General features: G+C 42.0%; 6 protein-coding genes across 6 annotated transcripts in view; 4 read left to right on the plus strand and 2 right to left on the minus strand.

Annotated features, from left to right (window-relative positions):
- Positions 1-1794: 1794 nt before the first annotated feature.
- Positions 1795-2947, minus strand: LOC128059939 (olfactory receptor 4S2-like). The gene is given in 2 exon segments (XM_052652183.1): positions 1795-2523; positions 2684-2947. Coding segments are annotated over 2 exon segments (993 nt in total).
- A 15409-nt stretch (positions 2948-18356) lies between these two features.
- On the plus strand, positions 18357-19298 carry LOC128059941 (olfactory receptor 4B1-like). Its single transcript, XM_052652184.1, has one exon. The coding sequence runs from the start codon at positions 18444-18446 to the stop codon at positions 19296-19298; it is 855 nt and encodes a 284-aa protein (XP_052508144.1). The 5' UTR covers positions 18357-18443.
- A 14710-nt stretch (positions 19299-34008) lies between these two features.
- On the plus strand, positions 34009-34938 carry LOC128060174 (olfactory receptor 4B1-like). The gene has a single exon (XM_052652502.1). The coding sequence runs from the start codon at positions 34009-34011 to the stop codon at positions 34936-34938; it is 930 nt and encodes a 309-aa protein (XP_052508462.1).
- A 15902-nt stretch (positions 34939-50840) lies between these two features.
- LOC128060173 (olfactory receptor 4B1-like) lies at positions 50841-51770 on the plus strand. The gene has a single exon (XM_052652501.1). It carries the CDS (start codon positions 50841-50843, stop codon positions 51768-51770), a length of 930 nt encoding a protein of 309 aa, XP_052508461.1.
- A 1372-nt stretch (positions 51771-53142) lies between these two features.
- On the minus strand, positions 53143-54156 carry LOC128060319 (small nuclear ribonucleoprotein-associated protein N-like). The gene has a single exon (XM_052652702.1). It carries the CDS (start codon positions 53986-53988, stop codon positions 53266-53268), a length of 723 nt encoding a protein of 240 aa, XP_052508662.1. The 5' UTR covers positions 53989-54156; the 3' UTR covers positions 53143-53265.
- A 5455-nt stretch (positions 54157-59611) lies between these two features.
- The window catches only part of LOC128060147 (olfactory receptor 4X2-like), a 930-nt gene continuing 335 nt past the window's right edge, over positions 59612-60206 (plus strand). The window contains exon 1 of the mRNA XM_052652449.1: positions 59612-60206. This exon is cut by the window's right edge and continues 335 nt beyond it. Coding sequence (XP_052508409.1) covers positions 59612-60206 — 595 coding nt within the window.

Here is a 60206-nt window from a genome sequence, read left to right on the forward strand (position 1 = left end):
TTGTGTGTAAACATTTATTGGGAAGTTCTCCCAGTATTAACTTCTGTATAACAATGAAGAGGGCAGAATTGGGCAGAGGGGGAAGTCAAACCATGATATAGGGACAAAAAGATCTGGGAGGGTCCCCCAAGGAGCCTTAGAGCTGTGATGGCCCTTTGGAGTTGTCTCAAGTTGAGGCAGGAGGCCCAGGTCTTCTCACCATCCACTGACCATTCTTACATGCAGCCTGTGGAGGACGAGGATGTGATTCTGGTGGTGCCCTGGGGATGGCAGTGTCTAGAGAGGAATGAAGACTCAGACATGAGCAGCCATCCCTCCGGGCAGCTGAGGGAATGAAGGGGACTGTGCGTGGCTCACCACAGCATCCGCTAAAATCCCTTTCCTTGACTCAGATAGTCCAATGGTGAGCATGTCTTTAAACATTCTGAATCCAGCATCACTTGTACTGTAGCATCCACAGAAACAATTCTCATCGATGAACTGTTTAAAGAAAGCTATGTGAGAGAAACTCCTTAACCTCAAATTAAATTCTTAAAACGAGAGTTGCCTAGGTGTCTGGAGTTGCCAAGTTAATGGTAAGAACAATAAGGTCCATGAATGGAGCTCCTATCACAGAAAAATTGCTTTCACCTGCAGTTCCATCTCATTTGGTTCTCTGTGTAACCCTGAGAAGTGGTTGGAACAGTAACGTCAATCCAGTTAACAAATCGAGAAACATCCAAGGCAAAGGAGAGTGAAATCCACTTCAGCTTTGGTTTCGGTATTATCCCTTTATTAGAAAACCTAGACAGTGCATTAAAAAGCAGAGAGATTCCTTTGCCGACAAAGGTCCATCTAGTCAAGGCTATGGTTTTTCCAGTAGTCATATATGGATGTGAGAGTTGGACCACTGATGCTTTTGAACTGTGATGTTGGAGGAGACTCTTGAGAGTCCCTTGGAGTGCAAGGAGATTCAACCAGTCCATCCTAAAGGAAATCAGTCCTGAATATTTATTGGAAGGACTGATGCTGAAGCTGAAACTCCAATACTTTGGCCACCTGATGTGAAGAACTGACTCATTTGAAAAGACCCTGATGCTGGGAAAGATTGAAGGCAGGAGGAGAAGGCAACAGAGGATGAGATGGTTGGATGGCATCACTAACTCGATGGATATGAATCTGAGCAAGCTCTGGGAATTGGTGGTGGTCAGGGAAGCCTGGTGAGCTGCAGTCCATGGGGTTGCAAAGAGTTGGACATGACTGAATGACTGAACTATATACCTGACATCAGTTCAGTTCAGTTCAATCACTCAGTCGTGTCTGACTCTTTGTGACTCCATGGACTGCAGCACACCAGGCTTCCTTGTCCATCACCAGCTCCCCGAGCTTGCTCAGACCTGACATACCTGACATGTCTCATGACTTAGAGGCATTGCCCAGAGACAACAATCCCATCTTCTATGAAACAGACTGTATTTGGTGTCAGAATTCTCTGTACAAATGTTTAATCCACTCAGGGCTCCAAGTAGGAAATATCTCTCTCTTTTTTAAATATAAATTTATTTATTTTAATTGGAGGCTAATTACTTTACAATGTTGTATTGGTTTTGCCATAGATCAACATGAATCCACCATGGGTGTACACGAATATCTCTTATCAGATATTTGAATATCACTGAAGTCAAACCACTAGTGACTAGTAAGGTAGGTCCTCCAAATTAGGTCTTTAGACTTCAAATCCAAGACTCTTTATATTGGATTAATATTAAATTGCTTATCTGTGTGATGAGATTAAGGGCTGATTACTGACTATTCTCAGTAACCATTTTTGGAAACTGGTACAACTGAGGCTGTTCCAGTACCACTGAGCTTCCTATCAGAGTCTCTCCTATTTCTGCCAAACAACCTCTTGATCCACAGTCTCATCATGGCATTTTCCACATCCATGTTTCTCAGGGTGTAGGTCAAAGGGTTCAGCTTGGGTGTGATGATGGTGTAAAATACAGCCACTACCTTGTTCTCAGGGAAAGTGGTGGAAGGTCTCAGGTACATGAAGAGGCAGCGGAAGAAAAGCAAGATGGCGGCAATGATATGGGAAGCACATGTGGGCAGGGCCTCGTGCCTCCCCTCTGATGAGCAGGTCTTGAAAGAAAGCAAGATGACAATGTAAGAACCGACAAGAATGACAAAGGAGCTCAGTGAAATCACGCCACTGTTGGCCACCATAACGAGCCCCAGCACATACGAGTCTGTGCAAGCCAGCTTCAGTAAAGGGTGGACGTCACGGAAGTAGTGGTCGTTCAGGTTTGGGCCACAGGAAGGCAGTTGTACACTGAGCATGGTCTGGACCAGAGTATGCACAAACCCTCCTAACCAGCAGAACACCAGCAAGATGGAGCAGAATTTCCAGTCCATGATAGTCAAATAGTGCAGAGGCTTACAGATGGCCACGTACCTGTCATAGGCCATCACTGTGAGGATAAAGATTTCTGTGCAGCCAAACAGGTGGGAGAAAAAGAGCTGGAGCATACAGCCAACAAAAGACCCAGAGGGATGGTATGGGGAGGGAGGTGGGAGGGGGGTTCAGGATTGGGAACACGTGTACACCCGTGGCAGATTCATGTTGATGTATGGCAAAACCAACACACTATTGTAAAGTAATTAGCCTCCATTTAAAATAAATAAATTTAAATTAAAAAAATGAGATTCTTTTGTCCTTGACTTAAAAGTCAATAATCAGCCTGGGGGCTGTGACAGAGGAATAGCAGATGTCAACAAAGGATAGGAGGCTGAGGAAGAAGAACATCAGAGAGCTGATATTTGGGCTCCTTAGAACAGTCATTATAATGAAAAGATTTCCTGTCATGAGGATTATATAAAAAAGTAGGAACAAAATGAAGCATAGTTGCTGTACTTCCTTATTCTGGGAAATACCCATGAGGATCAATTCAGTAACATTATTTCCCATGAAACCTGGAAGTTCACAAGAGAGAAATGCATTGTGATTTACCTGTTGGAAAAAGGATAAAGGACAATTAGATTGGGGCACATGATATAACATTATTGTTATTATTATTATTATTATTTTTTTACCAGTTATTCACAAAGCTCCTCCCTTAAAGGTTTTGGTTTCATTATACTCTGTTTCTTAAAATTACATGAGACTAAGGGTAGGATAGAGGGAGCAAGAGGAGAGAAAAGCAAAACTGATGGGTTTTAAATATATTTAGGCATGAAGTCTAGGTTCTCCACTTGTCAGTTGTCCGAATCATAGTTGCTTGATAATTTAAATTATATCTTCTTTTTAAATCAAGTTTCCAAGTGATAAAGTCCACTCTCCTGTTCCAAGATGCTTTCCCCCTATGTTCCAGTTGATATGTGGAATGTGAAGTGAAGTGAAATTTGCTCAGTCGTATCCGACTCTTTGCAACCCCATGGACTATATAGTCCATGGAATTCTCTAGGCCAGAATACTGGAGTGGGTAACCTTTTTCTTCTCCAGGGGATCCTCCCAGCTCAGGGATTGAACCCAGGTCCCCTGCATTGCAGGTGGATTCTTTACCAGCTGAGCCACAAGGGAAATATGGAATCTATGTAAATATACACACACATTTGTGAGCATAAGTACTGATACACGTCTTCATATGTACAACTTTGAGCCAGACCTGGGATGTAACGAGTCTTCTATGTAGCTCATTGGCCTCCCAAATTACTTTCAACCTGATTGTCTTTATCACATTCAGTTCAGTTCAGTTGTTCAGTCATGTCTGACTCTCTGTGACCCCATGGACTGCAGCACACCAGGCTTCCCTGTCCATCACCGACTCCCAGAGCTTACTCAAACTCATGTCCATTGAGTCGGTGATGCCATCCAACCATCCCATCCTCTGTCATCCCCTTCTCCTCCTGCCTTCAATCTTTTCCAGCATCAGGGTCTTTTCGAATGAGTCAGTTATTCGCATCAAGTGGCCGAAGTATTGGAATTTCAGCTTCATCATCATCAGTCCTTCCAATGAATATTCAGGACTGATTTCCTTTAGGATGAATTGATTAGACCTCCTTGCAGTCCAATGGACTCTTGAGAGTCTTCTTCAACACCACAGTTCAAAAGTATAAATTATTCAATCCTCAGCTTTCTTTATGGTCCAACTCTCACATCCATACATGACTACTAGAAAAACCATAGCTTTGACTAGATGGACCTTTGTCAGCAAAGTAACGTCTCTGCTTTATAATATGCTGTCTAGGTTGGTCATAACTTTTCTTCCAAGGAGCAAGCGTCTTTTAATTTCATGGCTGCAACCACCATCTGCAGTGATTTTGGAGCCCAAGAAAATGAAGTCTATCACTGTTTCCATTGTTTCCCCATCTATTTGCCATGAAGGGATGGGACTGGATGCCATCACCTCAGTTTCCTGAATGCTGAGTTTTAAGCTGGCCAGCTTTTTGAATGATGAGTTTTTATCACATTAGATTATTATATTATTCTGGGACTTCACTTTTTGTCTCTTCTCATCTGTTTAGAAGTTGGAGAAAGTGCATAGAGGCTTCACAAAATGGAAATACCATTTGCAAGATACTCAAATCTTCAGATTCCACTTGACGTTAATTGTTACAGGATTTGGGGAGGTACCAGTTCTCAATTAGGTTTAGTAGTGCCTCTGACAATGCCCAACTGTGAGATCTGGGAAAAGTTATTTGTCTTCACTGAGACCTCATTTCTTTGGTCAAAGGACTGACTCTAGAAGGTCAATCCCTCTAGAGAACACCAAGGTCTCCTCCAGGTAATGTTATATCATGAAATTTAGGGTTATTTCTCCAATACAAAGAATCACTGCCATTGAATATGGTTTCTTTCTTTTACTGTTTTTGTGTCCCTTTGAACCAAAGATGAATAAAGGTGGGGACAATGTGTATTTATTTTGGTGTTGGTTTATTAGTTTGGCAAGTCATTTAAGCATTTTTAAACTTCATCTTTCAAATGGGAAGCTACTGACTACTTCAGAGAATTGTTTCAAGTACCAAACCTAGTCCAGCATATTGGAAGTGCTCACTGAATTATGCCTTTTGGTTTTCCAACTCGACTTCCATTACATTTTGTTATGAAGCTTTTTAAATATACACAGAACAGAGATAATAAGTGCTCATATACTTGCTGTTTAGTCGCTAGGTCATGTCTGACTCTTTGTAACCCCATGAGCTGCAGCACCCCAGGCTTCCCTGTTCTTCAGTATCTCTCAGAGCTTTGCTCAGTCTCATGGCCACTGAGTCAGTGATGCTATCTAACCATCTCATTACTCACATTAAAAAATGATTTTGCCATTTTTACCACAATAATTCTGTGGTAAAATTATTTTACCACATTTGCTTCATGGGTCTCTCTTTTTCCTTACTTTTTTGTTCCAAATTATTTTAGTGGACGTCTATCATCACGTCATTTCAGCTTCAGTATCCATGTCTCTGGAATTAAGGCATTAAAAAACGAGCATGAGGCCTTAACCACATCTAATAATATTGCCAGTAGTTCCCGGGATCTGGTCTGCTGCAGCCGTGTTCTCTTCCCACTGCTCCTTATAGTAATTAGCTGAGCGCCTACTTTGCCTGCTGTGTGGAATAGGGTCACTCACTATGAGTAACTGAATAGCTGCCGTATGGACAGTGTGATTAAAAAACTGAACTTTCAATTTTATTTAAATTTAATTAAAAAAAGTCATAAAATGTTTGACATCATAAAAATTTGTATAATTGAGTTAAACAAGATTTTAATATTACAAAAATCAGTTCAGTATAGTTCGGTCACTCAGTCATGTCCAACTCTTTGCAACCCCATGGACTGCAGCATGCCAGGCCTCCCTGTCCATCACCAACTCCCAGAGCTTCAGTTCAGTTCAGTCGCTCAGTCGTGTCTGACTCAAACTCATCTGCATTGAGTTGGTGATGCCATCCAACCATCTCATCCTCTGTCATCCCCTTCTTCTCCTGCCTTCAATCTTTCCCAGCATCAGGGTCTTTTCCAGTGAGTCAGTTCTTCACATCAGGTGGCGAAGGTTTTGGAGTTTCAGTTTTAGCGTCAGTCCTTCCAATGAATATTCCAGACCAATTTCCTTTAGTATGGACTGGTTGGATCTCCTTGCAGTCCAAGGGACTCTCAAGAGTCTTTTCCAACACCACAGTTAAAAAGCATCGGTTCTTCGGCACTCAACTTTCTTTATGGCTCAACTCTCACATCCATACATGACTACTGGAAAAACCATAGCTTTGACTAGATGGACCTTTGTCGGCAAGGTAATGTCTCTGCTTTTTAATATGCTGTCTAGGTTGGTCATATCTTTTCTTCCAAGGAGTAAGCATCTTTTAATTTCATGGCTGCAGTCACCATATGCAGTGATTTTTAAGCCCAAGAAAATGAATTCTGCCACTGTTTCCACATCTATTTGCCCTGAAGGGATGGGACCGGACGCCATGATCTGTTTTTTGAATGTTGAGTTTTAAGCCAGCTTTTTTACTTTCGTCTTTCAGTTTTATCAAGAGGCTCTTTAGTTCTTCAATTTTTGCCGTAAGGGTGGTGTCATCTGCATATCTGATGTTATTGATATTTCTCCCGGCAATCTTGATTCCAGCTTATGCTTCATCCAGTCCAGCATTTTGCATGATGTGCTCTGCATATAAGTTAAATAAGCAGGGTGACAATATATAGCCTCGATGTACTCCTTTCCCACTTTGGAACCAGTCTGTTGTTCCATGTCTGGTTCTAACTGTTGTTTCTTCACCTGTGTACAGGTTTCTCAAGAGGCAGATGAGATGGCCTGGTATTCCCATCTCTTTAAGAATTTTCTACAGTTTGTTGTGATCCACACAGTCAAAGGCTTTGGCATAGTCAATAAACCAGAGTAGATGTTTTTCTGGAACTCTCTTGCTTTTTCTATGATCCAACGGATGTTGGTAATTTGATTTCTGGTTCCTCTGACTTTCCTAAATCCAGCTTGAACATCTGGAAGTTCTCAGTTCATGTACTGTTGAAGCCTCGCTTGGAGAATTTTGAGTATTACTTTGCTAGCATTGTGTGATGAGTGCAATTATGCGGTAGTTTGAACATCCTTTGTCATTGCCTTACTTTGGGACTGGAATGAAAACTTAACCTTTTTCAGTCCTGTGCCCACTGCTGAGTTTTCCAAATTTGCTGGCTTATTGAGTGCAGCACTTTAAAAACATTATCTTTGAGGACTTGAAATAGCTCAGCTGGAATTCCATCACCTCCACTAGCTTTGTGATGCTATTGATGCTTCCTAAGGCCCACTTGACTTTGCACTTCAGGTTGTCTGGATCTAGGTGAGTGATACCATCATGGATATCTGGGTCATTAAGATCTTTTTTGTATAGTTCTTCTGTATATTCTTGCCACTTTTTCTTAATATCTTCTGCTTCTGTTCGTTCTATACAATTTCTGTCTGTTATTGAGTCCATCTTTGCATGAAATGGTCCCTTGACATCTCTAATTTTCTTGAAGAGATCTCTAGTCTTTCCTATTCTATTGGTTTCCTCTATTTCTTTGCACTGATCACTAAAGAAGGCTTTCTTTTCTCTCCTTGCTATTCGTTGGAACTCTGCATTCAGGTGGGTATATATTTCCTTTTCTCCTTTGTCTTTCACTTCTTTTCTTTTCTCAGCTATTTGTAAGGCCTCCTCAGACAACCATTTTGCTTTTTTGCATTTCTTTTTCTTTGAGATGGCCTTGATCACTTGCTCCTGTACAATATCATGAACCTTTGTCCATAGTTCTTCAGGCACTCTATCAAATTACAAAAATAAATTCTATCTATTTCTTTTGCTTTTATTATGTGGTTACAAAAATATTTAAAATGACAATGTGGCTTGTATTCTGTTTCTTTTCCACAGTGCTGTACTGAGGATTAGGCTCTGGTCTCAGTGTGTGACCATAATATCTAATTTAGTTGTAACACTCTGAAGTATGCTGCTGCTGCTGCTGCTGCTAAGTCATTTCAGTTGTGTCTGACTCTGTGCGACCCCATAGATGGCAGCCCACCAGGGTCCCCCATCCCTGGGATTCTCCAGGCAAGAACACTGGAGTGGGTTGCCATTTCCTTCTCCAATGAATGAAAGTGAAAATAGGTTTGAGGTCTTCTTAATAGGGAGGTTCATATTTTTTAAAGGCCAATGGAAATTTTACCTTTAAGTGATATAATATAGCACAGGCTAAGACAATATTTTTTTAAATTTAAATTTATTTATTTTAACTGGAGGCTAATTACTTTACAATCTTGTATTGGCCAATTGAATCTTTGTTCTACCAATGACTAGCTATGACTGTGGATAAACTTAGTTTTCCTTAGTTTATCCTTAGTTTTCCTTACTGGGTTTTATTTGTTATGCGAATAGTGGAACTAGTTCTACATACTCCACAGTGTCGCTACAATTAAATTAGATATTATGGTCATGTTTGAGGGCTTCTTGGGGTTCCCTGGTAGCCAGCTTGGTAAAGAAGCCACCTGCAATGCAGAAGACCCCAGTTTGATTCCTGGGTCGGGAAGATCTGCTGGAGAAGGGATAGGCTACCCACCCCAGTAATCTTGGGCTTCCCTGGTGGCTCAGCTGGTAAAGAATCTGTCTGCCATGTGAGACCTGGGTTTGATCCCTGGGTCGGGAAGGTCCCCTGGAGAAGGGAAAGGCTACCCACCCCAGCATTTTTACCTGGAGAATTCCATGGACTGTATAGTCCATGGAGTCTCAAAGAGTCAGACACGACTGGGGCGACTCTAACCCACTCCAGTATTCTTGCCTGGAGAATCCCATGGACAGAGGCGCTTGGTGGGCTACAGTCCACGGGTTGCAAAGAGTTGGACATGACTTCACTTTCACTTTCACTTATTCTTCTAGGGTCTCTGGGAGAGAACTGCCACTTTAATTAACTTAAATAATGTAATTAACCAAGATGGACACCAGTACTCTGTGATAAGTTAGTGGATTCCTGATATCTGTGCCCTCGGTAGACCCACCGGCCTATAACTACACAGTCGTTCTGACTGTAGGACAGGCAGTCTTAGAAAAGGGTTCTGATCATGGAGAAGCATATTCACACTCTCCCATTATCCTGCCAGAGTCTGGGGCTCAGCAAGATCCTTTCACCCATCTTGCCTCCCCGACTGTTACCTGCCATGTGGTGCTGCAACTAGGTGTGGAGTTTCCCACATATGCCAGAAGCTTTCAATCAGTAGCTGAACGTGGATCGAGGCAAAATCTAACGGATGAGACTTCAGGCTTCTCCAAATGCTGAACTCCACCGCCTGACTGGATGTCAGTCCTTGAGAAAATCTATCATCACACTTGTCCCGAAAGAAGTGGCTTTCCAAAAGTCTGGTGTAGATGCATGTTTGACCCCTTTAGGTATCTTCTGTTTATTTTGATCTTAATGTATAAAGCCATCATCTTTGAGATTACTTGGTGTCTCCTGAAAAATAGTCCCCCATTTATTCCTTAGAATTGCTGCCTTGGTCACAAAGCAAGGTCATTTGTTTTTATGCCTAGAGCAAAGCTAAGTTTATACATTGCTAAGATCTTGGCAGGTTTTCAGTAAACAGGAAGGACAGAGGATAAATGTAGAAGAGAAATATGTGACTGAGAACATTCCAAAGTTAACTTACTTTCTCTCTGAGATCCAGAGTTGCTCGTCACCTCAGTGTAAGTTTGGTCAAGGGTCCCGGTTTAAGGCTTTTTCAAATCCAAATGCTATGGCTTGAGAAGGAGAAAGAAAAGCCCCCTTTTACTTAGAGAATGCTGTGCTGTCACTATCCTGAGTAATGAGCTCCATTGAGCTTTCCAAGCTGCTTTCCCTGTTGAAAATTCTGATGAAAATACACAAAACTTTCCCACTGCATTGGTCAATGTGGGAATCCTCTTGGGAGATGACTGCTTTTTACGGTCCCTGGATGTGGATCGCCATGGATACCCATCCTTTAATTTAACTGTAATGGATTCCATTGGTTAAATACTTACTATGTGTTCTGCATTATTATAAGCACTTTGTAGGCATTGCATGGCTTCTTGTTTTGTGTTTAGGGCCTCAGTTGAACTGAATTGATGTAATCAGGATTGTTGTTTTTAGGATCACAATCATCATTGTTCCATGCACAACCTGCTCAGTATTATTTTAATAAGTAAATACCTATGAGACATAATGTAATCCAAGTGTTGAGCATTATGGATAACTTAAATCTGCGTGCTTACTCACTAGCCTATCCCATTGTCTATCCTTGAACTCCAAGGAGTAACTTTATTTTAAAATCTGTGTCGTTTACTGTTTTGATTTAGAATATTTTAAGATTGAATGCTGTTTCTTGACTATCATACCATTTTGATAGTTTTGTAAAAGGCCCCTACATTTTTTTTTTTTTTCATTTTTAGGTGAGTTATCTTTTGTTATTGATCTGTAGAAGTCCTTTTTATGTAATCTGGATTTTATATAATCTGTGTAAAATCCCCTTGCCCTACCTGTATCTATGTTTCTGTCTCTATCTTCACATTTATATCATTTCCTCTCCCAACTTTGTAACTTGTTTTTTCTTTTAATGGTATTTCTTGAGGAATAGAAGTTCTTATTTTAACATAATATAATTTATTGATATTTCCCATAATTATAGTTGTTATGAACTGATTATTTTTTTGTCCTTCAAAATTCATATAAAATCTTAGCCCCCAATGTGATGGTATTGGAGGTGGTGCCTTTGAGATGTGATTAGGGCATGAGGGTGGAGCCCCCAAGAAAGACTCCAGAGAACTTGCTCATCCCTTCCACCACATGGAGACACGGCAAAAGGCTTTCTGTGAGTCAAGAAGTGGGTCTTCTCCAGACACTGAATCCTTTGGTGCCTTCATCTTGGACTTTCCAGCCTTCAGATCTGTAAAATTTCTGTTATTTATAACTTACCCAGTCTTACAGGGCAGGAAACTGAAGATATAAGCCTGGATGAGGAGAATAGGAGGCATGTGGGAAAAGCACAAACCCTCAAACAGATTCCGCTCTCTTACAGAACAAAATGGTAAACAAAACAGGTGAACAGGCATAGCAAAACAGAAGCAGAGTCATAGGTACAGAGAATGAACCGATGGCTGCCCGAGGGGAGAGGTGAGGAGGAGAAGGAGACAGGTGAGGGAGACTGAGAACAGGCTTCCACTTCCTTCTTGCCTGTTAACATTTGCTTTATGTATTTAGGTGTTCCTCTGTTGGGTGCATATATATTTATGATTTCATATCTTCTTCTTGGATTGACCTCTCACCATTGTGTATTTTCTTTCTTTTTTTTTTTTTGTCTCTTATTACAGTCTTTAAAGCATATTTCATCTGATATGAGCATTGCTATACACATTTTCTTTTTTCCATTTTCATAGAATATTTTTTTCCATCCCTTCACTTTCAGTCTGTGTGTCTTTAGATCTGAAGGAATCTCCTATCAGCAGCCTGTATATTATCTTGCTTTTTCTATTTACTTAGCCACTTTATACCTTTAGATTGACGCATTCAGTCCCTTTATATTAAAGTAATTATTGATAGTTATGTACTTATTACCATTTTGTTAATTGCCTTGTTGTTTTTATAGTTTTTTTCATTCCTTTTTCTTTCTTTTGTGCTCTTCTCTTATGATTTGATGACTATAGTGTTATGTTTGAATTATGTTCTCTTTTTAAGTGTATGCCTATTATAGATTTTTGGTTTGTAATTACCATGAGATTATATATAATGGTATATATATATACCTAGTTGCTTCAGTTGTATCTGACTCTTTGTGACCCCATGGACTGTAGCCCACCAGGCTCCTCCATCCATGGGGATTCTCCAGGCAAGAATACTGGAGTGGGTTGCCATGTCCTCCTCCAGTGGGTCTTCCCAACCCACAGATTGAACCCAGGTCTTCCACGTTGAAGGCGGATTCTTTACCATCTGAGTCACCAGGGAAGCCCAAGAATACTGAAGTGGGTTTCTCTGGGCATCTTTCCTACCCAGGAATTGAACCAGGGTCTCCTGCATTGCAGGCAGATTCTTTACCAGCTGAACTACCAGAGAAGCCCCATATACACACTGCTTTATGTAAAATAGGTAACTGATAAGAACCTTTTTTATAGCACAGGGAACTCTACTCAATATTCCCATAGGCTAGATGGGAAAAGAATTGAAAAAACAAACAACCCCAAAACGAGTGGCTACATGTATATGTGCAACTCATTTACTTTGCTGTTGAAACTAGCACAGCAATATAAATCAACTATATTCCAATAAAAGTTTAAAAAAAAGAAGTGTCAATCTGTACACTAAAAAAACAAAATATAGAAAATTTGCCCTATAGGACTGCTGTGACTATAAGAGATAAAGGTTACAAAATGTCTGGTATAGTGCCTGGTACATGGTAGGTACTCAATAAATGGCAACTGTTATTATTATTTTGATCATGATTGTCATCATTGCTTGTGTGGTATTTAAGTCTAAGTGACCTTGAAGCACAGATTGTCAGAGAAGGGACAGGAAAGAAATCTAGTCCAATTCTGTCATTTTATGTCTGTAGAACTGCAACCCATAGAGATGAAGGAACTTGCCGAAAGTCATCCAGTTTGTAGTCCCTTCCCCTGGGCCAGTCCTCTTTTCTCCCTGCAGAATCATACTCCCATGGTAGCTCAGAAAGTTGGGGCAAAAACTCTTCTAATGTCGTGTTTTTAGTTTCTCTCTCAGAGCATAATTACTGGATGTTTGTTAACTTCTCGAAGTTCTCTAAATAAATTGACACACATTTTGAACTTTTTCTTAACTCCGTTTCTTGGAAAAGTTTCACACTAGAGACAAAAAGCCATGGGGGAATTTGGTCCCTTGATCACAGCATGTGGCTCAATTTATTTTAAATAGTTCAAGCATCTCCTTATTGAAAAACCATCTTTGGTTTTCTAGAGAGCAAGTAGGTTTCCTAAACCAACAGCAGGACCTAAAGCTTACTGGTTAGCTATTTCTGGTAGCTATTTTCCTGTTTCTAAATAGTTGATCTAAAGATCGGCTAAGGGACCAATTTCCTAAATCTTTCCCTTTGTGATTTATCCACGTCATCATAGGCTGTTCATTTTCTAAACGATCACAGGGCTGTGGGGTGTGGTCAGATGGTAGCAAAATTGACACTTAATTGGCAATAACAATCACAAAACCGAAATCACTAGACACAATCCCAGTATTTCAGAAACAGTACCTCAGCAGTTTGAGCAAAAAATAGCTATCTGACTTTGAGATGTCAGTTAAACTCTCTGGCCCTCAGCTGCTTCATGGGTAGATTGAGAAGGTTGAGTGAACAGTCTGCAGATTTCCTTTAAGCTCTAACATTTCGTCAGTCTCACCTGGCGCCTTGGCTGAGATGAAGTGGATTAACCCACTAGGGGCCTTCAGTGCAGAGAAAGAAGCCCAGTGGAAGGGTTTTGCTGTGAAGAGAGCCTTCTCTCAGCCCAGGACATCTGTTTGAGTGAAGAGTTCTTGCAACAGAAGGAGAAATATTTCCTGTGCCCAAGGAGAAAACCCTTCATGTCCAACTCCTTGCTCTAATATTGAACATTAACCATACCAGGTAGGTTATGGCGTGCCTGGAGGTTTTCACAGGTTGACGGAATGTGAGATGCTTTGAATCCCTGTGTGATCTGGGGTGAGTCAGTCTTCTCTCTGGATCTTGGTTTCTCCTTCTATAAAAAGGAGAGGACTGGACAGGATGTTTCCTAAAGGTTTTTTGTTTTTTGGCTTTCACATCATGGGATTCCATGAAATACCATTTGGAGGTCCAAAGTGGGAAGGAGGCTCTCGTGATGTGATTTGAGCTCATAGCAATAAGTCTTTAGCCTATCACTTCATTATCGTGTCCTTATTAGATTTCTCTCATTGGGACTCTATGCTCATTCTTGTGTGTCTGTTCGGCCATGTCCGACTCTTTGTGACCCCATGGCTGTGGCCAGCCAGGCTCCTCTGTCCATGGGATTATCCCGGCACGAATACTGCAGTGGGTTACAGTTTCCTTCTAGGGATCTTCCTGACATAGGGATCGAACCCGAGGCTCTGGCATCTCCTGCATTGGCAGGCAGATTCTTTACCCCGGAGCAACCTGGGAAGCCCCAAGGTTAGAGGAGAAAATTCTAACTAGTTAGGGTCTAGACCATCATTTACCTATCTAGGTTTTTACATGCAACCCACAGATTATTTTGTAATCCTAAATTCCACAGTAAGTGTTTTATTTGGAGAAGTGACAGAGGGGAGAAGAGGTAATTAGTTACCGACTGTCTTTTTCTTGGGCCAGGGGAAAGAGAAACCAGAGAGAAATGTAAATAAATACCAGGAAGTCTGAGCTAATAATAGCTCCTATTGATTGAGAACTTCCTATTTGCCAGGCAACCCTCTTAAGTGCTTTATATGTTTTATCTCATATATAATTCATGCAACAAATATGTCACATAGGAATGGTTACCCCATTCTAAGAAAATGAGAAAAGCTGTTCCCAAAGACACGTATATGTGGTGACAGAGCTGAGAATTGGCTGTCGGCTGCAATACTTGCTCTTATGACCACTTCTCTAGACCGATCTGGGATGAGAGTGAAAGTCCGCTCAACCAGGCATCCTTATTGCATTTTCTTTCCTTCTGTCCAGCGATCCACGAACCTGGAACTATTCCCTCCACCAAAAGATCACAATGGCATAAATCCTAGCTATCAAAACAGAAATATCAAGTCAAACCATATAGCAAGAAGTTGCTCACTTTTAGCTGTAGTTTACTGACAGTTCTATGCTATGCCATGACATTACATGTCGGTCAGGACCCTAGAGTGAGTCTGGACAGTCTGTACCGTGTCCTACAACCTGTGGTTGAAAAACACTGAGAAAATGGAAGGGTGGTGGGATCAGTGGCCAGGCAAAGAGTGGGAACCACATAACAGACTGCGGGAGGGACTCTGCAGCTTTTCTTTCCTGTGGGAGCCAGGAAAGACTTTGGTAGGGATGTTGTTTTTCCCTTTTTGAGGATGTATGTGTGAGACACAATCTGACTGATCTTTTAAGAGGATCTTGCTGGCTCTGCTAGCTGGAGAAAAAACTTTAGGAGAGAAAGTGGAAGCAGCAAGAGCAGTTAGGGGCATATGGTAGTAATCCAGCCTCGAGATAGTGGTAGCTTGGACTAGGTTAAACAGACATACAAGGCACCTGGGAATGTACCACTTTGTACAAAACCTGAGTGTTGCTTTTCTCTCTTAAAAGTTGGCTTTCTTTACTCCTGGGGGCAAGTAAGGTGATTGGTATTGCTTATTTTACAATTTTTTAATCCATTGCCCATGAATAAGAGGCTTCAGGAATTCCCCCTGAGGCGTTAATATTGCCTTTCTATCTGGTCTCCAACTTTGTTGAATACATGCCCCTTTTGACGACCTTGTCCTGTTTCAGAGCTTACTTCACCAGACTCTGATGTCTACTCTGGACTCTAAGGTATATAGACATATTTCTTCACCTAAGGATCAGGTACTCCTGTAAGAATATGTGGCATCAGAGACTGAACCAATAGCTAAGGCTATGTTTTCCTTTTTTTAAACTTTGAATATAAATTTATTTATTTTAATTGGAGGTTAATTACTTTACAATATTGTATTGGTTTTGCCATACATCCATATGAATCCACCACGGGTGTACACGTGTTCCCCATCCTGAACCCCCCTCCCTCCTCCCTCCCTGTACCATCCCTCTGGGTCGTTCCAGTGCACCAGCCCCAAGCACCCAGTATCCTGCATCGAACCTGGACTGGCAACTCATTTCATATACGATATTATACATGTTTCCATGCCATTCTCCCAAATCATCCCACCCTCGCCCTCTCCCGCAGAGTCCAAGAGACTGTTCTATACATCTGTGTCTCTTTTGCTGTCTGGCATACAGGGTTATCGTTACCATCTTTCTAAATTCCATATATATGCGTAAGTATCCTGTATTGGTGTTTCTCTTTCTGGCTTACTTCACTCTGTATAATAGGCTCCAGTCTCATCCACCTCATTAGAACAGATTCAAATGTATTCTTTTTAATGGCTGAGTAATACTCCATTGTGTATATGTACCACAGCTTTCTTATCCATTCATCTGCTGATGGACATCTAGGTTGCTATGTTTTTCTTTGAGCCGCAAGAGGGAGGGTACTGCAGTACTTTCATCTTCACTAGCAAAGCGTCGTTCGTGTATTATGCTCTTTCCTTGTTAGCTCGTGTCCCTCAGGTTCACCCATTGCCCGTGGTGAAGGAGGCTCCTCCTCTCTCTTCTAGACTGACCTGGGTTTCAGCCTTGACTTAACCACTCATAAGCTGTGTTTCTTTGGGTAAGTAACTTAACCTCTCTGAGTCACAGTTTCCTCACCTTTCCATTCACTACCTCAAAATGGTAGGAAGATTTACGTGAGGAGAGGATTGTAACATGTTTACCACAGTCCAGCACACAGCAGAAGCTGAACAAAGGGCAATAGCATCTGATGCTGTAGCTTGGCGATGAAAATGGTGAACATCCGGTAGCCATGTGCTTTTGTCTCCTTAAGGCACCAAACTATTTCACAGCCTCTTTGGGTTGTTTTTAATACCTTCCTTCCTTCTATTTCCCTGAATCAGTAAGGGAGGCTCATCATTTTTTTTGTTTAAATTTATTTTTTTTATTTGGAGGAAAATTGCTTTACAATGTTGTGTTGGTTTCTGCCATATGACAACACGAATCAGCCATAATCATATATATATCCCCTCCCGCCCCTCCCCCATCCCATCTTTTATGTCATCGCAGAGCTCCAGGTTGACTAAGGGAACTCCATCTTGCTTCATCTCTCCTGCTCAGCTGTGTTTTCTGGGTGCCCCCCCTTTTAACCTTTCAATGCCCCATTTCTTCCCCAGTTTTAGCTAAGTAACTTACTGAGGATTCTCTTAGCATATTTTCACCTTGTATATGTCTTCAAATTCTCATCAAGAGAAAAACTGGGGAGAAAGGAGGTGATTAATGTATTTCACTATGGATGCACAAGAGACAGAAGGAAAAAAATAAGAGGAATGAGATATTTCAAAGTAGTTTTAAAAGCAGAGGATGTCTTGATGGTTTTCTCTGTCTCCTTAATAAATGTGTCATTTAATTTCATCAAGTTGCAAGCTGCCTGAGGGTGAGAGCCACCTTTCTTCTTTCATACATCCTGGATCTCTGAGGCACATGGGAGGTCCTTAATAAAATATTTGGTCAAAGAATTGAACTAAAACAAATCCTTACCTCCTGCTGGCAAAAAATGTTTCTCAGTGGCAGGGAAACTGGAGGACAGAAAATAGCAAACTGGTGAACCTCCATGTGTCATATTTAAACTGTCTTTGATAGTGAGCTATATTCTCAACAGCACCTAAGTTTTTACCTTGGTCTCCAGGGTCAAGAGTTTCAAAAAATGTTGGTAAAAATTTATGAAGTTGTGGGACTGAGTGAAACCATAGCTCCGAAAGAATTCAGAAACTTGTCTAACTCATACAAAGAAAATATCAAAGGCATTCTTTAGAAAGGGAGGATTATCAATTGGATTGGCATTTCTGGGGAATAAAAGGAGAAAACAAGAGATTCAGGAGCAGAAGGTCACTTGAGAATTTCTAACACAAAGGTATGATGAGAAAGGGATAATTGTTAGTCATTAATATACATATGCTGCTGCTACTGCTGCTAAGTCGCTTCAGTCGTGTCCGACTTTGTGTGACTCCATAGACGGCAGCCCACCAGGCTCCCCCGTCCCTGGGATTCTCCAGGCAAGAACACTGGAGTGGGTTGCCATTTCCTTCTCCAATGTATGAAAGTGAAAAGTGAAAGGGAAGTTGCTCAGTCGTGTCCGACTCTTAGCGACCCCATGGACTGCAGCCTACCAGGCTCCTCCATCCATGGGATTTTCCAGGCAAGAGTACTGGAGTGGGGTGCCATTGATGGCTATTAATGCTGAAGATAGTAATTATTTTTTTCAATGTGGTTTCTTGAAGTAACATATTAGAATAAAATAATCTGGTTCTTGTTCTGAATCCATTTCTTGCTAGAAGTCTTGGTTAATTCTCAACCTCTCTGAGCCTCAGTCTTCTCACTCAGGATATGGAGATTATAAAGTTTTTGTGAGGTATATTGAATCATGTCTTGCATAAAGTGGGCTACTGAACAAACATTTACTATATTAGTGATCAAATAAATTAACCGGTCAGATATTATGTGTGAAAGAGTTCCATCAACAGGCAAGTGCTAAGTAAGCATGAAGGACTGGGTGTTATGACTGTTTGTTTTATCACAGGTCTCTTCTCTTAAATCCATCTTCTTCGAGTGGATTCCATAGCGAGGACCAATAATGTGACTGAGTTAATTATCAGCGGTCTTTTCCAGGATCCAGAGGTGCAGAGAGCGTGCTTTGTGGTGTTTCTGCCCATGTACTTGGCCACGGTGGCGGGCAATGGCCTCATTGTTCTGACTGTCAGCATCAGTAAGAGCCTGCGTTCCCCCATGTACTTCTTCCTTAGTCACCTGTCGCTGGTGGAGATCAGTTACTCCTCCACTGTTGTCCCTAAATTCATCACAGACTTACTCTGCAAGATTAAGACCATCTCCCTGGAGGGCTGTGTGGCTCAGATATTCTTCTTTCACTTCTTTGGGGTTGCTGAGATCCTCTTGCTCGTGGTGATGGCTTATGACCGCTATGTCGCCATCTGCAAACCTCTTCATTATATGAGCATTATGAATGGTCAACTGTGTCACATACTAGTAGCTGGTTCCTGGTTTGGGGGCTTTTTTCACTCCATAATTCAGATTCTCATCACCATCCAATTACCCTTCTGCGGTCCCAATGTGATTGACCACTACTTCTGTGACCTCCAGCCATTATTCCAGCTTGCCTGCACTGACACCTCTGTGGAGGGGGTCGTTGTGTTGGCCAACAGTGGATTAATTGCTCTGTGCTCCTTCCTCCTCTTGGTGTCCTCCTACGTTGTCATCCTGGTCAACTTGAGGAACCATTCTGCGGAGGGGAGACGCAAAGCCCTCTCCACCTGTGCCTCTCACATCACGGTGGTCGTCTTGTTCTTTGGACCCGCCATCTTCCTCTACATGCGGCCCCCCTCCACCTTCACTGAGGACAAGCTGGTGGCCGTGTTCTACACGGTGGTCACCCCCATGCTGAACCCCATCATCTACACACTCAGAAATGCAGAGGTGAAAGTTGCCATGAGGAGGTTGTGGGGCAAAAAGAACTCAGGGATGGAGCGAAAATGGGAAAGTGATTTATAAAAGTGTGCCCAATGATCATCTTTTCTTGATATGGATTTTGATTATAGTGGGACATACACAAATGGCAGAAACAAATGTAAGGACTTAATGTTGTTGCTGCTGTGATTCTCCCTAAGTAAGCAAGAGCTTCCCTGATGGCTCAGCTGGTAAAGAATCCCCCTGCAATGTGGGAGACATGGGTTCAGTCCCTGGGTTGGGAAGATCCCCTGGAGAAGGGAACAGCTACCCACTCCAGTATTCTGGCCTGGAGAATTCCATGGACTGTATAGTCCATGGGGTTGCAAGTAAGCAAAGAGTCCAGACTAATCCAGTGTAATGATCAAAGGGCAGAAGTCAGACTGGCTTCATGATATCCAACAACATCATGAGATTAGAAAATGTTAAGACTCAAACTAAGTGCAAATGCAAAGGAGAATATTTTAACAAGTGTTTTAGGGGACAAATCACTTATTCTATGATCACCTTCCTTCTTTCTCTTCTTCATCACTCCTTGCCTCCTTCTTTCTTTGCTTCATTTTTTCCCCTCCTTCCTTCTTCATTGTCCCCTCTTGGTTCAATCTCCCTAGTGATGACAACCAACATTTAGTTAAATATGGACACGAAGTAGAAGAATTATCATGGGATATTTGGGGAGGAGAGTAAAAATCTGATCTACTCTTCTGACATGGATGTCTGCTAAGTAACTCAATCATGTCCAACTTCTTGTGACTCCATGGATTGTAGTCTGCCAGGCTTCTGTCCATGGGATTTTCCAGGCAAGAATATTGGAGTGGGTTGCCATTTCCTCCTCCACGGGACCTTCCCAACCCAGGGATTGAACCCTTGACTCCTGCATCTTCCGCATTTGCAGGTGGATTCTTTATCTGCTGAGCCAGCTGGGAAGCCCAACATGGATAAGTGTCTTTGAAAATTGCATGCAGGGATTTTTCTGTTTTTCTGGTTGTTTTAGCATCTTGTACCATAGATCATTACCAGACCACCTGACCTGCCTCTTGAGAAACCTATATGCAGGTTAGAAAGCAAGAGTTAGAACTGGACATGGAACAACAGGCTGGTTCCAAATTGGGAAAGGAGTACGTCAAGGCTGTATATTGTCACCCCGCTTATTTAACTTATACGCAGAGTACATCATGAGAAACACTGGGCTGGAAGCAGCACAAGCTGGAATCAAGATTGCTGGGAGAAATATCAATAACCTCAGATATGCAGATGACACCACCCTTATGGCAGAAAGTGAACAGGCACTCAAAAGCCTCTTGATGAAAGTGAAAGAGGAGAGTGAAAAAGTTGGCTTAAAGCTCAACATTCAGAAAACTAAGATCATAGCACCTGGTCCCATCACTTCATGGGAAATAGATGGGGAAACAATGGAAACAGTGTCAGACTTTATTTTTTGGGCTCCAAAATCACTGCAAATGGTGACTGCAGCCATGAAATTAAAAGACACTTACTCCTTGGAAGGAAACTTATGACCAACCTAGATAGCATATTGAAAAGCAGAGATATTACTTTGCCAACAAAGGTCCATTTAGTCAAGGCTATGGTTTTTCCTTGGTCATGTATGGATGTGAGAATTGGACTGTGATCCATCTCCCAGAACACTGGAAATAAAAGCAAAAATAAACAAATGGGATCTAATTAAAATTAAAAGCTTCTGCACAACAAAGGAAACTATAAGCAAGGTGAAAAGAGAGCCTTCGGAATGGGAGAAAATAATAGCAAATGAAGCAACTGACAAACAACTAATCTCAAAAATATACAAGCAACTCCTGCAGCTCAATTCCAGAAAAATAAATGACCCAATCAAAAAATGGGCCAAAGAACTAAATAGATATTTCTCCAAAGAAGACATACAGATGGGTAACAAACACATGAAAAGATGCTCAACATCACTCATTATCAGAGAAATGCAAATCAAGACCACAATGAGGTACCATTTTACACCAGTCAGAATGGCTGCGATCCAAAAGTCTACAAGCAATAAAGGCTGGAGAGGGTGTGGAGAAAAGGGAACCCTCTTACACTGTTGGTGGAAATGCAAACTAGTACAGCCACTATGGAGAACAGTGTGGTGATTCCTTAAAAAACTGGAAATAGAACTGCCTTATGACCCAGCAATCCCACTGCTGGGCATACACACTGAGGAAACCAGAATTGAAAGAGACACATGTACCCCAATGTTCATCGCAGCACTGTTTATAATAGCCAAGACATGGAAGCAACCTAGATGTCCATGGGCAGATGAACGGATAAGAAAGCTGTAGTACATATACACAATGGAGTATTACTCAGCCATTAAAAAGAATACATTTGAATCAGTTCTAATGAGGTGGATGAAACTGGAGCTGATTATACAGAGTGAAGTAAGCCAGAAAGAAAAACACCAATACAGTATACTAACACATATATATGGAATTTAGAAAGATGGTAATGATAACCCTGTATGCGAGACAGCAAAAGAGACACAGACATATAGAACAGACTTTCGGACTCTGAGGGAGAGGGAGAGGGTGGGGTGATTTGGGAGAATGGCATTGTAACATGTATACTATCATGTAAGAAACAATTTGCCAGTCTAGGTTCGATACAGGATAAAGGATGCTGGCGGATGGTGCACTGGGATGACCCAGAGAGATGATTTGGGGAGATAGGTGGGAGGCGGGTTCAGGATTGGGAACTCATGTATACCCGTGGTGGATTCATGTCAATGTATGGCAAAACCAATATAGTATTGTAAAGTAAAATTAAAAAAAAAATAAATAAAAATAAACAAAAAAAAAAGAAAGAAAGCTGAGCACCGAATAATCGATGCTTTTGAACTGTGGTGTTGGAGAAGACTCTTGAGAGTCCCTTGGACTGCAAGGAGATCCAACCAGTCCATCCTAAAGGAGATCAGTCCTGAATGTTCATTGGAAGGACTGATGCTAAAGCTGAGACTCCGATACTTTGGCCACCTCATGCAAAGAGCTGACTCATTGGAAAATACCCTGATGGTGGGAGGGATTGGGGGCAGGAGGAGAAGGGGACAACAGAGGATGAGATGGCTGGATGGCATCACCGACTCGATGGACATGAGTTTGAGTGAACTCTGGGAGTTGGTGATGGACAGAGGGAGGCCTGGTGTGCTGTGATTCATGGGGTCTCAAAGAGTCGGACACGACTGAGCGACTGAACTGAACTGAACCATAGATCATTTGAGCGCAAGTATCAGAAAAGTCCCTGGAGAAATTTCAGTTCCTGTGACATGCTGACACAAAAGATAGTCCTAAATCTGCTCTCACTGTGTTTACCATCAATAAATTAAAAAAAAAATCAAAATGTCATAGATTCTAGCTGTCAATAGAGAAAGGTCAAGTCAAACATTTCAACAAAGCTTTATCCACAGTAAATAAATATAGAATGTAGAAATTTCTTATTAATTCTAACTTGAAGAATAAACGAGAGGCGAGTAGTGTCCACATATGTTTCTACTCCATACTCTGTCCTTTATTCTAATTCTTGCGTTGCAGCTTCTCTGGGGTAAGCATCCTCTGTTGCTTAATTGCTTTGGGCGCCCAGCACAGTAACTGCACATGGCAGATGCTCAATAAATATTTGCTAAGTGGTGGATGTTGACTGTAGCACGGCTTCCCCGTTCATCTTTTATGCTGGTGCACTTCATTTAATGTATATATGAAAGCATCTGATCCAGAGCTAAACCTAGAGAAGCCCCCTTTCCCTTGCTGCCTGGCTAGGAATGTAGGGTGCAGGCTGCGACCGGAGCTTCTTACTCACATGCAGCTTTAGTGTCCTCACTGGGAGCTACAGAAAATATCATCAGTGGATACCGCATGGGCAGATAGCGTCTACTCCACTCGTGTTGCCATGATTCTCAGAGACTACCTCACCTATTGAGGGTTGAGTCTTGGTGGGTCCATTGAGAATTAATTACTCGCTTTGTTCTGGTCTCACTGGAAAAGCACAAGAAGCAAAGGAGAGCATTGTTTTCACTGTTTGAAGAGATGGAGAGCGTTGTAAAGTTTTACAGATGCCTACTCAGTTCACAGAAGCAGCAGTCTAATTGTACCACTTAGTGTCAGTGATCATATAATTAGTTCTCAATTGTTGATGCTGTCTCAGCATTAAAAAGTATTTTAAAGACAATAAATATAAAAAAAATTTACTAAAGAAAATTTGATAGCATGCTGCAAACCACTTTGCAAGTACTACATTTCCCCCATTTATTATTTGTGTTGTTTTTGGTATAGGTTTGACTATATAATAATAGAAAGTAACGGCAACTTATGAGATACAGCTACAGAAGTACAGAGGGAGAAAATCCAGCTTGATTGTGGCTGTCCAACAATATTATCAGAAATTGAGACTATTTATCTATTCCAAATGTATTACTTCAGCAGGTAGCTTCAGCCTGTGACCTCAAGGGACTGCTGAGACTCCATACATGTGCTGTTCCGTAGAACTCATGCTGTGCTGGTGATGCCTTCAGTTGCTCCTGTCTAATATGATAGCAATTTCTTGCTTTTAAAAGGTATTTTTACTTACTTATTTGGCTGCACCAGGTCTTTACTGTGGCATGCAGGGGCTAGTTCCCTGGCTACAGCCTGACCCTGGCAGTGACAGATTTTATTTTCTTGGGCTCCAGAATCATTGTGGATGGTGACTGCAGCCACAAAATTAAAAGATCGTTTTCTCTTTTGGGAGACTTTCCCAAAGTCCCACACAGAAATTTTGCTTTCATCTTATTCCACTGACATTAATCACATGCTGACCCTTAATTGCCAGGGAGCCTGGAAACTATAACCTTTTATTCTGTGTGGAACTGCTTTTAGCTAAAATTAGCATTCTGGTCTAGTTTCAAAGAGGAAGAAGAGAATGGATACAAGTTAGCCCATATTCTCATGCATTCAGTTACACATCAATTTTCCAAGCAATTAAAATTTTTTCATAAAAACTATTTATGACGGGTGGGTAATATCACAAAGTCTAATTGTAGCACAATTTACTTAATAGCCACTTGTTTCAGGGCATTTAGATTCATTTAAGAATTTATTCAACAAGACTTAAAGACCGTGTACTATGTGCCAGACATTGGTCTAAGTGCAGGAGGTGGATAACGATACACAGGAGGGAGGAGGTCTTGCCTGCATCATGGAGCTTATGTTCTTGGAATTTTTTTTTTTTTTTTCTGAAGCAGCTGTGGTCTAGATCCGTGTTCTATGAGAAGGCTCAGTGATGATGGAAACGTTCTAAACCTGCGCTAATGCATGGTAGCGCCTAGCCACGTGGCTAGTCAGCATCTTAAATATGACTTTAATGATGGGAGAATTGAATTTTAAATTTTATTTAATTGTAGTGAACTAGCGTTTAAATAGCTACACATGGCTGGTGACTACCACGTTGGATACGCAAGTCTATACACTTCAGTACTTACTTTGCTGCAAACTTGTACCTATTTTTCTGAGTCAGGGCAAAATTGCTCCTGGGCCCACTACCCTGATAGGTGTGTGGTGACTCCTGGGCGTTTGTACCTTTTGACCCCCTCCATCCATTTTTGCCTCCTCCTCACCCCAGCCTCAGGCAACTGCCAATCTGTTCTCTATATCCGTGAGCTCGGTTTAGTTTGTTTTGTTTGAGATTCCACATATATGTCAGAGCAAGTGGTATTTATCATTTTCTGTCTGACTTATTTCACTCTGCTTGTTCCAGTCTAAACCCTTAGAGGTGTCTGAGATTGCTCTACTTCTTTGCTTTCCTAAATCAAAAAAATCAGCAGATCTTATGAGGTGTACCTTCAAAATCTGTGCAGAATCCAAAAACTTCCTAAAACCTTTGTGCTACTGTCCTGGCCCGAAACACAAGCATCTTTGGCCAGGTTACTGTGATGTTTTCCTAACAGGTTTCCTTGGTTTCCCACTCCTATATTTCCCACTCTTCTTCTCAAGCAGACAGAGGTCTTGGCAAGAGATGCCCTTTCCTTCCTAGCTATAGTAATACAATAATAACCACCAGCTTTCCTATCATCCTTACCCTGTTTTATTTTTCTCGATAGGACTTCGTTGTTGCTGTTCAGTAACTCAGTCGTGTCTGACTCTTTGCGACCCCATGGACTGCAATGCTCCAGGGTGCCCTGTCCTTCACCATCTCCTGGAGCTTGCTCAAACTCATGTCCATTGGGCTGGTGATGCCATCCAACCGCCTCATTCTCTGTCTTCTCCTCCTGCCTTTGATCTTCCCAGCATCAGGATCTTTTCCAATGGGTTGGTTCTTCGCATCACGTAGTCAAAGTACTGGTGCTTCAGTTTTAGCATCAGTCCTTCCAATGAATATTCAGGATTGGTTTCCTTTAGGATGGACTGGTTGGATCTCTTTGCAGTCCAAGGGACTCTCAGAAGTCTTTTCCAACACCACAGTTCAAAAGCATCAAATCTTTGGTGGTCAGCCTTCTTTATGGTTCAACTCTTACATCCATACATAACTACTGGAAAAATCATAGCTTTAGCTAAATGGATCTTTGTTGGCAAAATAATGTCTCTGCTTTTTAATATGCTGTCTAGGTTTGTTATAGCTTTTCTGCCTCTAAGAAGGAACACGTGTCTTTTAATTTCATGGCTGCAATCACAGACCACAGTGATTTTGGAGCCCCAAAATATAATGAAGTCTGTCACTGTTTCCATTGTTTCCCCATCTATTTGCCATGAAGTGATGGGACCAGATGCCATGATCTTAGTTTTTTGAATGTTGAATTTTAAGCCAGCTTTTTCACTCTCCTCTTTCACCTTCATGAAGAGGCTGTTAGGTTCCTCTATACTTTCTCCCATAAAGGTGGTGTCTTCTGCATATCTGAGGTTATTGATATTTCTCCCAGAAATCTTGATTCCAGCTTATGCTTCATCCAGTCCAGCATTTTGCATGATGTGCTCTGCATATAAGTTTAATAAGCAGGGTGACAATATACAGCCTTGACATACTCCTTTCCCAATTTGGAACCAGTCTGTTGTTCCATGTCCGATTCTAACTGTTGTTTCCTCACCTGCATATAGGTTTTGCAGGAGGCAGGTGAGATGACCTGGTATTCCCATCTCTTTAAGAATTTTCCACAGATTGTTGTGATCCACACAGTCAAAGGCTTTAGTGTAGTCAATGAAGCAGAAGTAGATGTTTTTCTGGAATTCCCTTGCTTTTTCTACAATCCAATGGATTTTGATAGTTTGATATCTGGTTATTCTGCCTTTTCTAAATCCAACTCAAACATCTGGAAGTTCTCAGTTCATGTACTATTGAAGCCTAGCTTGGAGAATTTTAAGCATTACTTTGCTAGCATATGAAATGAGTGCAACTGTGTGGTAGTTTGAACATTCTTTGTCATCGCCTTTCTTTGGGATTTGAATGAAAACTGACCTTTTCCAGTCCTGTGTCCACTGCTGAGTTTTCCAAATTTGTTGGCGTATTGAGTGCAGCACTTTCACAGCATAATCTTTTAGGACTTGAAGTAGCTCTGCTAGAATTCCATCACCTCCAGTAGCTTTGTGATGTTAGTGATGCTTCCTAAGGCCCACTTGACTTTGCACTTCAGGATGTCTGGCTCTAGGTGAGTAATCACACCATCGTGGTTATCTGAGTCATTAAGATCTTTTTTGTATAGTTATTCTGTGTATTCTTGCCACCACTTCTTAATATCTTCTGCTTCTGGTAGGTCCATAATATTCTGCTTTTTTTGTACCCATCTTTGCATGAAATGTTCCCTTGGTATCTCTAATTTTCTTGAAGAGATCTCTAGTCTTTCCCATTCTATTGTTTTCCTCTATTTCTTTGTATTGGTCACTGAAGAAGGCTTTCTTATCTCTCCTTGCTATCCTTTGGAACTCTGCATTCAGATAGGTATCTTTTTTTTCCCTCCTTACCTTTCACTTCTCTTCTTTTCTCAGCTATTTGTAAGGCCTCCTCAGACAACCATTCTGTCTTTTTGGATTTCTTTTTCTAGGGGATGGTTTTGATAGGACTACTGCTATCTAATTTTCATATCAAGTTTTATTTATTTATCATCTGTCTCTGTTTTCATTATGCCCTGATACATATGTGAAAGATATAATCTCAATGAAGGGGGCTTTCCTGGTGTCTCAGTGGTAAAGAATCTGCCTGCCAATGCAAGAGACGCAGATTCAGTCCCTGGGTCAGGGAGATCCTCTGGAGTAGGAAATGGCAACCCACTCCAGTATTCTTGACTGGAAAATCCCATGGACAGAGGAGCCTGGTGTACAATCCATGGGATCTCAGAGTTGGACATCATTTAGCGATTGAATAACAAAACCTCAATGAACCTAGAGACTTTGCTTTGTTACTAGCAAATTTCCAGCACCTAGAAGAGTGCTTAGCACATAATAAGACTAGATGCTATATGTTAAACAAATGGATGGATGAATGTATAATGCATTTTTTCTGAGGAAATTTTCACTATATTACATTATTATTAGTGCTATTTAATCGATGGAGAGGCTTAGCACAAAGAGACTGAGAGACTTAGGCCTGAATCCATGAATGTTAGCATTGGGAGGTACAGTGGAGATTGTCTAGCCCAATTTTGTCAATTTATATAGAAGTAGAAACAGGGGAGAGTGAGAAGTGGAGGGGTGAGATGACATGGCTTAATTTAGGTAGTTAATTCCTGAACTAAAAAGCCTCCTGATGAAAGTGAAAGAGGAGAGTGAAAAAGTTGGCTTAAAGCTCAACATTCAGAAAACGAAGATCATGGCATCTGGTTCCATCACTTCATGGGAAATAGATGGGGAAACAGTGGAAACAGTGTCAGACTTTATTTTGGGGGGCTCCAAAATCACTGCAGATGGTGACTGCAGCCATGAAATTAAAAGACGCTTACTCCTTGGAAGGAAAGTTATGACCAACCTAGATAGCATATTGAAAAGCAGAGACATTACTTTGCCAACAAAGGTCTGTTTAGTCAAGGCTATGGTTTTTCCAGTGGTCATGTATGGATGAGAGAGTTGGACTGTGAAGAAAGCTGAGTGCTGAAGAATTGATGCTTTTGAACTGCGGTGTTGGAGAAGACTCTTGAGAGACCCGTGGACTGCAAGGACCAGTCCATTCTAAAGGAGATCAGCCCTGGGTGTTCTTTGGAAGGAATGATGCTAAAGCTGAAACTCCAGTACTTTGGTCACCTCATGTGAAGGGTTGACTCATTAGAAAAGACTGATGCTAGGAGGGATTGGGGGCAGGAGGAAAAGGGGACAACAGAGGATGAGATGGCTGGATGGCATCACCGACTTGATGGACATGAGGTTGAGTGAACTCTGGGAGGTGGTGATGGACAGGGAGGCCTGGAGGGCTGCGATTCATGGGGTCGCAAAGAGTTGGACACGACTGAGTGACTGACCTGAACTGAGCTGAATTCCTGAACTGGAGCTAGTGCCCAGGTGTCTTGGCTCCGTGTCCAGTCCTCTTTCTTCTCTATTTATTCTCTTTTTCATTCTCAGAAGTCCAGTCTGGAAAAACGTTGCTTTTATGACTTACCATCAAGTTCCCTTTTAAAAAATGTTTTATTGGCTTTACAATAAAAAGTTTTATTGGCTTTGAAAAAGCTTTGCAATGTTATGCTGGTTTCTACTGAACAATGAAGTGAATCAGTAATTTGTGTACAAGTTTCTTCTCTTAATACCATATTATTGGGTACAGAAATTTTATAGAAACATCATCAAACTAAGTGAAACAGATTCCAAACCCTTCCTCAGTCATAGTTTACTTGACAAAGTTTCACCCAGGAGAAAGGAAATTCCACTGGGAAGATTTCCTCTTGATTATTGTGCATGGCTTAAATTATTTAAAATAGTCCAAAGATCTAACCATTTATTCAGAACTCTTGGACTTTCAGTGATTGGGTACTTTTTCTTTACAAAAAGCAGGATCTTAAAAATCTTTGAGTCTGATGGTTTCTGTGGCATTTGTCCATTTCCTATATATTATAACACAATTATCAACCTGGATCCAGAGCCCCTGAATTTTCCTCTCTTTTTGATGGTTCATCTTAGACATCATTGACTTTGCTTTCTAAAAGCTCACAGGTATATTGGTGATTTGTTGCTGGAGAAGAGCCTAATCTTTAATTTGCAGAAAGAAGGTGGAAATGGATGGGAGAGGGTGGCAAAGAGAGGAAAAACTACAGAAAAGGCCTAGACTACAGGATAGGAAATGGTGGTTTTCCAAAAAGGAACTATCAGGTCTTCCTTCTCTGAGCAACAAAGACTGGAAATATTGGACTCTAAACAGTTCTGAGTGATCTCTCAGATTGGTCCTAGAATATTTAAATTTAACTTTTGATTTATGTGTCATGTATCCAGAGATTGTAAGGGTGTTGGTTAGAGTATAGAGTCTGTGCTCAGGTTCTGTTGGCGGTGGTTTAGCTGCTCAGTCATGTCTGAATCTTTGCAGTTCTACTGACTGTAGCCCACCAGGCTCCTCTGAACATGGGATTTTTCAGGCAAGAATACTGGAGTGGGTTGCCATTTCCTTGTCCAGTGGTCAGACTAGTTGGGTTGAAATCCTGGCTTCACTGCTGTGTAATCTTAGACTGGTTAATTCACTTACCTGTATTCCCTTTGCCTCATATGTAAAAAAAGAATGATAATAATGATACCTGTGTCACCGGTATGTTCTGAGAATTGATTGAAATAATGCGTATAGAACACCTATAAAGTGTTTGGTACATAGTACTGTTGAAATGCTAACTATTATTATCAACCAGAATGTAATTAATAATAATAAAGCTTTAGGAAAAATTTTAAACAGATAATTTTGAATACAAAGAGTGTATTTCTTAGTAGAAGATATAGTCATAGAGGCTACAATTACAAAATATATTTTAATTGCTATAAAAGAGGTATGTAAATATACTATATCACAAAGAAGAGAATTTATTATTGTGTTTCTCTCCTATAGAAACGAGGTTTTCCAGAAACCTAGGAAGAAGGATTGGTAAACACAGAGAAGAAGAAAGGACACTTTGGGTTAGCAAATAGCTGTATGAGGTTCATTTGGGGGATGAAAATAAGGTTGTGAAAATAAGTAGTAGCCAATTCAAGACGGACCTGGAATCCATGCTAAGAGTGTTACAGTTTATGCCGTGGGCAATGGGGCATGCGTGCATGCTCAGTCATGTCTGACTCTTTGCAACCCCATGGACTGTAGCCCTCCAGGCTCCTCTGTCCATGGAATTTCCCAGTCAAGAATATTGGAGCGAGTTGTCATTTCCTTCTCTGGGCAATGGAGAGGTGATGCCAGATTCTAGGTAGAGAAGGAACATGATCAGATTTACGTCTAAGGATAATTGTCAAAGGATTTGCAGTGCTCAGAGGAGATACATATAAGTTGGAGTGTTAATTGCAAGATTCATTGAACACACAGGACAGGACTTGGGGCTGGAAGGTGGTTAAGTTTGGGACGGACACAGAGAGGGTATTTCTGGTGAAGGGATCTCTGTGGTGGGAGTGAGCAGAGTGGGCTTGTGGGAGAGAGAGGTGACCCTGAGTTAGCAGAGGTGAGTTGAAGTTTAGTGGGTAAAGTGGTGACCTTTGAGATGACTCCATCTGTGAAAATCTTTACAAGTAAGTCCAGGCACTCAGGCTTTCACTGGTTTTATTCCCAAGCAGAGGAGGATCCAAGGTAGGAAGGGTCTAGGAAACAATCTTCTGGTTGCAGTGTGCAGGATGGATGGGGTGGGAAGTTGTAGAGACTAAGAGGCTTTGGTGGCTTAAGCATCAGCTGACAGCGAGTACGAAGGTGATGGGACCCATCTTCATAGACACAGGCCCGTCTCTTTGTCTGTGTCTTCTCCAAGGTGGGAGCAAACTTGGAGAGAAAGTGCACAGGAGAGGTGGTTTAAAGGTAAAATTAATGGGATGTGGTGACTGACTGGGCACAGGAATGAAAGGGAGGCATGGATCACATAGGACATCACAGTGAAAAGGCAGGGCATCTTGGAGGCTGATGCTGGCATTGAAGTATCTTTTGGGTCACACTGTTATTCTATAGCTTAGTGTCCTCAACTTCAACTCTAATCTCTGTTCGAATCCTTTCTTGAGCTCTTGAATGAGAATGTGTTAATAGGAGCTTCTTGAGGAGTTTCACAATCTTATTTTGTAACACTTCAGCTACTTGGTTTTCCAAAGTCCTGAGATGACGGCAGATATTCTTAATATTCTGAGTTCTTTGTGTTCACATCACTGTTCTTACTGAAAAAGGACCCCATTATGATGAATTCATTAATATTGCTTGTGTTTGACATGAGTATCATTGTAATTTCTCTGCCACAACTATCATCCTGGAAACCTTTATTTCTTGGGTAGACAGTTTCTCTTTCCATGGATGGCTGATCCTTTTTTCTTCTGCAAATGGCCATTCCCCTTCTTTTGTCTCATAGCAGTAATTCTTTCCAAGAAATCTGATAGCTGTAGCTCCTGTTTGGATAGACAGTAAGTTCTACTGTGGCTTTGACATATATTTAGATTGTAGCAGTTTTTTTTTTCTCTTATAAAGTGATTGTCAGATATCATTTGGAACTTTGACAAAACTTGATCTATCTTTTCCCTCTATGAAGGTTGAACTAACTCAGAAACAAGGCAAAGAAAGAAGGAATTTGGGGAAAATGTTACCGTTGCTATTAGAAAAGGTGATGACAGAGACTGAGGTTTAAGATTTGGCCTTTCTTAAGGTGACCTTTCTTAAACTGAGCTCTAGATATAGGTAAAAGTCCATACCCAGCGATGGCAGCCTTTGATCTACCCTACAGAGTAGCCTGGAATTCCCAGGTGGCTAAAGAATCTGCCAATGCAGGAGATGCAAGAGACACAGGTTTGATCCCTGGGTTGGGAAGATCCCCTGGAGTAGGAAATGACAACCCATTTGAGTATTCTTGCCTGGAGAATCCCATGAACAGAGGAGCCTGGTGGGCTACAGCCCATGGAGTTGCAAAGAGTAGGACATGAGTGAGCCAATACAGTAACCTGTTTCTACCCCATAGAGACAGAGGTTGCCCCAGGGCGGTATAGGTACTGTGCTCTCTACAGCATCTTGCAGAAAGAGAGAGGAAGGGCCCATCATTGCCTTTCTAATTTCTCCTTCCCAATTCACTCCACCTCCCCTGTGGGAGGATGGGGCAAGGAGTGGTTATCCTCCGTGGTGTCCTGATTATGACATTGTTAGCGTGAGGGGTGTATCATAATCTGTATTTCTTTAGTCTAGTCAGAGATGTGTAAAAGGTGTCAGTAAGTATCTTCTCCAGAGGAGTAACTCATGGAGCAATCTTCACTTTAGTTATCATATACTTTGCTGCTGGCTACCAGCCTGTCCAAGTCTTTGCGACCCCATGGCCTATAGCACCCCAGGCTCCTCTGTCCGTGGGATTCTCCAGGCAAGAATTCTGGAGTGGGTTGCCATTTCCTCCTCCAGGAGATCTTCCCCATCCAGGGATCAATGTTGGGTCTCCTGTACTGCAGGTGGATTCTTTACTGTCCGAGCCGCCAGGAAAGCCCCAGGTGCACTAGTGGTAAAGAATCTCCTTGCCACTACAGGGAGATAGAAGAAATGTGGATTTGATTCCTGGGTTGGGAAGCTCCCCTGGAGGAGGGCATGGCAACCCACTCCAGTATTCTTGCCTGGAGAATTCCATGGACAGAAAAGCCTGATAGGCTACAGTCTGTGGGATTGCCAAGAGATGGCCATGACTGAAATGACTTAGCATGCACCCACCAACCTGGAACCAGGACAAGGAAGCCTGGTCAGCCACAACAGCACTCTCAAAGGATGAGCGCTTTGATTTCAGGATCTGTCAGTAGTTTGAACAGTGGGGCAAGAGGTAAGAAAGTAATAGTGAAATGATGGAGACCAACTAGTAGGTGGAATTCTCTCTAGAGTGTTGGAACATTGGTCATATAAGCACAGGTATTGAAGCTGCAAGTCTGGTGAAGGACTCTGACCTGAGTAGGGTGAAGACTGGCAGAGGGAAGAGACCAATACTGAGGATGTTTTGGAAAGGGAAGGATTATCATTGGGAAGACGATTCCCTGCCACAGAGATGAAGGAAAGAAGGATTCAGGATAGTAGTTCATCTTGGGGATTCCCCAATAAGACAGAGTGATGAAAATGCAGTGAACATGGTTAAAACGTAGGTGCTGAAACGGACTGGCTGCCAAAATTCAGAATATCTTAAGGTAAGTTAGAAAGAACCCTTGACTCCTTTCAGAAAGTCTGATCCTGAGTTCCAGAATTCACTACTTTCTGTGTGCTTAGTCACTTCAGTCATGTCTGACTCTGCAACCCCATGGACTGTAGCCTGCCAGGCTCCTCTGTCCGTGGGATTCTCCAGGCAAGAATTCTGGAGTGGGTTGCCATGCCCTCCTCCAGGGAAATCTTCCCAACCTGGGGATTGAGCCCAGGTCTCCCTCATTGCAGATGGATTCTTTACTGTCTGAGTCACCAGGGTAGCTTTCTGTGTGATCCTGGGTAAATAACCATTTCTATGAGCGTACATTTTGTTTATATAAAGTGTTATTAGATTGACCATATTTAAAATGGAATGAATACATAATTGACTGAATGAGTGAGTTCATAATAAGTTTGTATTGTAAAGTGGTTTATGCTAACTTGCCATAGGTGAGGCAAATTACTTACAATCAGTGTTTGTTTTATTGCAGGAATGGATTCTATGGCGAGGACTGATAATGTGACTGAGTTAATTATCAGCGGTCTTTTCCAGGATCCAGAGGTGCAGAGAGCGTGCTTTGTGGTGTTTCTGCCCGTGTACTTGGCCACGGTGGTGGGCAATGGCCTCATTGTTCTGACGGTTAGAGTCAGTAAGAGCCTGCGTTCCCCCATGTACTTCTTCCTTAGTCACCTGTCGCTGGTGGAGATCAGTTACTCCTCTACTATTGTCCCTAAATTCATCACAGACTTACTTGTCAAGATTAAGACCATCTCTCTGAAAGGTTGTCTGGCTCAGATATTCTTCTCCCACTTTTTGGGGGTCACTGAGATCTTTTTGCTTGTGGTGATGGCTTATGACCGCTATGTAGCCATCTGCAAACCTCTTCATTATATGAATATTATGAGCCATCGACTGTGTCATGTGCTGGTGGCTAGTTCCTGGCTTGGAGGCTTTTTTCACTCCATAATTCAAATTCTCATCACCATCCAATTGCCCTTCTGCGGTCCCAATGTGATTGACCACTACTTCTGTGACCTCCATCCCTTGTTCAAGCTTGCCTGCACTGACACCTCTGTGGAAGGGGTCATTGTGTTGGCCAACAGTGGATTAATCTCTGTCTTCTCCTTCCTCCTCTTGGTGTCCTCCTACGTTGTCATCCTGGTCAACCTGAGGAACCATTCTGCGGAGGGGAGACGCAAAGCCCTCTCCACCTGTGCGTCTCACATCATGGTGGTCGTCTTGTTCTTTGGACCTGCCATCTTCCTCTACATGCGGCCCCCCTCCACCTTCACTGAGGACAAGCTGGTGGCCGTGTTCTACACGGTGGTCACCCCCATGCTGAACCCCATCATCTACACACTCAGAAATGCAGAGGTGAAAGTTGCCTTGAGGGGGCTGTGGGGCAAAAAGAAGAACTCAGGGATGGAGTGAAAATGGGAAAGTGATTTATAAAAGTGTGCCTGATTATTACCTTGAAATGGATTTTAATTTTCATAGGACACACAGGAATGGCAGAAACAAATGCAAGGACTTAGCGTTACTGTACTGTGACTCTCCTTAGAAACCAAAGTCTTTGTAGTACCCTAGTGTCACGTTCCAAGGACTGAGGTCAGATAGTCTTGTAGATCTTCAGTTAAGTTCAGTTCAGTTGCTCAGTCGTGTCTGACTCTTTGCGACTCCAAGAATTGCAGCACGCCAGGCCTCCCTGTCCATCACCAACTCCCAGAGTTCACTGAAACTCACATCCATTGAGTCGGTGATGCCATCCAGCCATCTCATCCTCTGTCGTCCCCTTCTCCTCCTGTCCCCAATCCCTCGCAGCATCAGAGTCTTTTCCAATGAGTCAACTCTTTGCATGAGGTGGCCAAAGTACTAGAATTTCAGCTTTAGCATCAGTCCTTCCAAAGAACACCCAGGACTGATCTCCTTTAGAATGGACTGGTTGGATCTCCTTGCAGTCCAAGGGACTCTCAAGAGTCTTCTCCAACCACAGTTCAAAAGATCTTAGAGAACTTAATTGGCTCCGTGATATTCAGCAGTTTCATGGGACTGGTTAACACTGAAACTCAAATTAAGTACGAATGCAAAGGAGAACTCTTGGACAAATATTCTGTATGTTAAAGTGATTCTGTCACTCCCTTCCTATATTACCTTCTACCTTCCTTCTTTCATTGTTTTCTTCATTTCTTCTTCATGCTTCTCTCTTTGTTTACCTCCGTAATGATAACAACCCATATTTCATTAGAAAGGAAACCAAACAGAGGAATTATCATGGGATATTTGGGGAGGAGGGTACCAATCTGATCTACTCTTCCAGTGTGGACAATTGTGTCTTTGAACATTGCACCCAGGGATTTTTCTATTCCTCTGCTTGTTTTAGCATCTTGTACCATCGACTTTTGAGCACAAGTAATAGAAAAGACCCTGGAGCAGTTTCAGTTCTTGTGATATGTTGACACAAAAGATAGTCCTTAAATCTCTTCTCATAATGTCTTGCATCCGAAATTTTAAAGATGATCAAACATGGCAATAGATCCTGGCTGCCAGTAGGGAAAGATCAAGACACACGTTTTAACAAAAAAGATCACTTTTAGCTTTATACAGATTTAAATCAAAACAGAATATAAAGCTTCTGCACAACAAAGGAAAATATAAGCAAGGTGAAAAGGCAGCCTTCTGAATGGGAGAAAATAATAGCAAATGAAGCAACTGACAAACAACTAATCTCAAAAATATACAAGCAACTTATGCAGCTCAATTCCAGAAAAATAAATGACCCAATCAAAAAATGGGCCAAAGAACTAAATAGACATTTCTCCAAAGAAGACATATGGATGGCTAACAAACACATGAGAAGATGCTCAACATCACTCATTATCAGAGAAATGCAAATCAAAACCACAATGAGGTACCACTTCACACCAGTCAGAATGGCTGCGATCCAAAAATCTGCAAGCAATAAATGCTGGAGAGGGTGTGGAGAAAAGGGAATCCTCCTACACTGTTGATGGGAATGCAAACTAGTACAGCCACTATGGAGAACAATGTGGAGATTCCTTAAAAAATTGCAAATAGAACTACCATATGACCCAGCAATCCCACTGCTGGGCATACACACCGAGGAAACCAGAATTGAAAGAGACACATGTACCCCAATGTTCATCGCAGCACTGTTTATAATAGCCAGGACATGGAAACAACCTAGATGTCCATCAGCAGACGAATGGATAAGAAAGCTGTGGTACATATACACAATGGAGTATTACTCAGCCGTTAAAAAGAATTCATTTGAATCAGTTCTGATGAGATGGATGAAACTGGAGCCGATTATACAGAGTGAAGTAAGCCAGAAAGAAAAACACCAATACAGTATACTAACACATATATATGGAATTTAGAAAGATGGCAATGACGACCCTGTATGCAAGACAGCAAAAAAGACACAGATGTGTATAACGGACTTTTGGACTCAGAGGGAGAGGTAGAGGGTGGGACGATTTGGGAGAATGGCATTCTAACATGTATACTATCATGTAAGAATTGAATCGCCAGTCTATGTCTGACGCAGGATACAGCATGCTTGGGGCTGGTGCATGGGGATGACCCACAGAGATGTTATGGGGAGGGAGGTGGGAGGGGGGTTCATGTTTGGGAACGCATGTAAGAATTAAAGATTTTAAAATTAAAAAAAAAAAAGAAATGTAATAGAAAGAAAAAAAAAACACACAACTTCATGGGGCTAAGTTGGAGAATGAAGGAGAGGAAAATAATGTCCAAGTATGTTTCTGCTCCACATTCTGTCCTTCATTCCAACTGATCAGCCAAGTCCATTTCTTGTCAAGCCTATTAGTATTTCTTGGTGGAGCAGGATGAGAGAGTTTGTGTTTGCATTATTGGTTCATCTCTCAGACACTCCTTTAACTGAGCCGACTCTTATCACTGTGAATATAGAGAGAATGTAATAAAATTTGTTTCTACTGGCTTTGGAATAATATGGATTTTCTTGCACTTGCCCTCCATCCTTCCAACTGCCCTTGTGGATCAGGGGAAGTAATGCAGGCAGCTTCCTTGCAGAGGGATGGAGCATCATATCATGTCATAGGCCTTAAAGGTTTTTCCTTTCTCCTCAGAAGCCGGTTAAGCATGCAGATGAATAGTGATTTTAAAGGTACCAGGAAATCTTCCCCACTTGCTTATCATCCTCACTAATCATTGCCATGGATGACCATTCATTATCCCTGAGGAAAAACCACTTTTTTCTGGAATGACTTTACCACACTTTTCCACGTGACAAACTACTACATATCCTTCAAGACCCCAGTTAAAATCACTTTCCTTATAAGTTCTTCTCCCACCTTGCTCTTTCTTGGGTTGAACTTTGCCTTCTAGCCATGGTTATTTTTACATAATTTTATGTGTCCTTATCACTTTGGAGGTATTATTTTATATGTTTTTTTTCTCTCTGAGTAGACTAAGTTCTCAGGGACAGGGCTATTCACCTCACTTCTTTGAAACTCTAAGTATCATGTGTTAGCTGGTGCTTTGTCAGTGCTTATTGAAAAATAAACAAACAAGCGACATTTAGGCCCATGAGCAATCGCTTCTAGATCATAGTTTGCATTTTTTTTTTCTTTTAGAGTTTTCTTTATTTAATAGTTTAGGGAGGGCTTCTCCAGTGGCTCAGTGGTAAAGAATATGCCTGCCAATGCATGAGACCTAAGAGATTCAGGTTTGATCCCTGGGTCAAGAAGATCCCCTGGAGAAGGATGGCAACCCACTCCAGTATTCTTGCCTGGGAAATCCCATGGACAGAAGAGCCTGGCAGGCTCCAGTTCTTGAAGTTGCAACTAGTCAGACATAACTTAGCGACTGAACAACAATAGTTTTAAGTAGCAGTTGTTTACATTTACTATTTACACAATATTTTATTGAGACAAAATTTACAAAACATAAATTTTGCCAATTTGACCACTTTAAATTGTATAATTCAGTCATTTTTAGTACATTTTGCAACCATCACCACTAATTACAGAATATGTTTAACACCTAGAAAACAAACCCTAAATCCATTAAGGAATTTTTAAGGGGCATGTCTCATGGCGGGGTGCCTAGCTCTTCCTGCTAAAGTTGGAAGAGCTCAGGCTCTGAAACCCATCAGGCTCTTTCAAGTGCCCCTCTCTCATAACTCATGAGCCAAGTACTACTTCACTCACCACCAGTTTTTCATAAATACAAGAAGCTTAACAGTAATATGAACTTCAGAAGTATTCTGAATATTAGAATAGTTAATATACATTAAATTAAAGAGTTATTTATTTTTCCCCATTAAAAAATAAATTAAAAAATTCTGCAGTATCGTGTTGGTTTCTGCCGTGCAACAAAGCCAATCAGCCATGATCACACACCCCCTCTGTCCCTGTTTATCTGTTTGTTTCTGGCTGTGCTGTGCCTTTGTCGCTGCACCTGGGCTTGCTCTGGTTGTGGTGCTCGGGCTCCTCTTGTTGCAGACCACGGGCTCTAGAGCATTCAGGCTGCAGTAGCTGCAGCACGTGGGCTCGGTAGTGGTGGCTCACAGGCTTAGTTGCCCCTTGGCATGTGGAGTCTTCCTGGACCAGGGATTGAACCCGTGTCCCCTGCATTGGCAGGTGGATTCTTAACCACTGGGCCCCATGGAAGTCTCCAGTATACATCAAAGTTTTAGAAAAGAACATGGTATAGATTTATACTATAGACTCAGTAAATATTAGCTATCATAATCGTTATTATAATTAGTGCTGTCATTAATTTTATTTGTTTGATGACTACATGACTATTCACAAATTGGGCTTCTTTCCTGGGAATCTACTCAAATAGCCTTTGATTTCATCCTAAAAACGTTTTAGGCATTTGAGAGCCGTTAAATGCTTTTGTTTTGCAGCTTCTTTGGGCTAAATGTTCCCTGTTGTTTAATCACTTTTGAGTATATAGCATGGTCCCTTGTACATTGTAGATGTTCAATAAATATTTGTTAAATAAATGTTAACTACCACATGGCCTCATTATCTTTTATGCTGAACGCATTTATATTTTGTTAATGTATATTTTAAAGCATTTGTTTCAGAACCAAAGTCAGTGGGGCTACCCTCCCTTTCTCTTGATGCCTTGATTGTACCGTGGCAGACTAGGCCTTCAGGATGTAGGCTGTGAAAGAAGCCTCTTACTCTTGTATACCTTTGGTTTCCTCACTGAGAACTACAGAAAGAACATCATCAGTACATCCTGAGTCACTGGATGCTCATGTACAGATAATGTCTCCTCTAACCGGATTGTCAGTTTTCTAGGGGACTACCTTACCTACTGAGGGTAAGTCTACTGAGGGCTGGTTACTCCCTTTGTTTTGATCTCACTGGAAAGATCATAGGAGACAAAGGCCACCATCTTTTCAATTGTGTTAAGAGCTGACTATTGTTGCGACATTTAGAAAATGCTTACTAAATTCACAGAAGTAGTGACAGTCTATAATTATACCACTCAGCGTTGGAGACCATGCAGTTAATTCTCTGTTATTGATTCTGCTGCAACATCAAGAAAGAAAAAAAAGTCCCCAAATGTATATTTTTTAGATAATAAATAGAAAATTTCACTCAGGACAAATTGGTACAGGGCTGCCAACTATTCTGCATATACAATTTTGTATTATTTTCCTATTTATTATTTATATATATTTTAGGTATGGGTTTGACTGCATGTAATAGAAAAATGGCAACTTAATGAGAGAGACCTACAGAAATACAGAAGTAAAAGTCCAACACTGTTGGGAGCTCCAAAAATATTAGAAATGCAGAGTCAGCCGTCTAGTAGACTCAACCTCACGACCTTAAAGAGCTTCTAATTCTGCATATCACGGCTGTCCCGCAGAATATATGTTACGCAGCTGATGCTCCATATCTGTGAGGTCCAGCATGGTAGTGGCTGCCGAGCTGTAGAGATGTGGTTTAGTGAGACCAAAGAACTGAATTTTAAATTTCATTTAGTTTTAACAGTTTAATTGAAAAAGCTAAATGTGGCTTGTGGATGTGATATTAGACAGTACAGCTCTAGTATTATATTAGTCTTTTAGGAGACCATAAAGGAGAATAGGGGAAGATAAGCTGATATCTTTCCATTTAGGAGCTGTTTCAAAAGTGCCACCAAACACTTTTGCTTTCATTTTGTTCAACAGAAATATGCAAGGTCACCCTTCTAGAATGTATAATCTTTTTTTTTCTATGTGAAATTGTGTTCTGTTAAAAAACATCAAGGTTTTATTGTGTTCTTCTCCTAAAGAAGAAAGGGAGAATGGATGTAAGGATTGGCATATTATCTGAGGCATTCTATGTGTATACAGTTTGTTTTGTAATTTCTTTTTTTTTTTTTTTTTACATGAAATTGGTATCTTAAAATAATGTATTCAACCAGGTGTATGCTTATGTGGATTTCTTTACCTAAATCCTGCCAACAACTGTGGGATGCAACAAAAGGAATTCTAAGAGGGACGTTCATAACAATAGATGCCTACATCAAGAAACAAGAAAGATCTCAAATAGAAAACCTAATCCTATACCTAAAGAAACTAGAAGAAGAAGAACAAATGAAGCCCAGAATTAGTAGAAGGAATGAAATAAGGAAGAGCAGAAATAAGTGACTAGAGAGTAAGAGGGGAATAGAAAACATCAATGAAACAAAACCAAAAATCCTTTAGCTAAACTCACCAAGAAAAAAAACAGGACTCATGCCATTCTCCCAGATCATCCCACCCTCTCCCTCTCCCACAGAGAAACGAATCACCAGTCTAGGTTCAATACAGGATACAGGATGCTTGGTGCTGGAGCACGGGGATGACCCAGAGAGATGATATGGGGAGGGTGGTGGGAGGGGGGTTCAGGATTGGGAACTCATGTACACCCGTGGTGGATTCATGTCAATGTATGGCAAAAGCAATACAGTATTGTAAGCAAAAAAACAAACAAATAAAAAATAAAGAGCATGGGGGGAAAAAAGGACTCAAATAAATGAAAGAAATCAAAGAGGAGATATTACCTCATTACCACATTCTGCGGTATTAACTAATAGGATCAAAACAGACTACCATAAACAATTATATGTTAACAAACTGGATAATCTGGAAGAATAAATTCTAGGAAATATACAACCCAACAGACTGAACTGGTAAGAAACAAGAAACCTGAACAGACAGATTACTAGTTGGAAGGCTAAGTTTGTGATTAAGAACTTCCCCAAACAAACAAAAGTCCGGGACCAGGTGACTCCACTGGTAGATTCTGCCCAACATTTGAGGAACTAGATGACTCTTATACACAAAATTAACTCAAAATGGATTTCAAACTAGAAAGCCTATGTGCATCAAAGGAAACCATAAACAAAATAAAAAGGCAGTCACTGAATGAAAGAAAATGTTTGCAGATCATATATCTGATAAGGTGTTAGTTCACCTTATATCAAATATATCAAGAATTCATACAACTCAGTAGCAACCCCCTCAAATTAGAATAAAAATGGATAGATGATCTGATTACACGTTTCCCCCCTCAAAGAAAACATACAAATGGTCAACAGGTACATGAAGGGATGCTCAACATAACTAATTATTGGGGAAATGCCAATCAAAACTATCATGAGATATTCCTCACACCTTTTATAAAAAAAAATGACAAGGAAAAAAAACATCAGTAAGAATGTGAAAACAAGTGAACCCCTGTACACTGTTGGTAGGAAATTGTTACCGCCACTATGGAGAATAGTATAGAGGTTCCTCAGAAAATTAAAAGCAAAGCTACCATATTATCCAGCAATTTCATCTGTGGATATTTATCTGAAGGAAACCAAACATTAACTCAGAAATATACATACACCTCAATGTTCATTGCAGAATTATTCACAAGAGCTAAGACATAGAGGTGACTTCAGTGTCTGTTGATGGGCGAGCGGATACAGAAAACGTGGTAGATGTATACAGTGGATATTATCCAGCTGTAAAAAGGAAGGGAATCTTGCCATCTGTGATAATGTGGATGGACCTGAAGGACATTATACTAAATGAAATAAATCAGACAGAGATGACAAATATCATATGATCTTATTTATATGTGGAATCTAAAAACGAACGAATGAACCAACCAACCCAAGAACTGAATTCATAGAGGAAACAGGCTGGTGGTTGCCAGAGGCATTGGGTAGTGGGTAGGTTTTTCCCACTGAAGGATTTTATTCCAGCTGCAGATTTTTTCCCTCTTTGTCTCTTTTCAAGGGCTTTTTCTTTATTCACCTTCTAGGTGCCACTTTGTCTAACCACCATCCTGGACTCATTCTTCTTTTCTCTGTCTCGTGAACATGTCCAGATCCACACTTTGAATCTGCTTCCATGCATTTCTTACAGTAACTCCAATCTCAATAATGGTAACTCCATTTTCCTTGCTCAAATCTACCTTTCAGGTATCCTTGAATTGTCTCTCTCCTCTCTTCAAAACCTCAGCAAATCTCCTTTGTTCTATCTTTAGGATGTCTAGACTCTGACCACTTCCTAAAACCTTCAGTGCTACCATCCTGGTAAAGACAAGCAACTATTGGCTGGATTATTGCAATTTATATTCACCTGATTGGTTTCCTCATATTTCCCACCTCCCCTTGCTGGGAATATGACAGATATAACTGCTTTGGGTTAGGGACGTTGTTTCCTCATGGCCAAGTCTTTAGCACCCATGCTTGACACATTAAAGGACACAGTGCTGTTTCTTGAATAAATGCATGAATGAATGGATGGATGAATGACATCTCTTGCTGAGGAAATTCTTACTCTGTTACATTATTATCACTGTCATTGGAGAGGCTGAAACACAGGAAGTCTAAGTGGCTTATATGTGTGTGTTGTTGTTAGAGTCGTGTCCAACTCTTTGCAACCCCACAGACTGTAGCCCGACAGGCTCCTCTGTCCATGGGATTCTCCAGGCAAGAACACTGGAGTGGTTTGCCATTCCCTTCTCCAAGTGGCTTATATAGACATGTTACTATTGGAAGGTACAATGGGGGTAATCTAGCCCAATTCTGTCATTTTATTTAGAAGTGGAAACAGGGAGAGTGAGAGGTTGAAGGTGAAATGACTTGGTTAAGTTAGAAGTGAGTCAGTTACCAAGCCTCAGCCAGTGCCCAGCTGTCCTGGCTCCCTGTCCAGTTCTCACTGTTCCTCTAGTCAGTTGTCCTTTTCATTCTCAGCAGTTCAGTCTGGAAAAGTTTTCCCTTGATGTCTTACCTTCAGCTTTTTTCTTTTATTACTTTGTTTTTGGGTACAAACTTTATGGACATCTCCCTAAGCTAATTGAAAAGATTTTGAATCTCTCCTAAGTCAAGGTTAGTTGACAAAGTTTCACCTGAGAGAAAAGAAATTCCATGGGGAAGTTGTTCCCTTCATTAGAGTGTGTGGATTAATTTATTTAAAGGATCTTAACTTATGCAAGGAACTAATTATAACCATTGGGGTTTTTGTGGGTGTGTAAGTTTTCTTCATGAAAACCAAGGTCTTAAAATCTCTTTTCTGCTTTCTGTGGCATTTATTTCCTAGCTATTATAAATCAACTCCGATCCAGATTCCCTGAATTTGCCCCGGTTTTTTTGGTGATTCATCTTAGACATCATCTGCTTTGTGTTCTAAACTTCCCAGGGACACTGGTGCTTTTCTTCAGGGCAAGGTTTGATCCTTGAGTAGCAATAACAACCACCATCCAGTCCTCAGTGCAGAAAGAGCACTGACTTCTGAATTAGGTATCTGGGAAATAGCTGGTGTTCAGCTTGGGAATCCAATTACCCTCTCTCCGCCTCATTCACCTCACCTATAAACTGAAGAGGTTAGAGTAAAAGGTCTCTAAATGTTTTCAGCTCTAGTTAGAGTGACTGAGCTGGGTATGAACTGAACTTTGTTCAGGGGGACTTGAGTGAAAAAGCGAATGAGCTGGTGGTATTAGCAAAGGCACCTGTCTTGCCAGGATTTAGGATTCCAAGGGGAGATTTCAATTCTCTATCCTATTCTAGTTTCTCCAAACCAGATCATCTCCTTGAGTAATGATCGATTCTAGCAGAGTGGCCAACTTCAAGATGACTTGGATGTGCTCAGGTGCATTTGAGATCCATCTGACTCAATCCTTTGTTCTGAGATAGAGCTAACTACATGAGCTATTTTGACTTAAAGGTAGGTGATATGACTGGAAGTGCAGAGTCTCTAAACAGCCATACGATGTTGAGTGAGTCAGTTTCTCTCTTAGAGCCTCAGTGTTCATTTGCTAAATGAGCTCAGTTCAGCTCAGTTGCTCAGTTGTGTCCGACTCTTTGTGACCCCAGGGACTGCAGCACGCCAGGCCTCCCTGTCCATCACCAACTCCCAGAGCTTACTCAAAATGAGCTGGTTGGGTTTAAAGTATTTGCTTTTTTCGGTGGGGGGAGTGAATTCAATTTATTTAATTTATTTTATTGTGGTAAATTATACAAAACATAAACTTGATGAATTTTAAGTCCTTTACAATTTTGGGATTCTGTGAGGTACCATTCGGGAATTATGAAGTGGGACACTGTGATTGGGATGGAGCTTCCATTACCTCACTCTGTGATCAGCCCCATTGGCACATGGAGATTTCTATTATGTTTTCTTCGGGTATTGTCTCCATTCTATCATTACGCTCTGGTCCAGAGTCCAGCAGTTTACCTGATGTAGAGTCTATGCGTTCAAAGACTGATTTGGGCTTCTTTATGCTGATCACTGCCCCCACCCCTCATGCTTCTAGGTGAGGCAACATTGCGTTCAGAGAGGAGGTATGTTTTACCAGCTCAGTGAGGGAGATGGTGGAGGTGGCTGAGGGGTGGGTAGCAGAGGCAGGAATAGATACTGAAAGGCAAAGATGACAGAAAAGGAAAATGTAGTTTTCCAAGTTACCAGTTATTCTTTCTACTAGGGATGAAGACTGGAAAAACTGGACCCTCCTTGATTTCTCTCCTGTCTCTGAGTGAGCTCTCAGATTGGCCCTGGAATACTGTCCTTAGTTTCTCTAGTGAATAAAAAACATTGAGTTCATGCTCAAACAAGAGATATTTGTGTTGGGGAATCAGTATGCATTGGATTTCTTATAGAAGAGAACATTTAATTTTAACTCTTCAGTATGTGTTTATGTGCCTAGAAGTTGTATAGGGTAGTGATTAAAGAACATATGATCTGGAGTTTAATTGCTTGGGTTGAAATCCTGGCTCCACTGCTGTATAAACTTAGGTCAGTGAATTCACTTAGCTGTGCCTCTTTTTTTATCTCCCCCTCATATGTGAAAAATGGGGTGATAAAAATATGCACATCACGGGTTTGTTCTGGAAATTGAATTAATTAACATATATGGAATAAAAAGCCCAAACACAGACTAGTAGATACAGAGAACAAAATGTTGGGTTGCCAGAGGGGAAGGGTGTTGGGGGAAGGATGAAATAGGTGAGAGGGATTAGGAGATACAAACTTCTAGCTACAAAATAAATAAGGCATAGGCGCGTAATGTGTACATAGGGAACATAATCAGTGATATTGTGACAACTTTGTATGGTGACTGATGGTAACTGTTCTTATTGTATATTGAGTCACTATATTGTATACATAAAAGCAATGTAATATTACATACAATGTAATATTGTATGTTATTTACAACTAAAAAAACTGTGTGACATATGATGCCATTGAAATACTAGCTATTATTGTCCACCAAAATGCAGTTAATAATAAAAATATAATAAAGACATTAAACAGATAATTTTGAATACCAGGATATGAATTTCTTGGTAGAGATAAAGGAACATTATAATTGTAAAGAATTTAGTAACTGCTAAAAAAAAAGCAGTGTGATGAACTACTTACTGTAAGAGGGCAAAGGTAGGACTATGTTATTTCTATAGTAATCAGATTCTTCATGCAATCTAAAAGGAAGAGAATACTAAACACTGTGAAGGAAGAGAGGACATTTTGGATTAGGAAATAGCTGTATAATGTTCATTTTGGGGATGACAGATGCAAAAATAGGCAATGGCCAGTTCAAGAAGAACCTGGAATCCATGCTAAGAATACTGGAATTTGTGCTGTAGACAATGCGGAGGTGTTGATATATTTTAGGTAGAGTAGTAGCCTGATTTGCTATGCGTTTAAGAAAAATCTCTGAAGTATTCTTTCAATGCTCAGAGAAGATACATATGAGTTGGAGTGTTAATCATGAGAGGGCTTGCCAGTGGCTCAATGGTAAAGAATCTGCCTGCCAGTGCAGGAGATGCAGAGACTTGGCTTCGATCTCTAGGTTGAGAAGATCCCTTGGAGGAGGGCATGGCAACTCACTGCAGTATTCTTGCCTGGAAGATCCCATGGACAGAGGAATCTGGAAGGTCACAAAGAGTCGGACATGACTGAACGACTGAGCATACCCACACACATTAATCACAAGAGTCATTGAATGCACAGGACTGGAATTAGGGTTAGAAGGTGGATAGGATTGGGAACACGTGTATAGCCGTGGCAGATTCATGTTGATGTATGGCAAAACCAATACAGTATTGTAAAGTAAAATAAAGTAAAAAAAAAAAAAGAAAGGGACAAGGAGAGGGCATTTCGGATGAAGGTGGCTCTGTGGCTGGAATGAACAACGTGGGCTTGTGGGAGGAGGAGAGGACCCTGAGTTGAATAGAGGTGAGTTGAAGTTTAGTTGGCTAAGAAGGGGACGGTTGAGATGGTTCACTCTGTGAAAGACTTTGAAAGTGAGCCAGAGGCCTCCAGGGTTTTCCCTGGTTATTCCCAAGCAGCGGATGATCTGAGGAAGAAGGATCCAGGAAACAGTTTTCTGGCTGTAGTCTGCAGGATGGATGGAGTGGGAGGTTGTAGAGATTAAGAGGCTTTGCTGACTTTGGCATCAGCTGACAGCAGGTGTGAAGGTGAGGCGGCAAGGTTGGAGAGAAAGTGTGCAGGAGAGATGATTAAAGAGAAAATTGATGGACTGTGGTGACTGGCCGAATATGGGAATGAGAGGCACGAATCCCATATGACATCAAAGCTACAAGCCTGGGCATCTTGGAGGCTGATGGTGGCATGACAGTTGCTTGACCGTCTCCTGTTACTCCATAGCTTAGTCTTACCAGCTCCAATCTATCACTGTCCCAATCTTTTCCTTTGTTTCAAGTGAGGATGTGGTAAAAGGAGATTTTTGTGATGTCTCACAATCTTATCTTTTAACCATTCAGCGACTGGATTTTCCAAGGTGTTGTGATGCTGACAGGTATTCCTGATTCTGAGAGCCTCGTGTCCACAACACTGCTACCAATGGAAAGGGCGCTGTCCTATGATGAATTTATCAATATTGCTTGCATTTGGTCATGAGCACCAATGTCATTTCTATACTGCGTGCATCAATATCTTCCAGGAAACTGTCTCTTGACTAGGAAATTTCTTTTTGTTTCCATAAGTGACTGAACCCCCCCTTTTTTTAACCCCTGCAGAAGGAGTTTAGTTTAGTTTAGGAGTTTAGAGTTTAGGAGTTTTGTCATATAAATGACAAAGAAAGATTTCATTGGATTTTAATTGAGGTTGCCTAAATTTGTATATAAAGTTAGGAATAGTCAAAATTATTATGTTAACTTTTACTATTTAAATATAATATGTAAGAATTTGGGGGGATGGATATGTTTTCCATTTGACACATATATTTTCTGGTGTTCTTGTGGTAGTTTTATGGTTTTTTCTACATAATTGTATTACATTTTAAAGTACTTAATATTTTTTCCCTTGGCTATCATAAAAGGAATATTTTTGAGCTGTGTTTTAATTAGTAATTGTATTTAAAATTTTTTTGTTGTGTTAGCGATGTTCAGATTTATGTATGCATTTATTTACTTATTTATTCATTTCTTAGGTTTATGTATTAGGAGGTTTTGCTTACAAGAAACAGAAACCCATTAAACTAGCCTAAGCAGAGAGGAGAATTTATTTGAGGAATAAGGGGCATTCTCAGGTACACAGGGACTGAATCAGGGATGGAAAAGTCAAGGATCATGGATGCTTTCTGCCATAAATTTTTATTTCAGGTTTAGTGACTTTACATAATCCTAAAATTTTTAAAATATTAAAAAACTTTGGCAAAACCAATACAATATTGTAAAGTAATTGACCTCCAATTAAAATAAATAAATTTAATTAAAAAAATTTTAAAATTGTATATATTTCATATTTATAACTTGGTATTTGATGGTCATATACATAATGAAGTGATGCCAAGTGTTAAGCCAATTAACATATTCATCTCTTCCTGTGGTTACTCTTGGTGTATGTGGGTGTCAGTGAGAACACTTGTAATCTGCTCTCAGGAAATTTTGAAGTTCAGCACATCTGATGTGAGGAATTCTGACACTTATGACTGTTTCCATCTGTCTATATCATTGACTTCTGTTTTCTCTCTTGGTTCTAGTCCTTATTGACCAGCTGCAGTTTTACTTTTCCGAAAGTGTATTTCTTGAAAATTTCCGTGTGAAATCAGAGATAAGGGGAAAAGCAATGGGTAAAATTTAAAGCAGAGAATCAAGGTCTTCATACTGTTTCTTCCTTACTTCTCATGGATCCCATGTGGCAAAAATATGCCTTACACGGCACATTACTCTAGAGAGTGTTGTTTTGAATCTGATGTTGTGATCCATATTTCTCTTGTATTCTCTGAGGGAGTGTGTGTGTGAGTGTGTGTGTGTGCGCGCGTGCATGTGTGTGAGTGTGTGTGTGAGTGTGTGAGTGTGTGTGCGTGTGTGTGTGCGTGTGTGTGTGTGTGTGCTCTGTCCCTCAGTAGTGTCTACTCTTTGTGACCCAGTGGACTGTAGACCGTCAGGCTCCTCTGTCCATGGAATTTTCCAGGCAAGAATACTGAAGTGGGTTGCCATTTCCTACTTCAGGGGATCTTTGAGATCCAGGGATCAAACCCATGTCTCTTGCAGGTCTTATTTTGGCAGGTGGATTCTTTACTATTGTACCACCCAGGAAGCCCACTCTGAGGGTGTATAGATGCATAAAAGGTGCTTGGTTAAGTATCTGCTCAGGGAAATAACTTGCAGAGAAATCTTCATCTTGTTATCATATACTTTGCTGCTGGCTGCCAACTGGGAACCGGGATAGGCAGTCTGGTCAGGCGCAACAGTGCTCTTGGAGGACCAGCTCTGCGAGTTCAGGATCTGTGGGCCATCGGAGCAGTGTGCCAAGAGTTGTGAGAGTGAAATGATGCAGACACACTACTGAGCGGAACTCGCTACAAAGTGTTTGAGCACTTGTTCTATAAGCACAGTTATTGAAGCTGCAAGGCTGGTGAAGGACTCTGACCTGAGTGAGCTGAGGATTAGAATGGAGTGAAGAAAACGATCCAGAGGACCTTTCGGAAAGGGAAGGGTTAACAATGGGAAGATAGTTCCCTGAAGAGTAGATGAGGGATAGAAGGAATTCAGAATTTAGGAGTAGCAGTGTGTCATGGCGGAGAAGGCAGTGGCACCCCACTCCAGTACTCTTGCCTGGAAAATCCCATGGACGGAGGAGCCTGGTAGGCTGCAGTCCATGAGGTCACGAAGAGTCAGACACGACTGAGCAACTTCACTTTCACTTTTCACTTTCATGCATTGGAGAAGGAAATGGCAACGTGCTCCAGTGTTCTTGCCTGGAGAACCCCAGGGACGGGGGAGCCTGGTGGGCTGCTGTCTATGGGGTCGCACAGAGTCGGACATGACTGAAGCGACTTAGCAGCAGCAGCAGTGTGTCATGGGGATTTCCCAATAAGACAGATCCATCAAAATGCTGCTGTCTATGGGGTCGCACAGAGTCGGACACGACTGAAGCGACTTAGCAGCAGCAGCAGTGTGTCATGGGGATTTCCCAATAAGACAGATCCATCAAAATGCAGTGAAGATGCTAAAAATATAAGAGCTGAACTTGAATGACTCCCTAAATTTAGAATATCTTGTGGTGGGTTAGAAGAAACCCTATGAATTCAACCTGATTCTGAGTCCTACAGTGGGCTATTTTCTGTGTGATCCTGGGTAGATGGCCATTTCTCCGAGCCCTCATTTTCTAATATATAAACTATTGTTAGATTGGTCATATTTAATGCTCAATGAGCACATACTGCCTAAATAAATGAGTTCATGTTAAATTTTTGTTGTAAACTGATTTACACTGTCCAACTTGCTATAAGTGAGGTGAATTTGTTATAATCAGTGTTTATTTTATTGCAGATGTCTGATTATCTTTGGTCCAGTACATATGAATCAACTCCATGGCGAGGACCAATAATGTGACTGAGTTAATTATCAGCGGTCTTTTCCAGGATCCAGAGGTGCAGAGAGCGTGCTTTGTGGTGTTTCTGCCCGTGTACTTGGCCACGGTGGTGGGCAATGGCCTCATTGTTCTGACGGTTAGAGTCAGTAAGAGCCTGCGTTCCCCCATGTACTTCTTCCTTAGTCACCTGTCGCTGGTGGAGATCAGTTACTCCTCCACTGTTGTCCCTAAATTCATCACAGACTTACTCTGCAAGATTAAGACCATCTCCCTGGAGGGCTGTGTGGCTCAGATATTCTTCTTTCACTTCTTTGGAGTTACTGAGATCTTCCTGCTCACGGTGATGGCCTATGACCGCTACGTGGCCATCTGCAAGCCCCTTCACTACACAACCATCATGAGCCGGTCTCTGTGTCACCGTCTGGTGGCTGCTTCCTGGCTGGGGGGCTTTGTTCACTCCATGGTGCAGATCATTATTACTCTCCAGTTATCCTTCTGCGGTCCCAACGTGATTGACCACTACTTCTGTGACCTCCATCCCTTGTTCAAGCTTGCCTGCACTGACACCTCTGTGGAAGGGGTCATTGTGTTGGCCAACAGTGGATTATTCTCCATCTTCTCCTTCCTCCTCTTGGTGTCCTCCTACATTGTCATCCTGGTCAACTTGAGGAACCATTCTGCGGAGGGGAGACGCAAAGCCCTCTCCACCTGTGCCTCTCACGTCACGGTGGTCGTCTTGTTCTTTGGACCTGCCATCTTCCTCTACATGCGGCCCCCCTCCACCTTCACTGAGGACAAGCTGGTGGCCGTGTTCTACACGGTGGTCACCCCCATGCTGAACCCCATCATCTACACACTCAGAAATGCAGAGGTGAAAGTTGCCTTGAGGAGGTTGTGGGGCAGGAAAGTAAACTCAGGGTTGCAATAAAAATGAAAATATTAAAAATTTAGTATGTATAGGGTGACCAAATATGCATTCTGACTTTAGTGAATATGAGCAAGAGAGGAAAAGTTAACCTGTTCATACTTTTTGTTGTATTTTATTTCATTAGTTTTTACAACACTGCCCTATGATGATGAGAGTTTAATTTTCCTTTTCCTTTAGATGCCACCAGAAAATTCCAAACTTCCCTTGTACTTCAGTGCTGTCATCCTTAAACCCAAATTCCGCACAGAATTCACGGTTGTAAATTTGTGGCAGCTTTCTTTTATTCTGTCTTTATTGTCATTAAACAATAAAATATATAATTATTTAGGTACTCTAGATATATGTGGTTGTTTAATTTCTATAAAGCTTATTTTATAAATAAAGATTTGTTGTTGATGATTTAGTTGCTAAGTGGTGTCTGACTTTTTTGCAACTCTGTGGGCTGTAGCCTGCCAGGCTCTTCTGTCCATGGGATTTCCCAGTCAAGAATACTGGAGTGGATTGCCGTTTCCTTCTCCAGGGGTCTTCCTGACACAGGAATTGAAATCATGTCACCTGCATTAGCAGGTGGATTCTTTACCGCCTACCCACCTGGGAAGCTCAAATGAAGATCTAGATACCACTAATAAATTTACCGAATGACTGAAAAAGCTTGTTTCCAAAATAGTAACTGACTTGTTCCTGAGACTCCAACCAAGCTTGTCTGTCTACTTTGAGTGATGGCATAAAGGCACCCTTTTATCAGCCTATGTGGCCTCAGACTTCCATGGCAATTCCAGAAGACCTCGGCTCCTGCTCTGTCTAAACCCGTCTAAGCCTTCACTATCTCAGTCTGGTCAGAACCGGGCCTTAAACTTCTTTCAGATACCATTCTTTTCATAAAACCTGTGCCAATTTCCTTTGAGTTGGGAAGACTTGACTTCCTCTGAAAACGAATTGCCCTTTGCTTATATGGACAGCTTTTCGGGTATTTAATCCTGTGTATTTTATACTATTGCTATTTCTGGATGTGTATACCTTGAAGTCTACTAAAGAGGGCTGAACATTACTTACCTTTATGCTCTACTTCAGTGTCAGCATAACTTTATGCACATACTATATCCTCAGCAAAGTTGAATAAATGAATACAAAATTAAATAGATTAATGGATAACAGAATATGTGAATAGCATGTAAACTCTGGTGTCAAGGTTCATACACAGTGATGTGAAGAATAAAGAATGTCCTATGGCCTCAGCATCCAATCCTAAGCTTCAATTTCTAGAGTATACTTTAAAAAGTATTTTCTTTGCATAGAAATGGTGAAATTTTCACTTGGCATTATAGCATCACTCCAATTAATTAACAATCCACATTAACCATTTTTTTTTAAATTGCTCTATGCATTTATTAGCTAATATTAATGGAGCAGAAGGGGACAAAAGCTCACAAACATTTCACACATTTCACAAGCTGCATTGCAGGACAAAAAGTGACTAAGAAGGATCAACAGTATCCTAGGGTCTTGGTGGATGCATTCCTGGGGGAGGTGGACCTCTTATCCCTGGTGGAGGGGGTCTCATTCCTGGAGGGGGCATGCCTATTGGCGTCCCACGAGTAGGAGGAAGCCCAATTGGTGGGCCCATGGGTGGTCTCATACCAGGCGGAGGAGCCATAATTCCCGGAGGTGGGGGTGCTCGACCAGCAGGTGTAGGTGCAGTCCCCCGTCCTGGTGGATACTGAGCTGGAGCTCCAGCAATGCTGGCAGTAGCAGCAACTGCAGCAGCTGCTACAGTGCCTCTTCCCTGTGGGGTCATTACCTGTTGAGATGGGCCCCCAACCCCTCGGACAGGGCCTGCTAATCCAGCAGGAGCCTGGGGAATTGGAACACCAGCTGGAAGGCCTCTGCCAGCTGCCCTGCCAACCCCAGGGCCCTCTGCAGCTCCAGCAAGTGGTACCCGAGCAATGCCAGTATCTTTGGGGGGTGGTCCCTCCACAGTCATGGAAACCAAGTTCTCCCCACGCAACAACACCAGACCCAAAACTCGCTTTTCTTCACGCTCTGGCTGCTTAGCATTCTTTGGCTTGATCTTCCTGAACTCATCACAATCACAGAGGATCAAGTTCACGTGCTTGTCAAAAGCCTTAAAGGTGCCAGTGAAGACACGACCGTCTTGCAGGATGCATCTCATCCTGTGGTCAATGTGCTGCAGCGTCTTGCTCCTCTTTCCCACAGTCATGATTGCTGTTCCACCAAATTCAATGTCCACAGGAAAGTTTCAGGATCCTTAAGACCTAAGGGAAGGCTACAGATAAAGGTATGACGCAGGTTCTCTTACAAACAATGCAAGCTGAGGCAGAAGCTTCAAATAGTAGATGGAGCCTTGGTGTTCCAATACTGCTTTAACCACCTCTTGGTGTCTCAGCTAAGAATGCCTGTCTCAGTTCTGCCTGGAAATCCACCACAGGTACTTGCTGCTGCTGAGATCGCCTCAGGTACACGTGACACTCCTGGTTGCTCAGTGAGGCTGTCCTTCTACGTTTGACTTGGACTTCCATCTCTGGTACGTGCTGTTCTGTAGTCCGTCTCAAGTGTAAACGGTCCCTGGCCCGCTCCATCGCGCCGCTGGCCGCTCCTCAGAACACAACGTCACGCATCTCCGGCTGGCAGACCGCGCTGCGCTCCTCCGTCGCCACGGCACCACTCCGCAGACTCCCACAGTAACCATTTTAATGTTAACAGATATGCTATCATTCACTTCAGTTCAATTCAGTCACTCAGTCGAGTCCAGTTCTGCGATGCCGTAGACTGCAGCATGCCAGGCTTCCTTGTCCATCACCAACTCCCTGAGCTTACTCAAACTCATGCCCATTGAGTCGGTGATGCCATCCAACCATCTCATCCTCTGTCATCCCCTTCTCCTGCCTTCAATCTTTCCCAGCATCAGGGTCGTCTTTTCAAATGAGTCAGTTCTTCGCACCAAGTGGCCAAAGTATTGGAGTTTCAGTTTCAGCATCCGTCCTTCCAATGTATATTCAGGGCTGATTTCCTTTAGGATGGACTGGTGGATCCCCTAGATGTCCAAGGGACTCTCAAGAGTAACACTGATGCTCTCATTAGAGAGTAAACCTTGTTAATACACTTGAGTAATGGTGACAGAGAAATACCGCTTCAAGTCATGATTTGGGTGAGATTAAGATAGAATTGCCACTTTGTTAACTTTCTGTATGGAGCATCTGAGATTGTGTTTTCACCCAAAATACTTTTGGTTTCTTATATACCATCTTTTCCCATAGAAGACCTGAGTAGTTCATGTCATGCTGTGTTTTAGGTAAGCTCCTTATACTCCTTGGTAGCAATCATAGCTCTTTCTGAGCTGTCCTTATCTAAATGCCTTCTCTTCTTTGGTGACCCAGATGGCAAAGTGCACAGATCTTTGGGAGGAACAGCTGGACTTCAATTCCCACCCTGTCATCTCCCGCCTGGACAACATTGGGCTCATTCACTTTTTCTCTTGGTGTCAGCACGCTGTGATGTGTGGAAAGACTGTGGCATGCGGAGAGAGATCATAATTAAAAAAATAATGTTATTTGTTTACTGATGGCTGTGCTGGGTCTTTATTGCTGTGCGGATCTTCTCTAGTCGTGGTGAGCAAAGGGCCGCTCTCTGCTTGCGGTGCTCGGGCTTCTCACTGCGGAGGTTTCTCTTGTTGCGGAGCGCAGGCTCGAATGCACCGGCTTCACTCGTTGCCTCGCATGGGCCCCTTGGCTGCGGCTCCTGGGCTCTAGAGCACAGGCTAGTTAGTCGTGCTGCCCGTGGGATCCTTCCGGATCAGGCACCGAATCTGGAAACAGATTACCGTTTCGTATGATCCCTCCCTATCCGTGTGATAACATAGGAGTGCCGGGAAGGCTTTCCTAACTTCCTTGGTGCCCTCATCCCCTTAATATGATTCTAATGTCTGAAATTCCCCAGTAGGAGCTTTGTTTCAGGGCAGTAGGGCTTTGCTAGAAGGGAAACTATTGTTAATCGCTAATATCTTAATTTGGATAATTTTACAAGATGGTTTTCTTTTCTTTCTAGATGGTTGTTATCTGGCCCCTGAAATACGGTTCAATCCAAATCCAGTTCATCGTCTGCTTTTGCTCTGAGCTAAGAATTGTTTTTACATATTAAATGTTTGAAAAAAATTCAAAGTAGGGTAATGCGTTGTGATACACGAAAGTTACACATAATTCAAATGTTAGTGACCATAAGTAAGGGTTCACTGGACTATAGTTGTACCCAGTATTTCACTTCTTATTTATGGCCGTTTTTGTGTTAGTTTGCCATGAGTAGTTGTGACACAGTGTGGTCTATATAACCTAAAATACTTACCATGTAACCCTTTAGAGAAATTTGCCCATCCCTGGCTTAAGCCATAATGATGTTTATTACTTACTCAACAGGAAGTTGGGAGGTCAGCAGTCCCCGGGTTGTTTTGTTATTCCTATGACGCCCAAGCATCTGGCTGGTGCCCCTTCGATTCTGCAGTCTGTCCCATCATGGCTGCTAGATGTCTCTAGCAGCTCTTGGTGTTATCTGCTCCCATGCAGGGAGGGAGAGGCTCTCATTTTATTGTGGGAAATATTTCCCAGAAGTTCCCCAGAGCAGCTCTGACTCCTATTGACCAGAACTAGGTCATATGTCTATGCCGAGATGCAAAGGAGGTTGGAATAGTAAGTAGTGAAAATAAGAATGAGATTATAATATGAGACCAAATATTATGTTTCCTCTGAACTGGCACACTGGTGTTCAATAATATCAGAGTCCTTTCATTAAATAAGGGAAGTCTCCACGGGGAGTTTTGGTAGAGGGAACCCTGGGGGATAGTGATGCGGGCACAGTGAGGTTGTTAAAGGATTTGAATCTGGTGCCAGAGTCTTCAACTGAAATTGAGTTTAACCTCTTAGAGACTGTGCAACCCCAAGTAAGTGACTAACACCCGTAATTCAGTTTCTTTAATTAGCATGAACGTTTGGGCCAAGTGCAAGAAGCATTTTATTTTTTTGGCCATGCTACACAGCATGTGGGATCTTAGTTCCCTAAGCAGAGATTGAACCTGTGCCCCCTGCGTTGGAAGCATGAAGTCTTACCCACTGGACCACCAGAGAAGTCCCAAGAACCATTTTCCTAGCAACACTGTTTCCCTGACAGCACACCCTGGTTTTTCCCCTGACGAATGATAAAGGATTGAGGCCCTAGGATGAGAGTTCTTTTGTGAAATTTAAAGCATCTCTTGTTACAAGGAATTTAGACCATATGCAGTTGTTATCATAGCATGGTTCCTAGACTCGCCTGTACCAGATACCTAGTTTCAATAACGATCATTTTAGCAGAAATCTTGCTATGTCTCTACCAGGGCATCTCAATGGCAGCATTGCTGACATTTTGGTTCAGACACTTTTGGGAGGCTGTCCTGTTCATGTAGGATGTGTCCTGGAATCCCAGGCTTCGACCTACTAGATGCCAGTAGGAACATTCTCCACCCAAATTGTGACAAGGACAAATGTCTCCAGATATTGCCAAATGTCCTCTCGGAGGAAGATTGCCCCCCAGTTAAGAACCACTGATTTGTACCAGTTTTTCCTTCTATCCAAAATTAAGAGTGTTCCTGGAATGTCCCTGGTGGCCTGGTGGTTAAGAATCCACTTTCCTACGCCGCTGATGCGATTCTATCCCTGGTCGGGAGCTAAGATCCTTCATGCCTGAGGGCAACTAAGCCCGGGGCCAAAACTGGAGAGCAGCCCAGGCATTGGAGAAAGCCCACGTGCGCAAGGGAAGATCTCGTGTGCAGCTAAGGCCTGACACAGCCAAGCAAGTAAATAAAAACAGGAAACACTCCAGATTCCCAAAACAAAACAAACAAAAAAAACTAGTGTTCCTATATGATCCTCGGTAAACCGAAACGAGGTAAAGCAAAGTGGCAATCACCTTAGGACGCATCTTGCTAACAGACGCACAAAACAAGATAAACCACCAATGCTCACAGGCAGAGCTGAGAGTTATGGCAGCTTGATGCTGAAATGCTTAGCAGTGCCAGTTGCTTGGGGTGTGCGCTGCCCCTACAATGCTCACTTGTTAAGACAAATGCTGCTATTTACCCTTTTTATCTTTTTCTGTAAAAGGAAAAGTCCTCTTCGGGAAACAGGTATCAGTGGAAAACAGTGGTGGTGTAAAGTGAACCTTTGAAACGTGGGGGATGCCTGTAACCTCGTCCAAACCAAAGGCCAGGAGAAGGGCTATGTTTCCTGACACATACCACCCATATTCCTTGGACCCATCCTTTGAATGGTGTCCTGTCATGTGAAGTCACATGACTGAGTTCATGATAAGCAAGAGCTGGATCTAACTGACCTCTGCATGGTGTAGGAACCCACAGCCTAAGCGCCCTGTGAACACTGGGTGAAATTACTTTAATATATTCCCTATTGATTTCTGAAGTTATGTTACCTACAAGGAAGTTTGGGATGTTAGTACCCAGGTCCTGCTTCCCACGAGGCAGGTGCCTGATGAGGAAGGGGAAAGCACGGCTCTCTGGGGACCAATCTTCTCTCACTTGATCACCATGCCTTCCCCCTTAGCAGGGTGAATTCAAGGCTGAGCTGCCAGAATTATTCTTCTCTGTGGAACATGGACAGACAAGAGTTTTGTGTTCTTCTCTTTAATCAGGTGGAGTAGACTTAGGCTTAGTAGAATCAGGCTTAGTCTTAACACTCCCAAGCCTAAGGCTGGAAGGGAAACCTATTTCCCATCTGGCAACTCCTGAGCTGTATGAGCTCTGGTTGCGAGCTTCGCCTGACTGCTTTGAAACTGTACAACTCTGAAACCTGCACTAGGTGAGGGATGTTCTCGGGGTGATATTTGCCTCTCTGTGATCAGAGCAGAAAAAAGATCTGGGCTGAGGCACCAAAGGCACAGAAACTCTGGGGTGAGTTTTGTTTTGTGAGCATGTGATGATTACAATTCCACTTTGAAAGTAAAGGGGATGCTACCAGGAAGGCCGTGGTATTTTACAGAGTGCTCTCCCATCGGTCTGGTCTTTGCCTGAAATGAGCACTGAGCTAGACGTGGGACTCAGGGATGGAGAAGATGTGGTCTTGGTCCTTGGTGACCTTTGTTCTTCCAGTATCTGCTGAACATCTGTGACATACCAAACCCTGCGCTAAGAAGGCTAGGACGATCTATCTGCACGATTCCTCCATCCTATGTACATTCGGTGAGTGTGATTTTGTGCAGGTGCTTCAGTTAGCACTGGAGACAGAGTGGTAGTAAGAAATAATATCTGCTCTAGAAAGTTCAGTGTGGTGGGGCAGATGGTCACGTAAAACAGTTACAGTAAACTCAATGTGTGTGTGCATGCTAAGTCACTTTAGTCATGTCTGACTCTTTGCGACCCCATGGACTGTAACCCACCAGGCTCCTCTGTCCATGGCATTCTCCAGGTAAGAACACTCTAGTGGGTTTCCATGCCCTCCTCCAGGGGATCTTCCCAACCCAGGGATCGAACCCACGTCTCTTTCATCTCCCGCATTGGCAGGGAGAATCTTTACCATTAGTACCACCTGGGAAGGCCTACAGTTCAATGTGCAAAGTGCTGTATTTCCAAAATGTTCTAAGAGAGGAGGGTCACTGAGCCTAGGGGTCTATGGATTGCAGAGATGGATTTCCTATTTCTGAGAAGGTTCCAAGTGTGCAGAGTTTGAATGGTAGCATTTCAGGTACACAAGGGACTATTATATAATTCACGCCTTAAGGAAGGAGTCTTGTTTTGTTTCATTTCAGATCACCCTTCCAAATTACTGCCTCCTGGTGGCTACCTCATGGCTCACGTGCACAATGTGACAGAATTCATTTTCCTGGGACTTTCTCCCAATCCAGAGGTGCAGAAAGCCTGCTTTGTGACATTTCTGCTCCTGTACACAGCCATTGTGCTGGGGAATTTCCTCATTGTCCTCACTGTCATGAGCAGCAGAAGCCTTGGCTCCCCCATGTACTTCTTCCTGAGCTACCTGTCCTTTGTGGAGATCTGCTACGCCTCGACGACAGCCCCCAGACTCATCTCAGATCTGCTGGCTGAGAGGAAAGCCATCCCTCTGTGGGGCTGCATGACACAGGTTTTCTTTATCCACTTGTTTGGTGGCACTGAGATTTTCCTGCTCACTGTGATGGCCTATGACCGCTACGTGGCCATCAGCAAGCCCCTCAGCTACACCACCATCATGAGCCGGCAGGCGTGTGCCGTCCTGGTGGGCGCAGCATGGGTGGGGGGCTTTGTGCATTCCTTGGCCCAAATCCTTCTTGTCTTCCGCTTGCCCTTCTGTGGCCCCAATGTGATCGACCACTATTTCTGTGATGTGCTTCCCCTGCTTAAACTTGCCTGCTCTGACACCGTCCTCATTGGCCTTCTGATCATTG

Source organism: Budorcas taxicolor, chromosome 15, assembly GCF_023091745.1.
Source record: "Budorcas taxicolor isolate Tak-1 chromosome 15, Takin1.1, whole genome shotgun sequence".
Classification (NCBI taxonomy): domain Eukaryota; kingdom Metazoa; phylum Chordata; class Mammalia; order Artiodactyla; family Bovidae; genus Budorcas; species Budorcas taxicolor.

Bases quoted from the DNA above. Each gene is read 5' to 3' on its own strand.
- LOC128059941 (XM_052652184.1), top strand. From the start codon at position 18,444: ATGTACTTGGCCACGGTGGCGGGCAATGGCCTCATTGTTCTGACTGTC.
- LOC128060174 (XM_052652502.1), top strand. From the start codon at position 34,009: ATGGCGAGGACTGATAATGTGACTGAGTTAATTATCAGCGGTCTTTTC.
- LOC128060173 (XM_052652501.1), top strand. From the start codon at position 50,841: ATGGCGAGGACCAATAATGTGACTGAGTTAATTATCAGCGGTCTTTTC.
- LOC128060319 (XM_052652702.1), bottom strand. From the start codon at position 53,988: ATGACTGTGGGAAAGAGGAGCAAGACGCTGCAGCACATTGACCACAGG.